Raw genomic sequence first — 65488 nt, forward strand, 5'->3', positions numbered from 1 at the left:
TCCCTTGTTGCTAGAAGTAAATTCATGCAAGTGAAAGTGGCATGCCATATCATAGGTTTTCCCTAAATCCCTCAGGCGGAAAGGCGACGTTGAAAGCACATATATTTACTAGCATTTGTTATGTGTCATTTCATTACTTCTGCAGAGAAAAGTTGACAAAGATTCACTTAAGCATACTTTATAATATAATAATATCACAAGTTTTATAGAATTATCTTTCCCTCACTTTTCCATTTACAAAATAATTGAATATATCTAAACTTTCGTACGTTTTGAGTTCGTCGTGCGTGTACATGAGATACTTGTATGTAGTATGCTATACAACTGGCGGCCAGAAAGACACGTCATATTTTAATAATCTGCTCTGCAGTTGATCATCCGGCGGATTCTTGACGTCCACTCCTTCATAATAGAACTTTAACAAATACCTTTCTTGACTATCGTCGCGCGCCCATTTCTTACTTCGTATGCCGGTGAATCTGCACTGGTAACAACGGGGACTGGCCTAAACCGGAAGTTCCGGGGGGACCGGGCAAGACCTCACCAATGTTTATGTTTACATTTTTAACACGGTCTATACGCCGAAAATGTTCACTGCGCCGTGCGGAACACATTATGGTGCGAGCCCTGATGCAAGCGGCAATACTTCTTGCATTCGGCACCAGAGCGCAGCATTATACAAGGCATGTCTAGGGGAACTCGAGACAGTCTGCGCTACATACGTAGTTGCATAATGTAGAATTTAATTTTGATTATTTCTCTTGATATCGTTATTAAGTGCATTGTGCGTCGGTGTGTACGTTCAATTACTTGACCCACAGTGAGAATTTTATTTTCTGTGTAATATCTAGAGCTCAATTAAAGGCGGGCCTCCCCAATGGCGCAGTGGTAGCGTCGTCGCCTTGTAATCAAAGGGTCCCGGGTTCGATACCCGGTGGAGGCACAAGTGGTTCGGATCCCACTTTAAACTGTAGGTCCAGTCCCGATTAGCCTTACTGTGCATAAAGTGGACTTAAAACAACATATCAATCAATTAAAGGCTTCGACCGGTCATCCTTCAGGAGCGAGTTCGTGTGCAAATGTATCTATTGCAAACAAGACTACTTGCTGATTTGCCCGCATAGGTGGCTAAAGAGCACACACTAAACATGCACTTTCTTTAGCTACTTATTCTGGCAAATCAGTAAGTAGTCTTGTTTACAATAGATACATTTTAAAGATATTTAAATATACCTAAAAGAGAATTGTTATTCTTTTTTCATCGGACAGTTCTTGTAATTGATCAATTCACCCGAATGAATGGATGGGCAAAGGACACATCCTGGGCGTATATATACAAGCGACTCGATTCCAAAAGACTTCTTCTGGAACGATTCGTCTCGTGCAATACATAAGATCAAGGATGGTAAATATGCTTGATTGATTGATTTGGTGTTTTAAGTCCACTTTATGCACAGTAAGACTAATCGGGACTGAACCTACAGTTTTAAGTGGGATCCGAATCACTATGTGCCGTGATTGACTTACAGGGGCGCTGGTTGAGTTACAGGGCGCTGCGAAATGTTCCAACATTTGTAATGAATTGTTAGTCAATGATATGAATGTTTCAAATATGTGCTTATTTAGTACATTTTTACAGATGAAATGTTTCTGAATTTGAAATACGTGTTTAATTTTTAACTTAAAGCATGCAATCTTACAAGTAACTGAGGGTTACATTCTGTGCGCCGCGGAAAAATCTTGAAACACCAAGGGCGCCGTGAAGCAAAGAGGTTTGGGAACCCTTACTTTAAATGGTCGAAATTCAAACTCTCTGAACCATGGCAAAATTATGCTAGGAGTTAAAATTCGAAACACGAGGGAAGAAGGAATATGAGCAATTTCACATTGACTGACACTTCAATCTGAAGAAGACCTTGCTAGAAGGTTGAAACGTTACGTTTAGTTTATGTTTTTAATAAAATAAATTACTGCTTTGGTCAGCATATTTAGTTTTTCAATCATAAGCATCGCAACCGAGTTATTGTGAGCGGGGGAAATTGTGTATAATACATAAATATCTCAATACACAAAATACCTTTTTTTCTGGACTGGACGCGTCCTCCCCTCTGTCCCGCTAACGATGCACGTGCTTTCAATGCTGAATGAATGTCGTTGGTTAACATATGGTCGGTGTAATAGAATGTAGATTGCGGTGTATGATAGTCTTGCGTTGTACATACGTGAGATTGCATGTTATACTAATTAGTTTGCACTAGCCATTACTAATTGTAAATTACGTAATTAAAAGGGTGGTAATTGAATAATAAATTTTGTATTACTTCAAATATAGCGTGATTTTTGGGGGAAATTATTGAAAATAAGTTGTTTTCAATTGAAGATGAAGTTACAAGGGAGAGGAGTAAATCTCCATTGAGTATAAAAATTTTATTGTGAACACCCGTATGTAAACCGCACGCTACGCCACTGGGTGTATGGTCACGTGGTGCGTGCTAACTAATCAGATGACCGTTTTGAGCAGCAGACAGGCATTTGAATATTCTGAACTTGAACACCACTTTCCGTCTAGTTGGTTGAACGTAATTTCCTTGCACCACTCTGACACTGGATACACCTGCACTGCACCGAGTGTCAAAAAGTGCAGCCAACTAGACGGGGCTATTTTGAACTGTAATCGAAGACTAGAAACAAAGGAGGTTTACACGAAAAATTGAGCGCCGGCTTTACTCTGCCTAATCTGTTCTTGCAAATGATCTGGAAAAAATTGTAAAATTTGTCATTGCGAAGATTTTATAAACGATTTCATTTCATTTCGTTTTTGTTATTTAGCGTCGCTTTTCTGCCTCTTTTTCCTAATCGAGACAATGGGGATGATAATGATATGATGAAATCGATGAAGGGGCACTCACATGAAAGAACCATTCCCAGGCTGGTATTAGAACTAGGGAACAACAATTAATAATTACCTAAGAGCAATAAGCAGAACATGTTGAAGGTTAAAGCAAGAGTTATGGGAGACTAGTAAAACTTTCTGAATTACAATTTCCTCTCCGATGTTCACTCACGGAAAGGAAAATTTGCTTTTTTATTTACCAAAAATATGTGCTTCTAAATATACTAGATATTAACTCTTTTTAAATAGCCGGATACAACAGAAAATAATTAACGTAACTTGTCGCAGAAAGTGAATTTTGCACTTGAGATACTATCCAGAAAATTTTGACTATGAAATACGTTAAGTGTAGGAGGATAATTTGTTGCAGTATGTACCAGTCTACGGCTCTGTGTATGAAACAGTAATTGAATCATAGTCACACGAACATAACAGTTTTGGTTAAGACAACTACAGTACGAATATTTGGTGTGCTTCGGCGTCCGCAGTGTTTGGAGAGGGGGGTGAGCTGTTAGTGCTGCATCTCCTACATTTTTTAGAAAATTAAATTTTTCACACGAAAGCAGTAAAGAACTCTGGAAAAGTCGAAATACTAGAATCAAACTCCCCTTAAAACGACACCCAATTACCATTTTCGTCTTTGAACAACTTTTAAAACGAAGATAAAAAATGATATTTACAAAATATTTTATACTGTATCCCATATCCTCCCCGGAACGCAGCAACGTATACCTACCTACCTTTACAATTCCAGCCCCACCGAAATAAAAATCCTGCGTACGCCAGTGGTGTAGTTAGATTTTTCAATCTTATCATTAAGTTTGGGGCTTTTTAAGATTTACTCCCCGTCAGAAACGACTGTTCGTGCATAATCCATTTTCTGACAATTCAAATTATCTAGCCAATCAATGTGCTAGCATGGTGCTAGCTTTCTGCGTGTCGAAAACTTACAACATTTTAAGATAAAACTGTCGACTACTTGACAGGCTATTGCTGATTGCATAAAAATTAAAATTAATTACTATGGGTGCGTTCCGAAAGTCATAGCGAATCGAACGAAAGTAACTGGGCTCGTGAATCTGGTGAAATCAGTTATTTTACAGATTTATGGGACGCTCTAGACGAAAGCGCAGGCCCAGCGTTTTGTTCATAAAAAATGTCCGCATGGCGTCCAGCGGAAGGCATTTCCTTCTGACAGAAATAAACTCTACTGCGGATACTGTTACTCATAATTAATCACATTGGAAGAACAGTTGAGGCACACTCATCTTGTGCATGTTGCTTCATATCGCTCTCTGTTAAAATTATAATACAATTCCCGAACTAGTGCAGTTTGAAGCCATCATGCACCCGCGCTGTCTGCAGGCAGCAGACGATTCTCACTGAACAAACCAGCCTCCTGGCCCGTGCGTTTGGTGAATCTCGTTCTTGCACGAGACGCACGGAATGCGACTTATGGGACAGCATAATGAACCTCACGAAACGCACGAATGCACTTATGGAACGGCCAGTTGTCATAACTCGTTTAACGCGTTAAACTCGTGCAACTTTCGGAACGGGCCCATTGTTTATCAAAATATTTGGCGGGGGGGGATTATGAACGAATTTGTGGGGAACTACGTCCAGGGTCTTGGCGGGGGATGGGTACCACCTGGTGCCACGTTCTAGATATTTAATCATAAAACTGGGTGTGTTCAACAGTGGCGGCGCCAGGTTTCATCATCTAGGGGTGCTGAGAGGGCGCGGAAAGAAATTTAGAGGATGCGATGTTGTAAATAAAGAAAACATGCGAAATATGCATGTATGTTTAGCCACTAAATGAAATAGCAATCATTTTTTTTTGATAATATGATAATGAAAAACCCGATTGCCAAAATCACTTCCACGTACACCCTGGACTACGTTTTGCAGACTAACGAGGCTCTGACGTCTGGATCTGTGGCCAGTATAATTCTGTAGGGCTGTGTGTGTCTTGTCTTGTGTTTTGTCCTTATGTGTGCTGAGTGCCCCTTTACAGCTTCAGCTTTTAAGGGGGGGAGATAGAGTTACGCACTAATTGTGCATTTATTTCAATATCGCCCGAATGGGCACTGCTAATAAAAAAAAAAAAAAACTGGGTGTATCGAACAGTATGAATTTCTCTCCATGTTGCAAGTGGAAGCGTTTTTTTTATGATTATTAAGCTGGACACGATGTTTGAAAAATATGATGAATAAGAATTTTCGGAATCCAATGTATTCCTTATGGTGAATCAACATCAAGTTATGGTTAATCAAATGGAAGTTTTTCCGCTGGTGAAATGCATCTTCAAACTGCTCTCTTGACATCTTTTGCTGTTCCATCGGAAGTTTTATATTCCCAAGAGAACGAATCAAATCATACTGCCATGTGATCAATGCTTTTCTCCTTTCCTGGCAGTGATGGCAAACCTGGTGCGCATAAAAGAACTAAATTTCATCTTAAATGGAGTTAAAACTACTTTCATGGAGCTAGATTTTCGAAGGCTGGATAAAGTGCCTCCCAGGCTAATGTTAGTTGTCAAAGGGGTGGGGACGCTGCTATTATCATTAACTCTAAATTGATGACAATTTATTCTTAGTTTTCAACATCTAGATCCGACGGCATCGCCCATCTCAATAATCCACCGATGGTCGTATGAAATCGAAAATAAAGAACTCCCTGATAACAATATTATGTCAATTTCACGTCAAACACGGCGCTATAAAGAGGTAGCTGGGGAGATAAGAGGGGGTGGGGCGACGCAGCCATTATAACAATATCACGTCACGTGCAAAATGTATAATTATGACAAAATTTGGGCTGTGTGGGCCGGAACCAGTGATGGTATAATAATGGGGCACGGGGGTGCGCGTCCCAGTTTACAGTCGACCGAGTGCACTGGCTCCAAGAGAGCTAAGTTGGCACCAGTGGAGACTATATCGCATGTCCTTAACCAAGTAAGAATATTTTAGTTCTACGATATTACAGTTATATTTTAGTTATAGTAAGGGCTGGGCCCCGTATAATGTGACGGGTACAAAATAGCCAAAGTGCTGACGCAATCAAAATTACTAATTCGTTCTATCATAATGGACATTTCCAATTCGACATGAAAAACGTTTTAAATCCATTCATTTTACAGATAATGACACAAACATGAGATGTGCAAAATATCTCGGGATATTTGTCTTGGTTCTCGAGAAACACGCCTTCAAACACCGCTGAAATTCACCTCCTACGTCACGGATTTGAAAACGTCCTCTCCACGACACGGGGTCCTCTGACGTCATTACTTAGAAATGCGTGCAGGCAGGGCTTCTGCTCGTCCCGTCAACTTAGCATGAGCCGCGGAACCGACAGCAAAGTCACTTGTTACTGTGTAAAACAAGTATCTTGTAACATCCAGTGCAAAGATCTGTGCTCCATTTCTTGGAGATGAATTATACCCTAGCAGTATAGCAGTATTTACTATAATTCAGCCACTCGGTAGAGGGTTTTCCCATTAGGGTGACAAAGCAAGACTTGTAACAGTCAATGGCTGAACACGTGAACAGCCTTGTTCATTGCGAATACATAGGTTGGTTCTGACTGGCAAGAACTTAATGTTATAGGAATGCCTTTTCTGGAATTACAATTATTTTCGTCATAATATTTTCTTCGTAAATTTTAAGATAATACGTTTAGAACACTCTCGTTTACACGCCAATTTCTGCAATATAAGAGGTGATACGGTATAAAAAGGTGCGGGGAGTTTTTTAATTTACTGCAGTAAATGACAGTTTTCTTCAGTTAATATATATATATTGCAAATGTTTGTATTTAGCCTACTTTTACGTCACTTTGTTTAACCGCAACGATGAGAACGCATGGTTAATTTAGTAATTTTATCTTCTTTAACACATATTTCTTCCCACTTTTGGCTAATCGCTACAATGAAGATAAATGACTACAAGCAGTATTCGAAGTCGGGGTGCAGGAGGACACCCTTCCCCCACCACCACCACACACACACTGCCACCACCACCAACAAGCACAATCTAAGTATCACCCAACCTGCCGAACTTTTTCTTCTGTCCAATCTCATTTCGAAAACATTCACTTGTCCCATCTCCTTTTATGAGACGAGACGGAAAATGTCTCGTCTCGTGAGCAACACTAACATTAACAATAGAAGCATCCCCCTACCTGTCCCCAAAGTCTCGAGCAAACATCCTCCCATGCAACAATTTCCAGTTCAATGAAATGTCACTCACAAGGAAACAGTCATGCCCAGGCCGAGAGTCAAACCTGGAACATGCGAATTCCTCAGATAAATCATGAATTTTGTGTATAATAATTACAACGCCAGTTCATTCCTGGTAATTCTGAATCTGCGGTTTGGTTCGCATATATAAGCAGGATAATATTCAGTTTTCGAGGGCTCGTACCGTCGAAACGAGGAGTAAAAAAAAAACATTGTATTTATAATGATAAGCCTTTGCATACGTTGTTAATTCTATATTTTTCGAGACTTGAGACGAGAACGAGAATTGCCCTCCCAAACCGAGACGGATGTTTATAAATCGAGACGAGACTGTCAATGAGACATTTACAAATAAACACGAGACATTTACAACTATCAACGAGAACGAGACCAAGGCTGCCATGTCTCGTCTCGATAGGATCCTTAGTGGTGAAGTTGTGAACAAACCAATTAATGCGTTCGGGGTAACGAGATGAGGCGGTTTTTTTCGCAGTACAAAATTCAAAATATATCGTACCATTCCAGTATGGGATATTGTTATACGCATGGGCGTATATACAGGATGTTTCGTAAGTTCGTTTACAACGCTTGTACGAGTGAAAATAAGGTGGAAAGTTCATGTAACGAAATTCCGGAAACGGCTTTGTTGCCGAGTTATTGACGTTTGAAAACGTGGGAAAATGATTTTCCGAAGTGAATAATGGCAAAACGGGTGGAGAGAAGTCGTCGGTGTTGACGGGAGTGGGGTGGGTGTGCGTTCTGCGTGAGCTGGTATCGACGAAAATAGGCATGTGTTGAATGGCACCAAAAAACAAAGAAAATTTCCAATTTCTTAGTGGACCGCCCAACACCGACGACTTCTCTCCACCCGTTTTGCCATTATTCACTTCGGAAAATCATTTTCCCACGTTTTCAAACGTCAATAACTCGGCAACAAAGCCGTTTCGGAATTTCGGTACATGAACTTTTCACCTTATTTTCACTCGTACAATCACCTCCCAAGCGTTGTAAGTAGGTAAAACGCTACGTTCTGGCGGGGCCCTTTGACCTACTTTTGAAATGACTTACGACATTTTCCTATAAGGCTGTCTCCCCTTACGATGTTTTCCTGTAAGGCAGCGAGGTCAATGGGCCCTCAGTGTAATCTACTACGACCTAACACTCACTTTCTTTTTACGTTTCGCGGCTGTTTCGTTGCAGTGACGAACTAAAAGAGCGGAAAAAAGGCTCTGAAAAATGAGTGTCAAAAACGTACTTTCAAGTACGCACGCTCCAGCATTGTAACTTTCTAAACATGTCGATGTTTCTATATCGTGAGCTTTGTAAACCTAATGTTGCTTTTCTTATGTTTCTATATCGTGACCTTTGTAAACCTAATGTTCGCACCTCTTATTTCGGAACATTAAGGTTTCCGCTCCATTATTGTAACTTTCTAAAACATGTCCATGTTTCTATATCGTGAGCTTTGTAAACCTAAAATGTTGCTGCTTTTCCTCATGTTTTTTCCATATCGTGACCTTTGTAAACCTCTAATGTTCGCACTTTTTATTTTCGGAACATTTTTTTTAGGTTTCCATATCGTGATCTTTGTAAACCTAAATGCCCCCACCTCTCATTTCTGTATTGCGACTTGTAAACCAAAATGTGTGCTTTTTTTTTCAAGCAAACAAATATTTGTTTTTTTGTATTCCCTGACCCCAAGCCTTTTTTTTTTTTGGCCCACCACCACCTGTTGACAGAGAGGCAGGACTTGGAAAATTTTCGATTGATGAAAATTTCGTTCTATGATGACCTATACTAATTTTTGGTATGGGAGGACAGAGGACATCGAGACTCGACCAACACACTAAACCCGACCTCTCTACGACTCAGGGTTGGCAAAATTTGTGTTTTTTTTTAAAAAGAACAAAACAAACTGTTTTTTTTTGTTTAAAACATGTTTTTTTTTTGTTTTAAACATAGTTTTAAACATGAGTTTAAAAAACATGTTTTAAACATGTGTTTTAAACAAAAGAAAGTCAACTTTTCCCACTAAATTATAGTGAAAGTCGTTAAAGAAAAAAATAGGGGTGTGCGGAGTCCCGAAGAGTCGGGACCGGGATCTGGAAAAAAAAATCCCGACTTTTCGGGTTCCCGAGCAGTTAGTTTTTGTACCAGAAGTGCAAAACAAGTACTTAAGATGAAAATTACGTGTAGAATTCGAGATTTTTAGAGCCTCGGGAAATTTCGATCATTTCCCGTCCCGAAAATTTCCTGACTTTGTCGGGAAATGGCGAATATTTCCCGTCCCGAATGTCGGGATTTAAAAAAAATTTCCTGTCGCGATCCCGTCCCGACCAAAAACATTGTCTCGCACACCTATACAAAAAAATACTTATTTTTATGAAACTATATTACTGAAGTACAGTGGCTGCAAGGACAGTTTATATCCCTTTGGAGATAAGGTTTACCATACTGCAGGGAAAAGGTGTGCGGGACAGAATTTTTTGGGTCGGGACGGGAAATTCTTTAAATCCCGACATTCGAGACGGGATATGTTCGAAATTTCCCGAAGCTCTTGTAATCTCGAATTCTACACGTAATTTGCATCTTGTGTTTGTTTTTGCACTTCTGGTCAGTGATGTGCCGTAGACTATAAGTTTACGTCTACATACGTTGTCTACACGTAATCTACGCGTAGATTACATTGGGTTGTAGTTTACATAGACTACGTAGACAATCTAAAGTGCATCAAAACTAATTTTGAAGGGTTTCATGAAAATAAAGTGACATTTTCAACTATATTGGTTCCTAACGAAATGGAAAGAATCCGATTTACAACAAAATTTCTCTTCTCTTCTATCATAAACTATCGAAGAAGATAAATAGTATGCAAAAAACAACAACAGATGGCAGTCGTTAGACAAGAGTGATCTTTTCCCCATAAAACACTAGAATATTTCCTATATTAGGTTTCTTCCTAGGTGAGAAATTGTTCGAATTTGGAAGAAAGAGTATGAAAAGTTCTCTTCACACATCAGCAACTGATACGCAGTACAATTTTCATTTTATTCCACGGCGCTCTTTGCTAAGTTATCACCTTTCGCCATGTTGTTTACATAGGTTACGTAATCTACGTGTATAAAATAGTCTACGTGTAGAATGTAGACTATCGTTGTTTACGCGTAGACGCACATCACTGCTTCTGGTACAAAAACTAACAATTTCCGATACGTTCCAGACATACATTTACATTGAAGAAAATGTCCAGAATTGGCGACTTTTTAAAATGACCATTCTGTATTTCCCTACTGCTTGGGACCCCGAAAAGTGGGGATTGGGACGGGAATTTCTTTTCCCGATCCCGGTGCCGACTCTTCGGGATCTCGCACACCTCTACTGAGGGACAAAAGTAGGGGGTAATAGCCCCCATTTTCCGCCACTGCTGAAGTAGATTAGGATTCATATTCATCTAACTTTCAAGAAACTAAATATTATAGAATTACTATCTTCGTCGTGGAAAAATCAGTGTGAAATATTTCCTGCTGCCTGAACAGTTTATATAGGAGAAAACTACCTGCAGTGTCATAATAGATTCTCCAGATCAATTTATCTATCCAAAGTACAAAATTGTGTTACCAAAAGTAAGCGTCTGCGCTTTATTCAGTTATACAAACGAATGAATCCTATCGCAAGAGAAAAAAAATTCACATCATCATCAAAATCACGCATTGTGTATTCAGATACTTCCACCAGTCTCAAACTTACAGGACGGTACGAAACAAAGAACTGAGAAGTTTCTATTTCTACAGTAAAGTACGGGCCCTTCTTGTCGCAAAACAGTTTTTCTACCTTGTGCATGCATAGCTAGCCTGCCTAACCAACGTAGCCCGTGATGTCAGAACATTAGGTTGGTCAAGCGTTGTGCGATAAGTGAGACCCGTAAAGCACGGATTAATTGACACTGATTCAATGAAAAGACAGGGTTGCCAAACAAAACAAATTATCACAGACTATAAAATATCAAGTACCAAAATGTGTTTTAAACACTTCTAAAAAAACATGTTTAAAACACATTGTTTTAAACGTTTAAAACATTTGTAAAAAAACAAAGCCGTGTGTTTTAAACGTTTAAAACAAAGTGTTTTAAACACTTTTGTTTTAAACATGCCAACCCTGCTACGACTACATGTTCGGAAGTTACGAGTGATCAAAAGTTTTGGAGGGTGTGCACAAACACCCCGTGCCCTTGAACTCAGGACCTCCAAATTTCGTACCCATACTCTTCATTACTAAAATCGACAAGGGCGTCAACGGGGGAGATTTTTCGATTTATTTTCGCTCTATCTCTCACCGTTTTCGAGATATTTGCAATTTTTAACGCTGGACTTGGAAAATTTTCGACAGAGGGGTCGACTATGATAACCTATATTTATTTTGTTATGAGATCAAAAAGAACACTGAGCCGACGCTAACGCAAAAAACCTCATATCTCTACGATGATTCTATCGAAAGTTACGAGCGATCAAATTTTTGGCAATTGGCCCACCCTTGAACTTTTAGGACCACCAAACTTGGTACACGTACTCTACATCACCAAAATCGACAAGGGATGGTGTTTTGGGAGATTTTTCGATTTATTTTTTCGCTATCTCTTACCGTTTTCGAGATATTCGCAATTTTTATCGCTGGACTTGGAAAATTTTCAGAGCCTACGTTATTCTTTTGAATTTCCAGTCAGGGAGGACACGAACATGTCAATGCACAATCTTAGAAGTTACGAACGAACGGCCCATCCTTGGACCTCCAAATTTCGTACCCATCACCAAAATCGACAAGCTGGTCGACTGGGAAGATTTTTCGATTTATTTTTGCTCTATCTCTCATCGTATCTCGTGGTCTAACGTCTCTAATTTAAGAGAATAAAATAAGTCCGAAGAAATTTTTATGAACAAGCGGAAAGAACAGGTAACTCTGGTAATTTTACTGAACCAAAGGGGGTGGACCCGTTGAACCTCCCCTTAAATACGCCCTTCGTTAGATATACACATTATTTCCTTGTAATAATTATACATAAACAAAGTATTAATATGTGCTGTGCAACTGATGTAATCTTCTCAGTGTATTTTCTCTTAATTGCCCAAAAATATTTGATCATAACTTGCGCAACAGAAATGAAACACAAACTGAAATTGCTTTATGGAAAAGAAAGTAAAATAGGCTTTATAAATAAAGTGAAGAATGTGATAATTCTTATTTTGCATTACATAGGTTACGGTAAATTTAGATAAATATAAGTTAAAAAATATATATATTTTTGAAAGTTTGGTCAGCAACCAATTTTACAAGCAATATTTTTCGCATGACCTGAGAACACGTACGCAGGAGAACTCTTTCATTTATATTGCACGTGAGCAGCAGGGATATTTCATGGAAGAATGATCATTACAAAGCATAGCTTTCCTTTCCACTATCGCTCCTTCTCCCATTATTTAAATCTGTACATGGCGGGGCGTGTTTTTCAGCTCAACGCTAGCCTCGCTACTTTGGAAGTTTTTGCCTTAAACTGGACGCAGAGAAACGCGAGAACTTGCAGGGGTAATTTTTCCAGGGTGTAGTTTTTAAAATTGTTGTAAAAAAATTGAGTGGAAATGTCCATTCTCTTTTGTTTACATTGAATTTTGGCGCAGTAGTGGACTTACATTGTTTTATGTAAATCACTGTTTAAATATATGAACACGATTTTTAATGTAGTATTTTGTTTGGAATTGATCCCAGTAATTTGGGATACTTTATGTTTATGAGAATATTCTGGAAAAATCAGCGTCCTTTAAACTCGCAACAAACCTTGCACAAACTATATTTTTTTATCTGGTGCGGGCCCCTTATGCGATTTTTTGACGCTGCTCGTTCTGTAGTGTAGCACACGCATTTTTAGGTCTATTTTAGGAGCGATTTAACTCTTTTTCTACTCATTCGTCTTGGCAACAATGATTCTTCTATTTCTTCTGCTTCGTATGTCCCTTTAAAGATGGCGCGATGTCTTGAAATTCTACGCATCGTGCAGATACAATTGTTCAGAAGTTCTTGCTTGCTTGGTAACTAAAACGCTAACTTATTTTTGGAAGTGCAAAATATAGGATAAGCTTTAGCCTTTCATCATAACGAAAAATGAAATCTCTCTCTTTCATTAAAAATACGTAGTGCATTAATAGCACTGAGAACACTGTTTTATTCCATTGATAAATTGAATGGACATCATTTAGGATTATGTATTTCAAGGAATCGTATTAACATTGGAATGTATGTTAGTATAATGACGTATTATTCTTGTCTCATTTTCACACGAGAGGTTACAGTTGCCAGCAGGTGCAGCAGTATAAGGGCTCGTACTCGTAGTTACTATTTGTTCACCCTCATTTTTTTATTACCTCCCACCACATCTTTTTGTCTTTCATTTATTTGCCAATTTCATATATACCTTGGAAGGCTGGAGATGACGGTAACATTATCGTATGGGTAAAACAGATTCCTTCAAATTTACAGGAGAAAGTACTTACGGAAATCATTTTCTTGAGCGTTTTGGAAGTTCCTGAATGTAGATTTGATCCATTTTAATGTAAATGCGTTTTGTTTTCTGCGAAAATCTCTGTCCGACACGCTGTTTCTGCTCCCGCCATTTGCTTTTTGCATGAGAGTGCAATGTTCCGTGTGTTAAGACGATGCAACCCTGTAGCCAGTGTTTCAGCCTCGCCGTGTTTTCACTAGAACCACCTGTCGAGTTCGGAACAAGCCATTTTTCCCGAATGGGTGTCACTTATCGCACAACATTGTAGCAACATTGTGTTCGGACGTCACAGGAGAGAGCTGTTTTTACAATTTTTCTTTGTATTTATGCTAATGGAACCTAACCTAACAGGCCTAACCTAACCACGTAGGCATTCCTCGTTTGACGTCAATATTCAAGGTTGCAAGATTGTTGTGCGTAAAGGAAGAGAATTAACGAATTACGAAAGAAAGATGGTTCCGACCCGAATGGGTGTCACTTATCGCACAACACTGTAGCCACATTGTGTTCTGACGTCACAGGAAAGATCTTTTTCATGTTAGGCAATACAAGCTAACGCGTCTCTTAGCGAATATAATAATTTATTGTGTTCTGACGTCACAGGAGACACCTTTTTCATGTTAGGCAATACAAAAGTAACGCGTCTCTTAGCGAAAATATTATTTTTTCTTTGTATTTATGCTAATTGAACCTAACCTAACAGGCCTAACCTAACCACGTAGGCATTCCTCGTCTGACGTCAATATTCAAGGTTGCAAGAGTGTTGTGCGTAAAGGAAGAGCATTAACGAATTGCGAAAGAAAGATGGTTCCGAATTGCGAAAGAAAGATGGTTCCGAATTGCTGTGTATGGACAATGAACGTGGTAAGGTTATTTTACAAGTTCTACACGTAAATGCGACGTATTAGCATAATTTCAAATAGGGGCACGAAAGTAGATATTTTCCGGTGAACGAGGTTGCACCACTGCATAAATCGACAAAACACTCTCAGAACGCCCCCTAAACCAGTATGCTATCACGGCCATAATGTGTTACAGATTCGAAACAACAAGTAACAGTAAGTACTCGTAAATAGAGAAAATAAACATTATCTTAGTTAGAAATGCATTATTTCGCCTTAAGAAATGTTCCGCAACACGTTAGCAATGTAAAGAAGTCCGAAATATATGATTCGTAGGTGTTTCACCCATACGATAATAGTACCGAGATGACAGCTTAAACTAAGAATTATAGAACATGGTAACATTACAATTACATCGGGAGAAATAATTATTTATGTAACATATGCAAGGCTTGTCACCCCCCCCCCTCTCTATCTCCCTCCCTCTCCTGGAATGGCTGGGATTCTCCTGAACTCAAATTCACTGTCCAGGATAAACTTCGTTAGGTAAAACTTTAGTATCCGCCAAACGTCTGAAATTCCTTTATTTTCTTATTTTTCACATTGGTACTTACATATTCTGCATTGCTAAGGATTCTGGGATTTTGCTTTTTTTTCCACAACAATTTTTGATATAAAGAGTATTTATTAAACCATTGACATTAGCCCCAAAAACCATTGATGTTAGCCCCAAAAACCATAGACGTTAGCCCCACAAACCATTGACATTAGCCCCAAAAACCATCCACGGGTAGCTCCACAAACTATTGATGTTAGTCCCAAAAACTATCCACGGGTAGCCCCACAAACCATTGACGTTAGCCCCAAAAACTATCCACAGGTAGCCCCAAAAACCATTGATGTTAGCCCCAAAAATTCACAATAGCCCCATGAACCATCACGGGGACGAGGTTAGGTTAGGTTAGGTTCCATTAGCACTCATTTCGTTCAATTTAGCCTATATGGACATCTGTTGGGACGCTATTGTAGTTTAACCAAATTATGTTTATACAAAAATTATGTTTGCTATCTTGTGTTGATTGAAATGATTCAAATTTGTATACACAGTAGCAGTAGCAATACCACAAACAGATAACAGCTAATATTCAGGACATAAGTCTTCCAGAACATTTTAATCCAAAGGGTTTCAAGGCTATGAGAAATCACCTGGAATTTTATTCTTTGAAGTTGACATTCCTACATGTGCATCTAACATAATATTTATTTATTTCTCTTTTTTCCGTTGACCCTTTGTGAGAGGGCATGGAAAGCGTCATATTACATCTTGTTACAAAGTATTACCCTGTATCCCTTACAGGTTTATATAATCTCATACATTTACATAGATAATGCTATAGCTACAGCTATGGACAATAATTATGGATTTGCAGCATTACAATATGTTATGGGTTCAGCATTTTCCCTTCACTCTATGATGGTAACAGTAGTATAAGCCGGAGACACATAAAACTCTGTTGTTTTCAAATAAAAATCATTGCTACTTACCTCATATGCATAGCGGAAGATTTTTCAAGCTGGCCATAACTTTTTTCCATGAAAAACACGTTACTTTTAACATTATAATCATTTATTGGTCGTTGCTAATTCGGCGGGCAAATCTTGACTCACGTTGTCTATCGTCAGCTGATATGCAGTATCGTCAGCTGATGTGCAGTGTTTCCAAACTTATGAACCGATAAATGCCGCACAAACTATTCACAAAAGGTTTTTAAGCGAAAATTGAGGCTAGACTCTACTTTGCGTCCTTATCTGCATGGTGATTGCTTCTTTGCGTTCGTGGTGCGGCAGCCGTCATCTCTTCGGGTAAGTACATTTTTCTTTTTACACTTTCTGTTCACGATAGCCCCACTATCCATTCACGGGGTCGAGGTATGCCTACGAGGTTAGGTTAGGCCTGTTAGGTTAGGTTCCATTAGCACTCATTTCACCCCTAAATATGTGCTTCATCATCTAAAAAATACCTCAGTATGTTCAATTGCGCATATCCGGACAACATCGGTTTTTCTCGATTTACTCCTTCAGGAAATTTTTGCTCGCTTTGGGATTTACGTTGTTGAATTCCTTATAAAATAAACTTTCCAACAATATATGACACGTATTCCTTAGGAATAGGACGTAAACTAGAATATTACCTTTTATTGAAAAAAAAAAAAAACGCTCACACGTCATCTTGTCAAACTTCCGCGTGGTTGCTACACTGTGAGGGGGTTACATAACCAAACGCACGGAACATTTGATTCACGTAGTCGACGGTAATGGCGACACGAGCTATCGCACAACGGAGATGCATGATTGACGAAAAATACCTTATTTACAGGCAAAATACGTAGCACGATTATAAAAAAATATATCTCCGGTTTCAGAAAGCCCTCAAGAACACAATTCCGTAAGTACTTTCTCGTCTTTTCTCCTGTAAATTTTAAGAAATCCGTCTCCGACTTATACTACTGTTACCCTCTATGATATATAACAAGTTTTTATGATTTGATAGACATTCAAATAGATGTAATGTATGTATGTAAGTCCATAACCGGATACATAGTTTCAAGATGCAGAAATATGATGTATTTGCTACCAAAATGTAGCCAGCATAAGAAATCTGTTGTTTGCCAGATGAAGAAGAATTAAAAAATTACTAGGCCATCAGCATCAAAACTAACACTCCTATAAAACCGATCTTGTCTAAAGAAAACCGCCATCAAGAAACACACATGCATACCTTGAAGATGTACACTTCAAAACTTATCTGACTACTATAATACATTTCTAAGTACGGAAGTCATTAATGTGACAATACAGCTCTTGTGCACCAGCAGATATTAGATTTCCATCTTTATAACGTCAAGTCAGAAACTATACATATTACAACATATTAATAGATTGATAAATTTACTTTATTTTACTTCACGTTTTGTGCCTCTTGGCTAATTTGCGAAGATGGGGATGAGTGATGAAATTATGAAATTGATGAATGGACATTCACAAACAACCAAGCCCGAGCGGGATTCGAACCCGGGACCCTTGGCGTCGCAGCGTGATGTGCTAACCACTCGGTCACAGGGTCTGGCCATATTAATAGAGAACAATATGGTAAACTTTAGTGTGAGGAATAATATTGGAGAATATTTGCAGTTCTGCATGTAAGAATTGGAAGCACCACCTGGAGGAAATTGCTGTCAGTTCTGAACACAGAGATGCATTTTCACAACACCTTGCAAAGCACTGTGCATGTCACAAAAATTAATATATCTCACAATCTGCAGAAGAAATTGGATTGCAACATGGGGAAAGTGGTTGTTTGCAGTTTAAAGACACCTGCTTCCAGTGATGCTATAGAGCAGTTGTTTTTCTCACCCAGGAAGGATCGTGCACAAATTCAATGGTGTACTTTTTGTGTGTGTGTGTGTGAAGTATGATATTGTGATACCCAACACCTCTTAAGGCTCTTGGGCTCCAGCTACGGAAAATGCGCAGGTTCAAGTCTCCTGGGGGTATCGTAACCACTTTTCCTGAGATTTCATTCTCTGTATTGGACTGGTGGCCACCCACCATTGTGAGGAAATTGGAGAGCTATAAATGAGTTGTTTAATCCAGTCATAGAAAACATACGACAACGACTGGGGGTTCATTGTGCTGACCACACACATTGCCCTGTAACCGGTTGGATGATCTCTCATCTCTGGTGGAAGAGAGGCCAGCAGTCGGTAGGTAGGCAGTCTGTTATACCATGGGTTATTATCATTATTATTATGATATGGATGGTGATGTGTTAAATATGAAATGTAGTAATTAAGTGAAATAATTTAATTTCACAATTGTTTGACATAATTAATTTGATGTAGAATTTGACAGGTGTTTTCATCTGCTCAGCTTCTTTGATTTTTTTGTGATGCTGTAGATTATTTCACATCCAATTGTACCTGACACATTTCATGCATATGAACTTCCTGTACAGTTCAGATATTCTATATGAGCAGTTCGGGAGTAAAACTTGATAACCCACAAAAGTATGTAACCGAGAAATATGCAAGTGAAACTTCATACATTGCATTGTGGCTTATGTATTACTCAAATGTTCCTGTGTGTTTTTGTCAATTACAGCGACTGAACAGACTTTGTTCACTATTGTAAGAGCAACAGGAGAGACTGCAGCAACTCCACCTAATGTTTTCTCAACTTTGAATGGAGTTATCAAGTTTTACTACCAAGCCGGTCATATGTGAAAAGTTGTGTAAATAGTTTAAAACTAACTTAAATTCAGGGCTGTAGTCGAAGGTATGTGGCAGTATACACTGTATACCATCTAGTTATAACTTGACAAGTTTAAAAACAAGATGCTGAAAATAGCTGTTGCGCAGCTCACACCACATTTCCCCACTCCATTCTTTGCAGTGACGTTGGTTCGCAGTGTTGCAACCTGGAGGGAGCGGAATGGTCTGAGGATTTTCAAGAAAATTTGTATTAGCTTTTTCCTGGGCTGTTTTCTACCTGTCGGAGTACAGAAATTCAGCTCACCTTTTGCCAACGACTCTTTTCGTTCTTTCAAAACTTGGCCTCCCGATGGCACAGTGGTAGCGTCATCGCCTTGTAAGCAAGGGGTTCCCAGGTTTGATTCCCGGTGGAGGTACATAGTGGTCCGGATCCCACTTTAAACTGTAGGTCCAGTCCCGATTAGCCTAACTGTGCATAAAGTGGACTTAACAACAAATCAATCCAATCCAATTCTTTTAAAACTTAGAAACCATCCATTTAGGTACTCCCGTGGTGACAATTGTGGACTCGACAACATTATACTTAAGTTTAAGTAACTCCTCCTGATTTCGCAAATATGTTGTAACATTGTAAACAATTTCTCTGGCCTGTCCTCTAAGGGGCTTTCCAGAGCAGATTGTGGATTTCGTTGGACCCGGCATGATTTCATTTTTGCATTTCAAAAATATGCAGCCAAGAGTAAAGAGCAAGAACATTTCAATGCTTTAAAAAATAACACAGGTAAGCATGTTGTCAGATTGCCTTCTCGTAGTGATTGTTGTACGATAAACAAAATAACCCCCAACCCACTTGACTTTTTTTTTAAAAAAACAGGCCACTGCTCGATGTTGCACTCAGAAAATGAAGTCATTCGCCCTGTAGTTTCTCGCCGTTATAAACTTTAATGCACGTGCGTAATACTACAGTTTGCGATCCACACACCGCTCACATTTTCAAAGACCAGATTAAATCAAATGAACCACTGATAAACTGATGTAATACGTATGAGGCGGCACCGTCAATGTACACAGTAAAAATAGTTTATCATATTTGTTTTAGCTTAATTTTGCTGAGTTGGCACCACTGGTACTCTCAAGGCCAGACCAGTACGTAGAAGAGTGGTGGGGAGGATGACATAATAGGAAGTGCTCCACAGCAATCTGCGCATATTGGGACTTAACTTGTCAGGTTATAACCTTACTAGTTAATACGTATATACACCTTCTGCTAGTGACTATACAGGGTGGGAAATAACCTTTGCTAGGGGTCCACAGTAAAAAGTAACGACAATTAAGAAATTATGGTAATACCAAGTGTTTACTACGACAGTTGTGGTTACAAAAACAAAATTAGAAGTTAGTATGTCTGCCGTTTGCTTCTTTCACAGCAGAAGATTCGCAAACAGTCCGTATTCCATTCCATGTCACGGAGGACTTGTTCCAGATGTGCAAGGAGTGTTGGCCGGGAATAGCGGTCCAGTCCGTGTTCCACTATCATCAAGGACTCAACTGCGCCCTTCAGAATAGCCCCAAAGTGCTCCGCTGCATTCCGGTCCGGTGATGCACCCGGCCATTCAGAACTGCCGAAGAAGTCAATGCCACTTCGCCGAAGAAGGTCTTGGTTTTAGCATTTACCTTGAAGCAAGGTGCTTTGTCGTGAACCAACTTTTAATTTTGTTTTTGTGACCACAATTGTCGTAGTAAACATTTGGTATTACCATAATTTCTTAATTGTTGTTACTTTTTCCTGCAGACCCCTAGCAAAAGGTTATTTCCCACCCTGTATATTCTACTTTCGTTTTGTTTATATTTATTTATGTAATTTGGCCATTTTTCCAGTGAGCTTATTATGATCAAATACTTCAGGTTTCACATGATCGGGAACATGATATTGAGAAGGAGATATGGTATGGATACACGTGCATATCAACATTTTATCACCTCCATTTGACTAGTATAATAATTTTACAGAAATATGTACAGTTAATTTTTGCTAGATTTCTTAGGTTCTTTGTGCAGTTATTTTCATTTTTAGTGTAATTAACAGTAATATTAAAGTTATTAACAGTATACCTATAATTCAGTAAATCAATATCAACAAGAATATAAAATATGATAACATGCTGTACTGTATGGTTAAATGCCATCATTAAGGTATATGTTTCATTTTTTTATTTCAAAAACACCTTAGTCTATGGTAACCAGGGTTGGCATTTTGCCCGGATTTTTACGGAAAAACCCAACCCGGGTAGGTTTTCTGGTTGTTTTTTTTTTCAGATAAAACCCGGGCAAAACTGGACTTTATTGGTTTTTTTCAGGTTATGTTTATAAATATATATTTCTTAAAAATGAAATACATTTTTCTCTCATAGTAATATATTGAAACATTCAATTTGTATTGTTTTAGTTCAATGAATTAAAAACTATTTAATATTTTCTGTTACCATACGAGGGTCACTATTTATATTTTGAGCCTTGGCAACACTGATTGAAGTTAGGTGCGATTTGACGTTTGCACGGAATCGTCTAGCATTATTGACCATAACGTACTTCAAATGTTTTGTCAATAGCTTCATTTGTGTTGTTTATGTTGCCTTGGAGATTGTGCGACAACAATAAAATGGAATTAACTCGTAAACATTTTCGTGCGATAATTTTTTACGATTTTCGACGTGGATTATCAAGGTAAGAGTGCATCGATCAACTTCCTTCCACATTTGGCGATGAAGGCCCATCCTTTGCCACTGTGAAACGCTGGTATAACGAATTTAATCGTGGCCGCCATTTGCTCACCGACGAGATTCGCGAAGGACGTCCAAAATCAGGTGTTGTTCAAGAAAACATTGATGCTGTGCAAAACCTAATACTGCAAGATCGTCATGTGACATACTGTGAGATTGAGGCAACCATAGGCATTAGTTCCACCAGCATATATCAAATATTACATGATCATTTAGCTGTGAGAAAGGTATGTTCTCGTTGGATCCCACACAATTTGACAAAAACTCAAAAAGACGCTCGCGTCAATTGGTGCAAACAAATGCTCAATAAATACAATCGTGGTGCTTCAAAAGACGTATATAAGATTGTAACAGGTGACGAATCATGGATATATGCATATGAGCCAGAACGTAAACAGCAGTCGACTGTATGGGTGTTTCAAGATGAACACAATCCAACAAAAGTTGTTCGCGCTCGAAGCACATCAAAACAAATGGTCGCCTGTTTTTTCGGGAAAACTGGTCATGTGGCAACTGTGCCTTTAGAGGAACGTAGAACGGTCAACTCTGAATGGTACACAACAATGTGTTTGCCAGAGGTCTTCGGTCAAATACGGAAAACAAACAAACGCCGTCGGATCATTCTTCATCAAGACAATGCCAGCTGTCACACATCTCGTCTAACAACCGACTTTATGAACAGTCAGAAAATCGAATTGATGGGTCATCCGCCGTACAGTCCTGATTTGGCACCCAATGACTTCTTCTTGTTCCCGAATGTCAAGAATAAATTGCGTGGACAACGATTTTCGTCGGCGAAAGACGCCGTTGATGCGTTCAAAAACCATATTATGGAGGTGTCTCAAGAAGATTGGAAAAACTGCTTTGACAAATGGTTCGAACGAATGCAATAGTGTATTGACCATAAAGGAGAATACTTCGAAAAACAATAAAGCAGTTTTCAATACCAAATTCCTGTTTTTTCATTGTTAGGCTCAAAATATAAATAGTGACCCTCGTAGTTAAGAATTGACAGTCAAGGTCTCACACCTTGAAATGATTAAACTCAAAACATATAAAACCCATCCTGCAACAGGCCATTGAGGCCCCAGGCCTACCTACTGACAGCCGGCTGCACTCCCACCTGATCCTACTCTGAGGTGGAAGATTATGCAACCAGTTACGGGGTGACATGTGGTCAGCACGACAAACCACCAGTCATCGTTGTAGGTCTTCATGACCGGGTTATGCTACTCATTCGTAGCTCCCCAAATTAATCGTGATGATGAGTGCTCACCAGTCTCATACACAGGCCGGAATCTCAGGAGAAAAGCTGGTACATTTCCCCAAGGAGACTCAAACCTGCACCCATCCCATAGCCGGAGCCAGAGCATGACCGCATAGTCACGGTGAGGGACAAATTATTAAATTATCTACAATTCTATGTTCTGAAAAATTTGGCCAACAGTTTGATTCTACTCTTCCTGAATGGCGTAACAGTTAGGGTTACCAGATCGCTGTAAGGGAAATGTAGGACATGCTGTCCCAAAATGTAGGACACAAAACATTCTCAATAAATAATACGGGCCTCCCTGATGGCACAGTGGTAGCGTCGTCGCCTTGTAATCAAGGGGTCCCAGGTTCAATACCCTGTGGAGGCACTGAGTGGTTCGGATCCCACTTTAAACTGTAGGCCCAGTCCCGATTAGCCTTACTGTGCATAAAGTGGACTTAAAACACCAAATCAATCAATAAATAATACATATTTCTATAGAACATGTTAGAAAGTAGTTGTAAACTGACACTTTTCAGTTTAAAAAAAATGAATTCTTAATGAATGTTTAAATGCAAAATTTCAAAACTTGCAATCATACTAATCAATGCACCTCTTACTACATGATTTAAGTGGTACTTCTCAGAGAATACATTTTTTATCAAAATTTCAGGTTTAGTCAAACTATATTTATTTTAGATTGGACAGTCAGACTCTGAAATTATAGGGACCAGTACCAAACATTTTACAGACTTTATGAAAAAAATTCTCTCGTGAGTCTTGTGTTGATTGTATTGAAAGAAACTCTCAATATTCGAATTATGACCTGTAATGGCAAATAAATAATCAGCAATTACCGTAATTTTAAATGGTTCCAGAAGTTTCATCTTGGGTAGTTTTTAGTTCAATAACAGGGTGTCTACCAAAATAACACATCCAGAATTCTTGACTTTTCTAGACCTTTTTTTTTCCGTTTTTCTTAACTTTTATTTATTTGACCTCTACTTAGGTAAAGTTGGGAATTAGTAATTAAGAAAATAAATATTTATTTGATGAAAACCGCTACCAAAGGGCCAGTTAAGATAAAATCTGAAGCTGAATTTAAGAAGAGAATTAGATCTGCTTTCACGTATTAATGCATCCTGAACTGTGTTTGGAAGACAAGCGAGGCTTTGGCATCTGGACTCATAGCCAGTATAATCTTATGTGGGGCTTGTGTCGGTTGTGCCTATGTGTTTGTGATTATCCCTTCATCCATCTTATCGTAAAACCATTCATCCTCATCTTCACGATTAGCCAAAGGGACAGAAAAAGTGAAGTAAAATAAACTAAATCAACCAATCAGTCATTATGATAGCAAGAATTCTTGACCACAATAATAATTTGTTGCCTTTTTATTGACTTTCTTGACCTACTTGTTGATTTCTTTACTTTTTCTTGACTTCCATGACTTTCTTGACTGGCAGACACCCTGAATAACTTTGTTCTCTATACCCCTGCTTTATAATCAAATTATATTGAATAAGAATGGGCAACACCTTGTTTCATCAGTATAAACCCTAATGCAAGATATTCTGCTCAGGCATTGAACAGTGACGTTATCAGAAAGTGATCCCAAAACTTTGTTCATTAATTGCTTCCGTTTTCCCGTTTGTTTAATAGCAGGACAATTTTTTTTTTGGGGCAATGACTGAATCAAAATAAATGTCACTATTGAGTTTGGAAGCAGTCCATAGACTTGTAACTTGCATTATTTTTTTCTGTTACGTATTTTCCTAATTAATATTATGTGACGCTCAAAATGTAGGACATTTATGATATTTTACAAATTCCTCCCGGATGCTAGACATAAGGCTTAAATGTAGGACATGTCCGGGAAAAACCGGACGTCTGGTAACCCTAGTAACAGTTAATAAATCTGATCAGTTCCCAGGGTTGCGCAATGCAATAATATATTAATACTCGATAGCTGTGGTGGTTCAGTAAGCCTCTGTGGCAGAGTGGTTAGCACAGCACACTGCAAAGCCAGGGGTCCCTGGTTAGAATCCTGGTTCGGACGTGGATATTTGTTTGTCCCAATGAAAATATGGAGAAAATTGATGTGTGTGAAATTTTAGAAAATAGAGAGAAAATGAAGGATAGTACTGCTTAGGGGTATTACTTTTATTACAAATGTAAAAAGAAGTAGACAGGCTGTGTGACTGCTCATGCAGAAGACCCGGATTCGAATCTTGGGGTGGGTGATCTAAGGTCAGAATTTTTCTGGTCTTGTCCCTGCATAAATCAGCTCTGGAACTTACCCAGCCTCAAATCAATGGGGTCGGGGGGGGGGGGGGTAAAGGCAGGTGGAGTTTGGTTGTGATCACATTACCTCCAAAATGCCAGAGATCAAGAATATATCGGGCCCTACCCCCATATTCGCTGAATGTGCTTTTATGGCACGATGTTGCTAATATACGGGTGCAGAGAATGATAGAAGGACGTAAGGCACAAAAATGATTTAGCGTAATAGTTAAGATGAATTATCGTCAAAGTATACCATTTTGGACTGTGTTTTAAGTATGTGTAATATTGGACTGTGCTTAAGTAAGTGTAGTGCTATGTATTTGCTTGTACGTGTGTAAGGGCAAAAATATGTATGTGTATGTGTGAGTGTGAGTGTGTGTGCCCATATCTATAGGTTAGATTACCTTTCTTATATGTAATTTTTCTTTATATTTTTTATTTCTCTGTAATTTTTATATATTTTTTTCTTCCTTTTTTTTCAATATTTTAATTATTTCATTTTCAATTTTTTTTGTAAACATGGTCAAGTGGAAGAAAAGGCTCCACAGCCTTAACTTCGCCATGTAAAAAAAGACGAAATAAATAAATAAATAAATAAGTTTTATACTGCCTAAAAAAACTATTTTGCTTGTAGAACCTATTTTAGGTTTATGCACCTAAATTAAGCCTTTTTTATGTTTTTTTGAAAGGTTTTACAGGATATTTATGTCACACACAGGCATTTGCTTTGTTTGGTCATGAAAAAATTCAATGATGAACGTGTTTGAAACAACCTCTCTGTCGATTTATTTTCCTCCAAGTGGATGATGATTTTTCAAAGCTCTAACCAATGCAAAATATCTGGTGCCACTGTTACCTGTACAAAATCAAAGTGGTCTGATCTGTGTGGTCTTACTCACTTTCGCTTCACATTGGTGCTTTGTGGCATTCACGCCTTGCAAACTAACATTTCAGCATTGAAGTTTGCACCAATGACTATGTTTTGTAGGGATGCCGGTATTTCAGAATATAGGTGTCCCATTTTTATTGCCGGTGACTGTATATAGTGGTTTGGATCCCACTTTAAACTGTAGGTCCAGTCCCAATTAGCCTTTCTGTGTATAAAGTGACTTAAAAACCTTATTTCGAGGGAAGATACAATACCGTAATAAATACCATTAGAATAAAAGTCCAATAGCTTATAAATAATTGTTTACAGGGACTACTAAAACTAGATTTCTAGGATATATAAAATCTTATTTACGTTGTTGTTTCAATGCATATTTATTATTTTTCTTTATCGTACCCTGCAAAACATTATTGCATTCTCTGGGAGCAGTGTTGGCGATTGGGTTCCAAAACTGGGAGAGGGCAAGGACACTTTAATTTCCCTTGGAAGATAAGATTTTGTATAGTATTGGGGTAAAAGTGGGGGCCATCTGCCCCTCCCCCTAATTACCGCCACTGTCTGAGAGATATGTTTTTATGCAAATCATCACATTCAGGAAGAAATTTATTTTCTTAGGATTTTTTAAAATACCTCTCAAAATTTCAACTTGCAAGAATATCAATGAATGCATGCCAATGCTTGACAGACAAGACAAGTAAGTCACACCCCTCGCACTGTTTTTTTTTCTCCTGTTTCCCCTAATATACAATTTACAATTGATGACCACTTGCTATCAGATATTATTAAGGCTTGAAACAATTTCTTGAGCATATTTTGGAGTCTTGATTTCTAGTAAATCATCACCATTCTATCAAGTGTCTACGCTAGCAAGAAAAATGTATGTACTCTGCCATGTAAAGTTCAAACAGTCCACTTTGTTGATTTATATTCCATAGAAGCTTATACATCAACTGCCATGGTATGCAACTGCCATAGTCGGTCAAACCTATTGTCCTTTTTTACAAATTTCAAGAGTGCTCTTTACTATTGGTAGAAGACACTTCGATTAGATTCTCAAATGCTCATCTGCAAAAGGAACAAATAAAGATAGTGTTAACATCGTATATGAGACTATAAACTTACAAAACATGTTTAAAAATTATTGATATTACATTGTTACAACCTTAGACAAGTTGAGTTAATAATGGAACGTACAGATGTTCTGTAAATGGATTTGAAAATAATGGATCTAATCGGCACTGTAATGCTTAAGAGTATCATCCTGTGATTAAAGGGCTGTTTGGTTCACGATATGAGCTTACTTCAGTGATCTAACTTGATAATGAATGTTAAATATGATGAGCCTAAAACAGAAATTTTGCAAAATAATTGTTAAATATTTTCATAGTAAAGTGATGATTAATTGCAACACTATATGGAGTGAGGTTCCTCCAGGTTCGAATCCTGGTTTCATGTATGTATTTATATCATCATTATCTTTGTTCCAATCATCCATTTTATGAAATCATTATTCATCAGTGGCGGAGCGTGACCTTTCCAACAGTGTAAGCCTAGCATGATGAAGGTTATTTCCCTTTGTGCTTATTTTTGGGCTGACATGGTTAGTGATTTATCCACACACATCGACCCCCCCCCCCAATTTTTTCAGAACACTTCCCTGGAATTTTTCACCAAATCAAAAATTCTGGATATCTGATAATTAAGTTAGTGTTATTCCTATCACAATGAGTAACGTATCGATAAAAAATATGCAAAGTTAGATAAAATGAATAATAATAATAATAATAAACAAACGAAAACAGAAGGAAACAGAGAAGTGCTGAATACTTTTTACAACCGCATAACCAAGTATCAGCTCCGTATCATGATTCGCAAAATCGGCGCACTTTATTTTTCGTTTCTGTTACTATGTCTGCTAGAGAAGGAAGGGGTGGGCCTACCTATGTCCACAAGTTTCTTCTTGGCAGCAAAATCCTTGCTGGACAACGGCGTCTTCAACAAGTTCTCCACCCCACCGCACAATCACACTCATTTTATTCCATAATGCACTTCAATACTGTATCACACCACAGCACAGGGACGACATTCCGCTTTTCAATAGATGGAATTCGCAAAAGCAATACCTCGAGACTTTAACAAACACACAGCAAGAAGGGGAAAAAAAAAGAAACCAGATCCAAAATCGGTCACTGCTCAAAGCAGTGATCTTTCGGACTGTGAAGGGAATATCCCTTTCGGATATAAATAAATTCCCTCTCTTGCCTTAAAATCCCCTATATTTAGTAAAAAAAATACAATATAAAATATAAAAGAAATGCTCACAAATTGTAGGGATATATCCAGAAATTTCTATCAAAGGACATGTAAGTGCTTTCTTAGGATACTGTAAAAGCAAATCTAGCACCTAAAATATCATAAACAGGCTTTTCGTACGTTGTTCGAAGAGTGTTTGAGTCACGGTCTATGTAATTAATAATATTTGGTTCACATTTGACATGACATTTGTAAAATTGCTTCAATCTTCAGTTTTCATTAACATTTATTTATTTATTTACTTATTTATTTCACTTTTTAGCTCAATTATTACCAGCTGAGTTCATACATAAACGGAAAACAGAGATCTTAATATGTCTAATGTTTATGCTCTCCTACAAGCGAAAAACAGAAACAACAAGAATTTAGCACATCAATGTGTATCTAATTTTCCCGTATCCCACTCATTTCTAGGTCTCTCCTTTCCTCCCTTCATGTTAGTTTTTTGCTTCAGAATTCCCTGTTCCTGGAAAAAAAAAACCTCCTTGAAGCACCACCGGCTCAAATTTCCTTTGCAGTCAACCATTCATACCCGACAGCGCTGGAGCCCCTCCTCTTGCACGACCTGTCTCTCGCTGGCGTGTATTCAGTGAAGCCAACCCAAGCATAATGGTGCTAAATCTCGCACAAGTTTAAAAAGTCGTTTGTAAGTTGGAGATATAAATAAAACAACAGGGCCACTTTTCGTTCTGGTTGAATTTTCTCAAACTTTTCACATAACGTAGAACCCATGCCGTTGGTTGAACCATTCGAATTTATATTTGTTTTTGTTATAAATTAATATTTATAATATGAAAATCCCAGAACAATTTAGTAGTATGTAGTATAATTTCGGAGTTTAAACGACACCATGGATGTCCAGAAGGGGCAAGGCAAGAAGACACTTCCTAAAATAAGAATGTCAACCATTTTCACACATACAATTTCATTTCAGTCATATCAAATTGTTAATTATTGTAAGGGCGTTGCAAAAAAATGTTAACTTCAAATTGAATTAGTATATTTTGAGAAGGGAAATATACCTAGTTTACCCCAATCCCTGAAAAAGAAATACTTTGCTTAATCCTCCCTGGTGGAAAGAAATACTGCGGACGTCCATGAACAACACTTTTTCTAAACATGAGGTTTGCAACGCTGCTGTAAGCCTCTGCCCGTAGGTTTACACACCTAGGGTTTAGACGCGCTCTTCTCTCTATATTCCTCGCTGTTCTCCTTCCAGATACGGTGGGTGACGGTAGGCACTGCTCCTTCGCGGTCAGAAATTTGTAAGGCAACATTCAGACGGCTTACAACTTTCCCAAAGCAAAAGGCGGGAGTTCTCATGTGCCATCTGGTGCTGAAGTGTTGCAATCTAACAAACAGGATCTCGAAGACTGGTATCGGGCCGAGATGAACTTTGAAGTTTTTACGAATTTTGCCATATAATTACATACATTTTACTAGAACTAATAAAGTGTAAGCCCGGCTTACACGGCTTACATGGACGCTCCGCGCCTGTTATTCATCCTCATTGTCCCAAGGAGCAGAAGTTGGAGGTAAAATAACAGGAATACATTATGAAATGGAAATTCATTTCCTACTATATTTTTATTTGAATTATTATAGTAGACCAGCCAAGAAGCAAAAAAGCTTAAAAAAAACTTTTACCTGCATGGAATGTTAATAATTCGCGATTAAAATTAACCGATATGCCATCTGGTGGGATTTTCAGGAAGTACTCTAAGTAGGATACGTTGTGTTGAAGTTGTTTAAAGCATGGGGATATGCGAGAGAGTAAGGTCTACTGTTCAGGTTTTTTTAAAATCGTTTTATGGGTCAGAACAGATTAAAAGTTTTCATGTGTTTCCACCCCGTGGAATCAACAAAATGAAATTTGTTAATAAATCAGGGAAAACGTAATTGCCAGAAGATTGGTATGGGGGATATAACACTTTAATTCGGCAAGGAAATTACAAAGAATGCACGAGTCTGCTTACTTTATTTTTCGAGAGATAAATATATATTACCATGAAAGTAAAGTTTTAAATTGTACTTTATGAATAAAGTTGTTTTTTTTCGAAAAATCATGAAGCGTCTTACCCAATGCGTACATTTGATTTTGATTTGATTTGATTTAGTTTATTTTACTTCGCGTTTTGTGCCTCTTGACTAATTTGCGAAGATGGCGATGAGTGATGAAATGATGAAATTGATGAATGGACATTCACAAACAACCAAGCCCGACCGGGATTCGAACCCGGGACCCTTGGCGTCACAGCGCGATGTGCTAACCACGTGGCCACAGGGTCGGGCCCAATGCATCCATGTATTACTGGTATTACCCTAACTATTCTATGGTATTACGTATGTGTGAAATATGGAACAGGTGCAAGTCGATTAAGAGAGAAGATGAAAATAGTTTGAGAATGAATTAATGTCAAATGTAACCAGAAAAAAAAGTGGACATGCTAATGTTACTGTTTCATTCAGGTGAATATTATTATTAAACCAGCCTTTCTCTTTTGAGAAAGAACTGCAATGATATGTTCGCAATTTTCTCCTGTCCCAGCTTTTCAAGTACAGGTGATACAGCACTGCTTTGGACAACCAGTGCGTATACATAGTTTCGTCTGCATTTTCCGTGTTATTTTTGCCTATCATAATTAAAGGCTTCATTCTCAGTACAGCTTCACGTTTGTTAGAGTACCGGGAATTCACATCGCATTCGCAATATTTGAAAATAATGCGTAATTTAAACGTTTTCTAGCATATCAGTCATGACAACACGCTGCTATTTTGTACTACTGCTAATGTAAACAAAGATTTATCCTACTTAGAGCGGCCATATTGGAAGTGACACTAGCGCTCAGGTGGTAATTTTAATCGCAAATAGGCATCCATGCTAAATCAATCAGTCATGGGTCTGACAGAAAAACTAGGGTGGATGCCACCAAAAATTTCAACCTTATAGGTCGTTTTAAGGTCATATTCTGACCATAAAAGGTCAAATTTCAAACTCATCCAAATATGTTCATGTAATATATCAAATGAAAGGTATAGACGAGACAAACTGTTTGGTGATATTTTTAGGTCAGAATATCGTTCAGAAGTAGTATTGTGTGGTAAAGTTAATCAGGCTAAATTTGTATACACGGGAGTCCTACATAGTGGACCATCCAAGAAGCAAAAAAAAAAAAACATTTAAATGTATGGAATGATAATATCCGACATCCATGCAAAATCAATCAGTCATAGGTCTGAGAGAAAAACTAGTCAGGCTTCATACTCACTGGTATTCAAAGTAAACTCAGGCCCATAGCTAGAGGGGGGCAACTGCCCCCCTGAGAGCCTGCTCTGCCCCCCCCCCCCCCGTGAAAAATACAGAACACATTCCTACCTGGAATTTTCACTAATCTTTACAATCATATCATGTGTTACTCTAGCAACATTACAAAGACACTTATTGATTTTGTGATTTATTAGGGTGTATGCGATTCCGAATTTAAGATGGCGCCAACGAGTGAAGACGTACTTTTATCAGCTCCTCTCAAATTGAAGACAAAATATGATGATAAATGTGCAAAGTGTAAAAGATCTGTAAAAAATGGAATTATTTGCGACATGTGTGACGAATGGTTACACTTTAAGTGCGGCAACTTGAATGCCGATGAAGAAATCGACCAAAACAGTGAATGGTTCTGTCCGCAATGTGAAAACGGAGAAAAAAGTGTTGAAAATGAGGAACTCGCGAATCTTTTACAGGTAGTGAATCTACTGCAAAGTGATATAAAGGAGTTAAAAAATGAAAATGAAGCCCTGAAAAACAGACTAGAAACTATTGAAAAGGCAAAGGAAATAACAAATTCTACATCCTCATGGACTCAAGTGGTTAGGAAATCAACAAAGAAAAAACATCACATCGATAGCATAAATTTCGAGAGTAAAAACAGATTTTCTACACTAGAAGATTTCTAGACTGAAGAAATACACCCAGAAACTAATTCAAGAACGTACAGAAGAAATCTGAAGTCAAAAAACACAACCACAAACATCTCGAAAATTAAAAAATCGAGTGTTAGTCGACCAGAAGTGATCATCTATGCTGATAGTCATGGCAGAGGAATGGCAGAAAAAGTGAAGAGTCAGCTAGGCGATGTTTCAGTGTTAGGTTTTGTCAAGCCAGGTGCAAAAATTGGGCAGATTGTAAGTAGCCTAAAACCTCAAAACAAAGAAATCAGCAGCTGTGTAGTGCTAATGGCAGGTTCAAACAATGTAGCATGCAATGAGGGTCACAATGTGATATATACATTGGAAAAGAAACTACCTGAAATAAGAAACTCTAAAGTGATCATAGTTAATATACCAACGAGATACGATCTCATACCGGAATCTTGTGTTAATGTGGCCATAAAAGAGACAAACAAGAATATCAGACACCTGTGCAAAAACTTTAGTAATGTCGATATTGTTGATGTAAGCAGGCTAGAGAGAAACAATTTCACAAATCACGGCATGCATCTGAACCGATCTGGAAAAGAAAAGGTGTCAAAAACAATAGGTACGGTGATAACTGAATACATTATAAACCAAAGAAGAAAGTGCAATCCTATTGAACTGAAATGGCACCCCATAAATAATCAGGGAAGTGAAGTGGTAAATGGAAAGAAATATAGTGATGTGGTAAATAGCGGAAAAGTCTGTCTTGTGATGAATGGTGAAAAATGCAGTCAAATGGTAAGTGATAAAAATGGTAGTGAAGAAAATGAAGATTACAGTGAAGTGAGAAAAGGTGAAAAAGACAAGGAAGTGGAAAATGATAAAAGAGTTAATGTAAAACAAAATGAACCATCTGCACGAACATCCGATAGAATAAGGAGTGTTCCGGGCAAATTTAAAGATGATTTTTTATTGTAAAATATAAAAATGCAACAAATATTGTAAATGTTAAACCTAAGGAACAAGGTCTTACACCCATTAGTTTCTCTCAAATGAAAAAGAGAGTTATACAATGCAATATTGTGCATCTAAACATTCAAGGTATTACAGGCAAAGTGTTAGATTTAGAAATGCTCCTAACTGATGAATGTTTAGATGCACATGTACTGTGTGTTACTGAGCACTGGCTGTCCAAAGATGAAATTACTTACCTTCAAATTCCAAATTTCCACCTAGCTAGTTTCTCATCAAGGTCTCTAATAAAACGAGGGGGAACAGGCATATTTACAAAAAATGATATAATTGCCAAACAAATTGTCCCCAAAACTGTGAGACCTATAGAAAAACATTTTGAAGTTAGTGTTGTACGTCTTGCACAATATAATTTAATAATAGTATGTTGCTACAGAACGCCTGATGCAGACTATACAATATTCATAAAAAATCTGTCAGTATTGTTAGATGAATTAAAAAGTTATACATGTGAAATTTTGGTATGCGGGGACCTAAACATTGATTTTCTAAAAAATACAGGACGGAAACTGCACTTTGAAGCCACAATAAACACTTTTGGCCTAAAGCAAATTGTAACTACACCCACGCGCATAACGAAAGAGACACTCTCCCTCATAGACCACATGTTAATAAGTGTACACTCAAAAGAGTTTCAATGTGAAAACATATCAGTCCACTTCTCCGACCATGAAGCACAATTTTTATGTCTCTCATGTAAAAGAGAAGCTACTGAATATCATAGAAAGCCACTAAAAATGCAGAAACGTAAATATGATGAAGGTTCTATACTCATGTTTATTGGAAAACTAAACAGCGAAAATTGGGAAGATATTTATAGCTTACCTTCCACAAACGAAAAATTTAATCTCTTTCTGAACAAAATTATCTTGTTACACAATGAATGTTTTCCACCTAAACAAGTAAACATATCCACCGAGTGTAAACCATGGGTCACAAACGGAATCAGAATCTCAAGTAGAAAACTAAAAATGCTCCATTCTGAAAGTAAGGTGAATCCCAATCCATCTTTTCTGAAATATTACAAGAGGTATAAGCAAATATATAAAAATGTACTCCACCAATCAAAAATTAATCATAATGACCGTAAAATCAATAATTCAAACAATAAATGTAAAACAATGTGGGAAATTATAAGAAATGCATCAACAAAACACCAATCTTTAGGTAATAATATGGTGATATGCATTAATGGAAAAGAAGTCCAACATCCCCCTAATATTGCGAATGCTTTCAATGAGTATTTTGTAAATGCAGTTCCAAATAGAAGGAATGGGTTTATGGCTGCTCGAGAAGAATGTTCTACACACATAACAGTGAATGACAAATCCTTGTTCATTTCCCCCATTACTGAACAGGAATTAAAGATAATCTTCAGGCGTATAAAAAACAAACAATCTTCCGGCATTGATGAAATACCAGACTTCCTAATTAAGAAATGTTATAGTTCCCTATGTCAACCATTACTACATATAATAAACAATTCCATTGAACAAGGTATTTTCCCAGACAGGCTAAAGATAGCTGTTGTTAAACCATTACTGAAGAAAAATGACCCAAAGGATTTATCAAATTACAGGCCCATTTCGCAACTCTCAGTCTTCTCAAAAATTATTGAACATGCAATAATGATGAGAGTAGAAAATTTCTGTAGTAAACACTCAATCTTAAGCTTGTCGCAGCATGGTTTTAGGTCCGAACGAAGCACGAAAATAGCGTTAGCAGACTTAGTAGAATGTGTCACACAATCTCTGAATAATTGTAATCACACGGTAGGAGTCTTTTGTGACCTATCGAAAGCTTTCGATTCTGTAAATCACGAGATATTGCTGTGGAAACTTCAAAAACTTGGTATTCGTGGACTACCACAAAAGTGGTTTCAATCTTATCTTACCAATAGAAAGCAAATTGTAGAAATCGCTCACACCACAGCAAAAGGATACGTAACACATCAACACTCCACCATGAAAAGTGTAACATGTGGGGTGCCTCAGGGAAGTATTCTTGGCCCTCTTTTGTTTCTTATGTACATAAATGATTTACCAAATGTTATACCTGAGGCAAATGCAATATTATATGCTGATGATACAAATATTATAGTAACAGACACTTCCAAAGATGCTCTACAATCTAAGGCTAATAACGTATTAAACAAATTAGATGACTGGTTTTTAAATAATAATCTACTCCTCAACAGCAAAAAAACAAATTACATTACATTTTCTACAATCCAAACCAGAAACCAAATAAGCCTCAATCTAATATCTGGGAATACACAACTAGAGCCTAAAAAAAAATCAAAATTTCTGGGTATCATTCTGGATGAACACCTTAGCTATACAGAACACATAAACACGCTACAATCAAAATTAAGTAGTGTGTGCTATGCCCTTCGAGAACTGGTAGACATCTCAAGCACCCAAACTGTAAAGTGTCTTTATATGGCAAACTTTGATGCTTTACTAAGATACGGTATTATGGTTTGGGGTAACAAGGGCCACTCCAATGTCCTTTTTATGCTTCAAAAAAGAGCTATAAGAATCATAGCTGGAGTAAAGAAAACTTATTCATGTAGAACTCTTTTCCGTAAACTTAATGTGTTAACTCTCCCCTGCATATATATTTATGAATGCTTAATTTATGTTAAGCAAAATATTTCCAACTTTGCCACAAATGAGGAAATACATGGCCTAAACACAAGAAATAAAGACAAACTTCACATAAAACACTGCCGCCTTAACTTATGTAAGAAAGGTCCCTTAAATTCTTCCATAGATCTCTACAATAAACTACCACAAGATGTGAGGAAAGAACCAAAATTGATGAGATTCAAGCACAAGATAAAATCAATGCTTCTGAAGCATGTTTTTTATTCTATAGCTGAATACATGGAAGCAACTTTTACATAAGACAAATGTACATAATGTAGTATAATAACATATTATTCTTGTAAAATTAAATGTCAAATGAAAGTGGGTAATTAGTATATCTTCTCATGTTATATTTTTTTTGTGATTTTGATATAATAGCAGAGTAAGACCCAATTTTTTACAATTTTTGGCTATATATTTTGTATTTGTAAAATCTATTAATGTACCTGTATTGTAATGTAAGTATTGACATGTCCTATATTACCATGTACTGTAATTTGTACACACCGGTAGTCCTTGGACGCAAATAAACTAAACTAAACTATAATGTCCTATCAGGATTGGGGGGGGATTCCCTTCCAGATTAGACTTCGGGAAATGATTTCACAACTTTCAGTATCTAGAACAGTTGCGACATTTTGAGTAGTATTGTACTAAAGGTGCCTAATGTGTTTGGATGTTTTTCTTGGATGTGTTGCTATGAAATTTGAATTGCTTAAATTTTTGTTTCCCAAGTCTATCTTTTGGTAATAGTGTGGTAGAGAGAGGGAGTGGATATTTTATTTTTGTAACTTTGCGTTGCTTTTCTGCCACTTCTAGCTAATCGCAACAATGAAGGATGACGTGAAATTGATGAAGAGACACTCATAAACAGTACCACAACTACAGGGGGCAGGGGGCATTGTCCCCTCCCCCCTTACCTTGGACAGAAGTCTATTCTAGGGGAAGCAAACATTGAAGTCAAAAAACAAGAGTAGGAGAATCTAAGAATAGCAGGACAATTGGGTACTCATGATGGAATTAGTTTTTATGTGTTCCTTGCATTTTTCTACCAGACGGCCAAAGGCACTTGCAAGGGGCACAGAGGGGCAATTGCCCCCCTTGATTTCAAATTTTATACAAATAAAAGAACATTTCGTAAAATTTTCTTGCTCGCTTCGCTCGCAATTTCTGCTGTTCTTCTAGTCGAAGTTCAGAGCTATAGCTATGGGGCGGCAGGAGTCGGCCCTGGGAGCCAAATGATCTATATGAAAAAAAAAATGTTAAAGAGAATGCCATGGTGCTCCATGAAATTATTGCACCTATTAAAACAATTTCTTTCTATGAAACTTAATATGAAATATTAATTTGAATTTGAATTTAAAATTTTGGGTGCGTCAGCACTAAGGCTATTTTGCACCCGTCACATTATACGGGGTCCAGTCCCTTATCGTTACACATAACAACTCTAACGTTGCATAACTAAAATCATAAAATATTCTGACTTTCGTTAAAAGATGAGGCTGTAAAGGAGCACTCAGCACAAATAAGGACAAAACACAGGACAACACAAACTAAATTATACTGCCCATGAGGCCAGTCGCCAGAGCCTCGTTAGTCTGCAGTCCAGGGTGTACTAAGTGGAAGTGAGGTTGACTATTGGGTGCACTACATGGAAGGAGCACCCCTTACACCCCATGAAATATTAATGATGACAATGTAATCCAAGAAGTCATTGATCAATCAAGGGATTCCTATTTGTTTGTCAGGTGTCAAAAAATGTATTTCAACTATAATATAATACAATCCACACAATATTTTGCCAAATGGTTAACATAACCAGTCGGCAAACGTTGTCTGTAGTGATGCAAGAGTCTCCCCTTTGACAGTAATAGAGTCCGTGATGGACTAGGGACCCATGTTTTAATGTTTTAGCAAGTACATAAAAAATGTATTAGCTACAAACTTTTACACAATTCATCAAAGTGTAGGTAATATGTAACCATTATTATTTAATTAATTCTATTTTTCTTGCATAACACAACACAATGGTGGTGTTGGATTCTCGTTAGAGGGAATCTCGCTAGAGGGAATCATTATGAAGCATCCTTTATAAAGGGCTCCCTTAATCAGTTCTGCAGAGAGGCCCAAAGTTATCTATTAACATTATCGACCTGCAAATATCAACTAGATACATTCCCTATTAGCCTACCTAGGGCTTTATGTTAAACTTCATATTCTTTGGCAATCTGGAAAGGTCATTATCGAAATATTGCTATTTGATGTTGCTTGAAGTTCTTTTGTTCATTGTAGTTTCAAGATATCATCCCATTTCTGTTACTTATCTCTTTTGGGCGAGGGGGCAAGTGCCTTTGTGTACCCTGTTATATCTGCCAATGCGACACAATAAATTAAAAATTTGCCCCCTCTAGGATTGACTTCGCCCCCCCCCCCCTACAAAGAATTCCTGGCTACGGGCCTGAGTAAACTATGTAGTACAAATGGATACTGAAATTCAATATGATATTGAACCATAAGCAGGACAAATTATGATTTCTATGAAGCTCTTGTGTCAACCACAATTAATTTATTGCCCTTGTACTTGCAAGTATGGGAACTAGTATCGTCATTAATCTATACCGGTACTCATTTGTAAATTCTCAGTAAACATACAGACTTGTGTTCGATAGACGGTAAGACTTTAGTCTCATAACTGTTAGGGTGTACTTTTACACTATAAATATATACAGCATCAAGTTATTGGAAGAAATGCACTCTCATTATGAGCCATCCTAAATTATGAAAGGACAAGAAAACAGAAGAGCTTCATAGTTTACAGAACCGGTTTTCTGACGTGTTTCTGTAAAGGAAGATAACAGAACTGTGTACCAAACTTGCAAACATTCAGTGATCTCACATTACATCTATTCGAATCAAACCTAACTTAGCCTAACCTACTTAATACATATGAATATTTGCGAGCTGCTTCAAAAATAAAAATGGAAAAACTCTTGCAGAAAACAGGTCAGAACGTACTCTTTCAACCATATAAGGGCAAACTAAAAACATTTAAACAAACTACTGATTTGTAATAAACATCCCGATGTTGTACATGTGAATAGCATGAGTTTTCTAGGTTTGGAAATTAACTTATTGATTTAATGATATCAGATATAATCTATATCAAGCTACGTATATTTTATGCTATAGTAATGATCTCAAAACGGTAGTTATTAGGATTATGCCTAACATAAAATATAATATCCTATTCTGATTTTACATTTACAAAGAATTATCAACTTTGTTTGGAAGTAAAAAAGGCATGCAGTGTTTAAGAAATTGATAGGTTCAAGCGATATTCTCACCGAAATTACATCAGAAGATATTTCTTCAACATGTAAATAAATTATACAATTTGCATATATTTCAAACATTTTGCTTTTGATGGATAATATTAAGCAACAAACAATTAAATATTAAGACTTACCTTCGAGCTTGTTCAGCTTTTTAACATCCTCCATGGAATATTTGTTCCCTTGTTCTCGTAATGTACGGGATTCTATACCCTCTGGTAGCTTGGTTTGATTTTCATTCTTTCAAGAACTTGCATTGATCATATCGTTAGACAACACGGAATGAAGTCTTGGCAACAGTGTATGCTAAAATCTGCACCACGGAGCATATTGTGACGAAATGCCAGTTCAAAAATGTTGATAACCACTACTTTCTGAAGGAACGAAATGTTTTCATTTTTTCACATAGTATTTCAGATACCTGTGGGAAGAGCATGTGATCTTTGTTTCACCACGAAATCTTCCATACTAGTCATAAAAGAAAAATAATGCACCGGTATTAACAAAACTACCACTTCAACGCCATCTGTATGCAGCAGTTTGAACATGACAGAGACCTTATATTTTCTGTTATATTTACTTAAATCCCTTCAATCGTAACATAATTATAAGGTTCACATGTTCTAGTGAATAAAACAATCTTTTATATCGGAAAATTTCTTCCTTACCGAATCTATATTATCCAAAGAAATTTGGGTCTATGCTTTACCTTGGCTTTAGAACCCCCTTAACGTCTCTAAGAGGAAAGATGAATGTTCTGGCGCAGTTGTTCATTTTTCGAATTTCAGTTGGTCTGTTGTCAAACGTATTTAATGCAACAGATGATCGCGGATGATTGAAACAAATTTCAATACTCACATACTGCAATATTCACAAATCCACTTTGGCACCATGTAGTTCTTTCCATAGTATAGTAAACAATGCCAACACTAAAGTTTTTGGAGCAAACAAATAGAAATTTTCCCGCTCGAAAAACAGTAACTTTTCATCTCGCAACCCGCTTGAACAAAGTGTTATCATGGCCAGTGAGTTTTACCAACTAACTCTATTTGGGGGATCTGTCCATGGAAATGTTGGCTGTCTTAATAGACCGAACGCCCTGAAAAGTTTATCTTCACATACGTAGAATATGTCATCTGTATGTCAGTAATCATATTTTTGTGTTTCTCCTGTGTTTTGAAACTTTATAGTTTATTTATGAATATAAATTTTAAATTAGCTTGGTGGATATGCTACATCGCTGACAGTATACAGTATACTAGGACACTCAATTGTGCAGTTCGCAACACTGAGGACATCAACAGACTGAAGGCAATGGTACTCTGGCTTTCTTTCCGCCCTTGTCAATTGGGAAAAATAATTTGCCTCCACACAACGTGCCCTCCCATTGGATCCTTCAAGGTCGCCTGTTGATTTTTCGGGCCCTTGGTGGCAAGGCAGGCTACAGGCTGGCCAGGCTGATGTTACACAGATGTTTTGTCAACATGCCGTGAGGGGGTGTTGATGGCTCCATATCAGAAAAGGATGAGGCTTGCAGGTTGATTCTGTTGAGGCAACACGGAAGAAATAATGAAAAACCAAAGGAAGTAATTTGTAACAGTTCTGCTGTGTGCCACAACTGCTGGCCTTGCTGTACCGAAGTGCACGCACATGAAAAAATTCAAGAATATTGTTTCCTGTGTTAGCATAATAGTAGTAGTCGCAGTTCTGGATCATGGATAGAGTACGCATCTGTCAGTGAATTTATTCCATTTATTTTATTTCTTCATCATTCATCCTCATCATCGCGATTTACCTTGAGACACAGGAGAACATGTAGTAATAACAAAATATTAGGGAGTTCACAAAATAGTTAGTGCACTAACTGTGTTCATAGGTTGTTTTTTTTTTTTTTAGGAAAAATAATAAATATAATAATTCTTCCTGATTTTAGTATCCTTCAACCTCAGCTTCTTGCAACCTGAACTGTAGTGTTGGCATCTTTGCCATGTGATGTTTGTATTAATTCTTTTCTCTTGTGTTCAAATGCTAGGCCATTTCCTAGTATCTCGGGCCATACATCTTGTATTTATAAGCAGAATGCTACATACCATATTTGTTATCATAGTAAAGTACAGTATTTTTCACTTCTTAGGATCTTGTTCCATCTGCTGATTAATCTCGATCTTAAGGATAGGGAAGTACAGCTAACACCCAGTGACAAAATACATATGCAACTCTTTAGACAGGTACTGCCTCTCAAAGGAAAGGATTTGGAGAGAATATTAAAAGAAAATGAATCGCAAGTGAGTACTCCTAGTTGTTTCCTGGAATGTTTTGCTCATTACTTTATAAAATGTGATATATGAGGGAGATTTCAAACCAAAGCGACATGTTCAATTTCACCAATTAAACGCAAGCTTGCATGGCTTGTCATGGCAGCTACAGTGTGAAACGTGCAGTTGATAACCAATCAACATATGTCACTTCAGCGTGAAATCTCCCTTAGACGTGGAGCAACAATATGTCTACCAAAATATCAAGCTTTCTAAAATTGGTTAAAGCTGAGTAATTCATTCTCTTCGTTCACATTAATAAACCACAATTTGGGAGATTTTGACGCAATTCAGTGCTCTGCTAATATGGTTATGGACTGTCACGCACTGATTTACCAAGGATGTTAAGTGTTTGATCTAGTGCATGTGAAACTTATTGTCTAAACCCAAAATTGAGTTTGTTGCGGAGAATTTTACAATATCTCTTTGATTCTGCATATTCTATTTGTCCCACTATTAATACAGGGTGACAATTAATGAACTATATGAAATAAAATGGAAATTTGTGACAAACCACCTAGTACACAAACTGTATTGCACATGTAAACGGCACTACTGACATTCGGATTTAGGTTATGACATGTTCGATATGTCTGCCATCTCTGGCGATGATGAAGGGGGCAGACGAACAGCAAAATTCTGCATGACCCGCTGAAGTGTCGACACATCGATGACCTCCTGAATGGCAGTTTTCAGCTCGGCAATGGTTTTGGGGTTATTTCTGTACACCTTGTCCTTAACATAGCCCCCTTCCAGTGGCCTCTGGGTACCCCAGAGCCAGAATGCGGTCCCCAAAATACTCCTCCAGGACATTTTCACTTGCAAGTGGCCGACATCAACACGTTGCGTGCGCATACGAATTCCAATCATGTCCTGTGGCCAGCCACGCAGTTTGGACGTCATCACGTGAACCGTTCAGAAATTATGACTGTTTTATTTCATATAGTTCATTAATTGTCACCCTGTAGTTGGATAATGTTAATTTAAAGACAGTTTACATCAGAACATAATACAAGCCCAGCTACCCATAATGTAGTTAGATCAGTGAAACATACAGGTTGCAATGCCAAAGTGACAATCACTGTAAAGAACAAGCATATGAAAAGGTGAGCACATTGCAAATTCTGGCCACGTGAGCATGTACTAGTATTAAGGAAACATATATATATATATAACTTTTGTCATTAGCTATTCTGAGCTTGCATGGTAGTCAGCAGTTTGTTGTAGTAGTGTTCACTTGCAGTGTGGAAAAGTAGAAATTTCAAATCCATGAATTAACTATAATACAATATTTTAAATTGTGTACACTTTTAAATTCCACTTGGAAACACATTTATCCTGGATCAAGCACCATATTTCACTTTGTGGCAACATTTCCATACCTCCTCATGGTTCTTTCATTGGGTTATATGAACCAACAAGAGTGTGTTGCAACTTTGCTGGTAAAGGAAATTTATTGATTCCTGAAGTGTGAATTGTAGAACTTTAATATTGAAACAGTTCATGCATGACACATATATGTTCCTTTTGAGTTAACGTTTTATTGTGGGTGTAGGAAAACTAAGGTGAAAATAAAAAGATACATAGATGTGTGTTCCAAATACATTAATGGTAAATGTGTATGTGAAGGGAATAAAAAAAATTGGAATGTTACGTTAATTTCAATCTATCATTTGTCACTTTACGTATACTCTATTTGAAGGCATTTTATTCATTTCTTTGCAGAAGTAAAGATTCTCTATTAGCAAGCCATCCCACTGTAATAACAATGAGGCTCACACACAACCATCCAGTATATGCAGCTGATGCTCTTCGTCATCGCAGACCAAATGATGCCGTTAAGGAGCAGATCAGAGACCTCTTCACAAAAGGCCATTCCCCATCATCTGCCTTGGAAGTATTAAAGCATGACCTACAGGAAAAATATGGTGATAAATATTATCAGGTTGGTAATAATTTACTTTCTTTAAATAACATAAATGCAAATTGGTGGCGAAGCCATTATCTTCCTTTGAAAGTGTGTGTTTTATCTTTTATCTTGAAAAATCAAGGAATCGTACAAATCATTGACAATATTTTACTTGCCTTCCGTGGGAATGAAAAAGAAAACTCAGTGAAAGAAGTGATTAATATGATAACTTGCTTGGAGTTTTGTGGATAGTACCTACATAAATAGTTAAAAATAAATGTATTTAGCATGACCGAAGTGCACTTACTTTGTCTTGTCTTGACACTATACGTAAATACTTGTTTTTTGTTAATTTCTTCGTAAATAATTGGTAAATAACTTTTATATTTAGTTTAGTTGATTTCACAAATCTTATGTAGCAATATAAAGTTTACTTTTTGAAATAAAGCAATAACTTAGCTTCTTTGGTGACCAAGTACATTGGATGGTCCATTCGCAAATTCACTATCACTGTTCCTGGTTCGGATTTGTCACTGTGCTTGAGGGTAAATCTGTTGACTTATGATATGCAAATTCATGTGTAATATCCAACCATTAGTAATAATAATATCTTACTTAACAAATGAAATTGAAGACTCTGTATTATGATTACAACTAATGTAAAAAGTTACATGACAAAGTAATGCACCAAGCTGGCATCTTGCATGTAAAGATGTTTTCAGAAGTACAGTAGGTTGACTGGTGCTTGTCATAAATAATCAATTGCAGTAAATTAAAATTAATATTCACTGAGAATAGTATCACAAAATAATATATTGTTTAAATGGCAATTTGGTTGTCATGCTACTGCATACTAGAATGAGTAAAGTTCCAGTGTATGTAAATGGTTTTATGTATTGTATTGATTGTATTGTATCTTGTATCAATCACACACACCTTTAGTCAGAATCAAATTCACAGAAAAATACACCAATTGCGCTCAGTTTGCCATTTTGTTGTTAGGTGAAATGGTCACACATCACTTTCTTCTTTATGCTCCTCAATCTAAAGTAAAGAAGTTCAAATATCTCCATAGCTCCAGTGGCTACTCATACATCATAGCTCATACATCTTGTCTGTAGCATTATTATTTATACATCAACATGGAATGGCAAGGACAACCAATTCAATGATTGCTTATAGGTTGAAATTGGAAGGCATTTATGAAAATCATTGTTTCTGTAGTTCTTTCACTGGATATCATGTATTTACTAGTCAAACCTTCAATGTCATTTTGTGTGAGTTCCTAATGAATCATATTTGAATGAAGTCAATATTTCCATCAGAATAATTAGCAGAAAATTGAATGGTAATTTTAGTCTTTGTGGCTACAAGTTCCAGTGTTTAAGTTAATTTTAAGGGGATTTTCTTCAGCCAGATTCCTCAATTCGTCCTTAAAATGCTAGCTGTAGTATTGTCTCGAAGATCTAAATAACAATACATTTCACATTTCTAGGACACACAAGTTGCGAAGAAGTTTCAAAAATTAATATTGCATCTGATCTGTAAACATGAAATAATTTAATCCTTTTAGCTATGGTACAGTATGGAATGTAACACATTTTTGTACCTGAATGTTAGGAATGCAAAGAAAGGCAAATTAGTTATGTTGTTGCACCAATGCCAAAACCATGAATGCTCCTGTTCAATAATCAACCAGTCCAATTCTATATTACTCTTTCAAATGCACGCACTATATGTGCTTCCAAATCTAAATTTATAAGAAATTTAGAATAATATAATGTTTTCAATTTTTCTGTCTTAATTTCTTTTAGATCGCTGCTGATGATTCCTTATGCCCAGATTTGCAGTGGTGTTTTAGAGAGTACGAGGGTCACTATTTATATTTTGAGCCTAACAATGAAAAAACAGGAATTTGGCATTGAAAACTGCTTTATTGTTTTTCGAAGTATTCTCCTTTATGATCAATACACTTTTGCATTCGTTCGAACCATTTGTCAAAGCAGTTTTTCCAATCTTCTTGAGACACCTCCATAATATGGTTTTTGAACGCATCAACAGCATCTTCCGCCGACGAAAATCGTTGTCCACGCAATTTATTCTTGACATTCGGGAACAAGAAGAAGTCATTGGGTGCCAGCTGGCATTGTCTTCATGAAGAATGATCCGACGGCGTTTGTTTGTTTTCCGTATTTGACCGAAGACCTCTGGCAAACAAATTGTTGTGTACCATTCAGAGTTGACCGTTCTACGTTCCTCTAAAGGCACAGTTGCCACATGACCAGTTTTCCCGAAAAAACAGGCGACCTTTTGTTTCGATGTGCTTCGAGCGCGAACAACTTTTGTTGGATTGGGTTCATCTTGAAACACCAATACAGTCGACTGCTGTTTACGTTCCAGCTCATATACATATATCCATGATTCGTCACCTGTTACAATCTTATATACGTCTTTTGAAGCACCACGTTTGTATTTATTGAGCATTTGTTTGCACCAATTGACGCGAGCGTCTTTTTGAGTTTTTGTCAAATTGTGTGGGATCCAACGAGAACATACCTTTCTCACAGCTAAATGATCATGTAATATTTGATATATGCTGGTGGAACTAATGCCTATGGTTGCCTCAATCTCACAGTATGTCACATGACGATCTTGCAGTATTAGGTTTTGCACAGCATTAATGTTTTCTCGAACATCAACTGATTTTGGACGACCTTCGCGAATCTCGTCGGTGAGCGAATGGCGGCCACGATTAAATTCGTTATACCAGCGTTTCACAGTGGCAAAGGATGGGCCTTCATCGCCAAATGTGGAAGTAAGTTGATCGATGCACTCTTGTCTTGATAATCCACGTCGAAAAAATCGTAAAAAATCATTGCACGAAAATGTTCACGACTTAATTCCATTTTATTGTTGTCGCGCAATCTCCAAGGCAACATAAACAACACAAATGAAGCTATTGACAAAACATTTGAAGTACGTTATGGTCAATAATGCCAGACGATTCGGTGCAAACGTCAAATCGCGCCTAACTTCAATCAGTGTTGCCAAGGCTCAAAATATAAATAGTGGCCCTCGTATTATAAAATATTCTCAAAAGAATATGGAGCTTCTGAGGGACCAGAAATGCTCTAATGTTTGAAATAATTTGTAACGGAATACAACAACAAAGTGGGTGATGTATGTGCCACATTGGATGAATCAGATGACCATCTGATTGTTGCTATTTGTTCCCCATTGTTGCTACTTGTTCCGCATTAATGAAGAGAGTCCACCAGCTTCTGAAAGCATCTGGGGAAGTTGTGTTCATTGACTCCTCTGGTAAAATGGATAAGAACAACAATCGAGTATTCGTTTTGATGACTCCAAGCATTTCTGGAGGCTTGCAATTAGGTATTGTAATAACAAATTCTGAATCTGAGTTTGCCATTACCAAAGGTTTAGAGCTTCTGTCTTTTTTGGTAAAGGGAGACAGGGCCAGATATTTTTGTCACTGATGATAGCCGTAATTTAAGAAATTCCATTAAAGTTAGATATCCACATAGTGCAATGCTGTTATGCAAGTTCCATGTGCTTCAGGCATTCTGGTGCAATATATGGAACAGTTCACAAAGTATTAAAAGAGGATCGTCCAGAGCTATTTACCATGATTAAAGTGACGGTCAATTCTCCAAACGATGAAGACTTAAACGGGGCATACCTTCAACTTCTGGGGAGTACTTTGTCAAAAGTATCCCAATGTTGTAAAGTACCTCGAAAGCATGATCTACCGAAACTGATAGATGCGTATGAATGGAGTCTTGCTGGACGAATGAATCTTTTGATACGAGGTCACAATACAAACAATTATAGTGAGGCTGCATTCAGAGTTTTGGAAGATAATATTTTACACAGGTTAAAAACATACAGCATTGTACATCTCTTTGATTTCTTGAGTGTAAAATTGACATCTTATTATGAACAAAAAGTAGTTCATACTTTGAACAATAGGAGCAAGGCTGACAAGAGAATGAAACAGTATGAGGCACAAATGAAATTCCTCCATGCAGAAAAAATTGCTGATGATCAATACAATGTAACAGAGAAAAGGGCACAGAATATGTTGTAGATGCGTATGTTGATAAATGTTCCTGCCCTGTAGGTTTTCAAGGTGCTCCTTGCAAACACCAGTATTACATGAAAGTTCAGTTTGCATTGCCTTCTGTCAACTTTCAGGTAGAAGGAGACATGGAAACAAAAACAGTTTTCCACAAAATATTGACGGCTCTCATTCAGAGGACCCAAACTGGTATAAGTCTCTCAGGTCATCCTCAGAAGGTCCAAACAATCCAGAAACATCATGTCTCGACAACACCATATACAAAATACTGAAGATGAAGAAATGTTACAGCCTTCAAGTTCTTACCAAGCAGAACATGAACTTGAAGTTTCAGATGCCAAAAGATTGCTCTCTTTGGCATTCAAGAAGATAGTTTAGAGGCAAATGAGGAATTAGCAAAATCAGTATCCAAATTTGCTTCAAATGTGCTTAAAATGTCAGACTCAAACCTTTCTTCTTTCTTGGTTTCTAGTGGGTTTCTTCTGGGAGAAGAAAAATAAATGTACAGCCTACAGCTGTAGCACTTAGGACAACATATCTCGGTGGGAGAAATATTCAGCACACAGGTCACCCTTCCAAAGCACAAAGACTGCCAGAACATGCATATGCTTTGAAGAGAAGAAATCTCTCTACGTGGGCAGACCAACACCCAAACGGAAGGCTCCACCATATGCTTTGAATGCATGTGTAGAAAGGAACGTAGCTCTTGGAAAAACTCACCACAAGAAATCAGCATGAAAGCTTGCTTTACCTAGAAAAGGGTAATCTATACACTGCTTCAAAATTGTCGTAAAGAAGATCAAACAGCATACTATACTTTACTTGTCTTTGTATTTTTCTTCAGCCTTTCAGTCTTACACATGCTTTTCTACATGAACTTAACAAGTGTAGTTTTAAAACATTGGTAAAATTAGTAAAGGATAAGAGGGAGTTAAAAGGTATGAAGAATTAAATCCTCATTCCTGTTGTTCATTCACATGGCTCCTGTACCAGATGTTGGACGGAAAACACTAGTATCCTATAGTATTGATTGTAAGTACTGTGATCTGTTGTACAACTAATTGTATCTTCAGTGCTTCCAAATAAGCATTGTAATTGAAAAGTATATGCCTGTTATTTTTAAATTAAATTAAATTTCAATGTATGATAATCTTGCTTCCCATGTTTCTTTATGTACACAGATATACGATTCTTCATGCTAACCCGTGATGATTATTGCATTGCTTGTAATCAATTGAATTTTCAACTTTTTGTGTGTGTGTGTGTGTGTGCGTGTGTGTGCGTGTGTGTGTGTGTGTGTGCATGTGTAAATACATATTTACTGTTTGTGTATATATATTCAGCATATAACCTAAAACAATGATTAGTTATCTAACATGTACATTTAAAAACAATAGAATTATAAGGTATAAAGCTGTGATGTTTGAATCTGTAACTCCGATACATTTGCTTTTTTCTTGTGCAAATTGATTAATCATACATTTACTTGCACAATATGGTGTGCACTGAAATTTCTAGTTCAAACCAATAAATTAACACGAACACAATTTATCCACAGTATAGCTTCTAATAATTTCACTTACCATATTTTACACCAGAGCCCTTCAATTAATGAATTTCCAGCCACACACTTCTGCATTGTACCGATTCAAATGGAAGTTATTGGCAGTGTTGCAACCCAGAAGTGTTCATGATTGTACATTTAACACACATTGAACAACCAATATTCAACAAATAATAATTATAAATTCAGGCTAAGGCAATTTGTAAAACCTAAAACTTTTGTTTGCAAGGCTTGGCGTCAGTAAACTACTTCACAATATGTTCAATGTTTATCTGTTCCATTTGCCTATGCTCAGTATTCAAAATGGTTGTTTGTTAATTTTTGCTGAGAAGTACTATACTGCATATATTTTTTTATTAGGTTTCAGAAATCTACATTCGGGTATAAATTGAGAATGATCAAACAAATACTTATAACAGAAGGATTCGAATTTGTGTATTTCACATTTTATTTTTAAATGATTTTTTTTTTTTCGGGGCCCGCAAAACCACAATTCTATTCTGCACTGCATGTATGCACTTAGTAAAATCTGTTATACTTGACAGGCAATGAGATATTATCGTTTTTTTCATATTTTATCTTAATTGCAATGCATAACACAAATAGAAACTAGAGTTCTTTGCAAGTTTAAAAATGAAATGCTAGGTGGGGGTACCGATGCATGCATAATATAAATTGTTATTGCACTGCAAATTTGTAAAGTAATTGAAGTTTTTATGTAATCTTATACTAGCGTCATATGTAGTACAATCAGGAAGAAAGGTAATATTATTATAATACATATCTGTGAAACGGGCAAGTTTCTTCATTCCAAGTTTTAATTTTAATTCTTAAATTTGTAGTGCACTGGCATTGATTTTTTATTAGACAAACATAGGTAGTAATTGATTTTTCAATTTGATAGCAAGGAGAGGAAATTATTTGGTATATCAGTAACATGGTATGGAGAAAAGTATGTTGACAGGAAAACATATTAACAGAATGGAGAAATATGGGATATCTTGTCTTCTGAGTAGCATGACACAAGTCACTATAACTAGTGTTTGTACTAAAATTTTTACTACTGGTAGGCAATGTATTTCCTGGTATGTGGTATTTTAATTATTTTTAAGTTATGTTACAATCTACTCAGTTCTTTTGTTATAGAACGACCACAAAAGAACTTTTGACCAGAAAAAAACTTAATTTTTACAGTGCAATTAGTTATCGCAAAGCAATATTTAAAACTGTAATTCAAGTAAACTAAGTTATCCACAATTGTCCATATTACCATATTCATTTATTTTTATTCAGATTTTCCGCCCAACCCGTGTGCCAGTTAACAACATTTGTATCTTTTTGGAGAACTTATGAAACGAGGAAGTTTTTCCCGTAATTTTTACGCTAAGTTTGTTACCATTTTTTTGAGTAATCCTCTTCGATTTAAACGATAATTTCCAAATTTCTTCATGACGTGTGCTTCAATTACAGTTTCTTTCTGTGGGTATGGGAATTTTAGGCATGATTTTTTTTTCCCAGTAGTCACTCATTCGTCAGCTGTGAGCAACATGTCGATTAAGTGCCCAGGGTGTAGTAGTTTTTTGGTCACAAGTCGGAATATGTCACGAAAATCTACAAACTGCAATAACTCGAAACCCATTGATTTCCGACCCTCGGTGCATAGGGTCAAATTTGTTGCAAATGTGCTCTAGTATTACCCCTTTCCAGGAATAGGTCGAATTACCAATCACCCTGTATATGCTGTACAATTCAAGGAACTGAGGCATAGGAATTTTCTCAAATTGAACCAAATACTTGAACTGGCAATTTCTGGGTGTGAGGGAATGAAGATGCAAGTGGTGGTCATAAGGAAGTTTTCTTAGATTGGGAATGCATTCTCCATATTTGCCCCATCTAGTTCGCTGCACTTTTTGACACTCTTTGCACCGAAGCATCTAATTGGTTACACAGTGCAACACCAAGTCGTCTAGTTCAATGATTTGTAGTCAAGTAGTGTATTTGGTGTTTGCACTACGTTTTGGGTCTGTGTGTGTGGTATATGATCACGTGGTGAGTACTAACTAATCAAATGAACGTTTAAAGCAGCAGACAGGCATTTGTTGAATTTTCTGAATTTGAGCACCGCTTTCCGTCTACTTGGTTGAACGTCATTTCCTTGCACCACCCTGACACTGGAATACACCTGCACTATATCGAGTGTCTAAAAGTGTAGCGCAACACTGAACTCAATTGACTACATGACAGTTGTTGAATTCCATAAAATTGAAAATAAACAGTGATGATTGATGAAACCCTATTCTTTGTAACATTATGAGGTTAGTAATTGTACTACACAGTGGCATCTCGTGGCCTCAAATTTGGCTGGGGCTTATTTTTTAAAGAATTTAAAATAGAATGACAATTCACATGAATTACAAAAAATAGGTATTTTTCTTCTTCTAGACTACAAAACTAGACTTATTTTTTTAAAAAAGTATTTGAAAGGTAATAACAATTCATATGAATTACAAAAAAACAGGTATTTATCTTCCTCTAAACTACAAAATTGGACTTATTTTTTTAAAGAATTTAAAATATAATGACTGACTATTCACATGAATTACAAAAGAAACTGGCATTGCTGTGAAACGTACCTTTCTATGAACGTTGGTTCTCATTTAAACAAGAACTGTGCTCTCCTGTTCTTCTGCTCAGCAAATTTTGTAATTACTTTTTCATTGAAGCCCTCTGTTTGCAATGTATTCTTTCTCTATTGTAAGCACTGCCAAGGCATTGAGTCTGTCTTGTCCCATTGCATTTCTTAAGCAGGTTTTAATATGCTTCAATGTGCTGAAACATCGTTCAGATTCAGCTGTTGCCACTGGAGGTGTTAAAACTATGTTTATCATTTTTACTGTTTCTGAAAAGGTATCCTCTAAACCATTTTCAATGAAAAACTAATGCAATGTACTGATAGAGTTTATGTTTTTAAACTCTTCACTACAATAAAGAACATGAAGTTCACTCTTTAGTGTTCCCTCTTCTATGAAGGGATATTTGGCACAATTCTTACACGAATCATTGAGAAAATCAGACTTCCTCCAGTCATTGAATTTTGCGCCCCAAATCTCTCTTCGGCTTGATGAATAATTATATCGCAGCTCTCAAGAGCGCATGCTGTTTTGTTAACACTGCTTTTTCTTTTCTTCGAGATTTTACACAGAACAGAACTATAATCTGAAGAGTTAGCCAGTTCATTCCTAATATCACTGATGTCAGCAACAAATTTGCGAAGATGTTCCTTTACGTATACCATTGTTGTGATTTTCTTCTGCAAAATATTGTAAAATATTTCGACGAAGGGCATTATCCTGTTAAAGACACCCAAGAAAGAAATGAATTCCTTGTCTTAAAGGAAATGTATTAGTCCAGTTGCTTCCCTAATTGACACAGAATCCCATGAGCCTTCTTGCTGAATAATTTCCAAACACTCTTATCAGGGCTTCCTTGCACTGGAAAACTGACAACACTACCCTACTCTGGAAATTCCATCTTGTTTGGCATGTTCGCAGTAACCGTCGATGACATACCTGCTGCAGTAAATCTGTTCTCTTACTAGATGAAGAGAAGAACGAAGAAAATGCAGATAAATTGGCAAAGAAAATTCTGATAGCTGTGATGGTAGAGCATACTTGTTGCATTATGAGATTGAGTTGGTGTGCATAACAATGCACAAAATAAGCACATGGATAAACATCTCTTACAAGTTTCTGGACTCCAAGCCGTACCCCTCGGAATGTAGATCCACCATCATATGTTTGAGAAACTAATTTATCTTTTAGTTTGTACTGCTCTAATGCATCTAATATACATTGGGATATCCCTGATGCAGATCTGTCAGTCAGTTCCACGAAACCATGAAAATGCTCTACTACTTGCGAGCACTGAACAAAACGAATCACAATAACCAATTGTGTCTTATTGGAAATGTTGCTGGTTTCATCAGCTTGTACATCCTCCTGGAGGGCCTCACTGTAAACCTGGTACATACAGTCTAACAACTCATTTTGTATCACGGCTGATGTGTATTTATTTACTTTGGATTCCTCTAAATGTTCATGCAAACTGTTATCTAGCTTAGCAATCTCATTTACTAAATCTAGGAAGATGCCTGTGTTTAAAGATTGTTCTCTTTAGTTATTTCCTCGTAGAGCAAGTTCATGTCGACCACAGAATTTTAAGCAATCGATAATTCTATTTAATATATGCCTATTTTTCCGGACTAATTCATTGTGCCTTGTAATTGACAGTCTATATCCTTCATCGATTTGTGTTCGAACATCAACCTTTCCAAACAAACTCAATTTTAACGAGTTTCCAATGTGCGAGGAACTAGTTTCATGTGAGTTAATTCTTTCAGAAAGATGTTTGAGATTGCTTATGCCATGAACTGTCCATGAAGCATCACTACCAATCAAAAGGCAATTAAAACAAAAGAGAGTTTTCTTGATCTCGCTAGCTGTCAACCACGGTTTTCTGTTTTACCAGTCTGGATTGAAAGAGCGTGATTGTGATTTGTGTTTTTGTATTAATGTAACACTCTGATGGTCAGGACCTAATTGTTTAACAACAAGGTTTTCTTGGTCACTCAATGTCTGAAATGGTGTTGTTCATAGTGAATAAAAGCCACCACAACGCTACACTACAACATGCGGGATTGAACGAACGAATGCGACGCGATGGAACTAGCCCCAAAACCATTGCACTCCCCTCTTCGCTCTCTCTACTAGCACGTGACCTTCACTGTAGCGTAGACCACGCCTTCCTCTGCAACGAGCCCCGAGACCGATAACTGACATCAATGCACTAGGAGCACTGTCGTACCCATTGCAGCAGATAATGAACTTACGTGGGTAAAAATCGCCTTTTAACAGATTATGTGATAGTTATGTATTATGGTGATTGAAAATTACGTCAATATGTCCGTTTTTCTTTAGGGGCTACGCCCTGGAAGCCCCAAGGGACGAGACACCACTGGTACTACATGTTACAAACAATCCTCTATGGTAGGTAGTTAGCTTAGCAAAAGAGATGAAAGTTGTCTCGATTTCCAGGTGGTAGAGTAGCAAAGTAGAAATAGAAATTCATAACAAATGACTAAAAATAAACCATATACATAACACATTCAGTGGGCAAACAGTCTTTATGTGACTTTAATTGTGCCTATGTTTGATTTGAATTATTTGTTTACTACAGGGGCTAACTGTAATATGGTTTATTTTAACATTTTTATCAGTGTTGCAAATCATTTTTTTAATAAAATTGTACAAATGGTAAATATTATACATCCTTGCAACAGAATTACTGCATCTATCCTACATCCTATATTTTCTAAGAATGTATGGTGGTAGATATTAAAAATGCAAGCAAGAATAACATACTTGTATCTGTATGTTATCATCAGTGAGATTAATGTTTCTCTATGTACCTTTACATAATACCATAATACAGTTTTAAACAGAAAAGGGAATAATGAATCACAATTTTTAATACCCCCAATCCAGTACCTACCTGTATACTGTGTTTTATAAAATTCGGAACCAAGATTAACCAAGGAAAAACCCTACTTTCCAAATAGCAATTATTGTAGCAAAATCTATCCTAGTTCTACACATAGTATACAAAATTTTCGTGGTTATTTTCATTATTAACGAATAGTAAATCTAATTGATACATTGCTTCATAAATCAAGCTGCACCACAACAGAAAATTCAGATGTCCCTTTTCTGAACCTATTTATGCATCCTTGTCATAAGTTTACTGTTACACTTCCGAGATGGAAAATTCTGGATAAGCACCTCTGTTAGAAAGGGGTTTATCCACAATTTTTCATTTGGGGAGTGTAAGTTGAAATTTAGGTATTTTTCGAGCAAAAATAACCATAAATTTGTCCTTTTTTAAATATTTAAATCACTGGTGTTAGGAGATGGCATTGTATTCATGGATGTCAGCAGGATTTTTTCCACCAGAGAGAGACAAGCAAAGCAATTTTTGCCACGTGAGGGAACAAACAAAGCATATTTTCCACCTTAGTAGCATTACACCAGTCTGTGATTACACCCTTAAAAGACACCCCCTTGAGCTTAGAAGTTATAATGTTCCTCCAAAGCTCCTTCGAATAATTAACAGAGATTAGTGTGACATAAAATTGTGTGTGTAATTTTAGTAGACCAGGGTATGAATATATTATATTACCTTCAACCTGTATATCCAATATCTACACAATATTTTCTTCATTTTTTCAATGCGTTTTGTAAAGAAATGGAACCACTGTAATATATATATATATATATATATATATATATATATATATATATATATATATGCGCGCGCGTGTGTGTGTGTGTTTAATTCGAGTGTGCAAGTTTCCCCCCCCCCTTCCAAGAAACAGACTGCTACATTTATGCCAGATGTAAAAAAAGCAGCAAATTTGCGATGAAAAATATGAAATGGATTATTTTACAATGGGATTTGATAATTCTATGTGATTCCATTCAAGTGTGTAATACTTCTTACTTTATCATTCATAATTAATAATTATTCAAATGATAAATTTCTCTACACTTTCTTTACTACTTGCTAAAGTCGCCTACATCATCGTGTACAGCGCAAAGAAGATATTCTCACAATCACAACACCGTAACTTTCCAACAGCCGATCAGAGAGCAAGAAATGAAACCTCATTCACAAGTTGACTGGAAAAAAAAAATTGCGCCCCGTCGTCTACACATCGCGCGTTGGCTGCATTTGGTGTTAGGACGTGTCTGTGTTTGCTTTGAGATAATGGATTGGAAACAGGGACGTCGTTAGGGGGGGCACTGTCCCCCGCAAACGTCCACGTGGCCCTGGCAAATGTTTCTGTATTTTACTGGAAAATTACTTGGATGGCAAATATTGCAAAATTGTTCTTCAGTAAATTTTGCTTACAATTTGAAACACTGCTCTTAAATTTCCAGCTTCATGAACGCCAAAGCAAGACTTGTCTTTCTAATCCGCATTTTTTACTTCTTTCCTGTCGAAAACAAACAGATGCAACGCAGGCGCTGCAGCTAATGATTTTATTACCTGTCCCGTTAAGGGAACTCTGAGGTCTTTTGAAAATGCCTGCCTGCCAGGTCAAAATTCGGACCGATTGACTGGTAAGCGGTATGAGGTACTCGGAAGGTCGTTCCATCTTGACGTCAGAGAAACCCTCCCGCGGTTGTAAACACGCGATGCCAACCCTAGCATAATGGTGCTAAACCTTGCATAATCTGCAACCGTAGGTAGAAGTTGAACTCAAAGGAAAGTGCTCTGAAGAAGTAAAAATAAACATAACTGCACATCTCTATTTCAGGAGTGGACATGTTTCCAACAAAAGAGAGTAAACCGGCCCAAGGATCCCACCCCCCACCAACGTCTTTCATCTCTAACTCATGTTCCTGCTCTAAAATCGAAGAAGAGGGTGGGGGCAACCTACACTCAAGAGTTTGTCCTTTCTCAGTACCGACACAAGGGGTCAGCCATTTGTGGTGCCTGTATTTTCGCGAGGAATGTTTATGACAGGAAATAGTGGAAAGCTGGATTCACAAATAAAGTTCATGTGCTGCCCTCCGTTGTCTGCAAATTTTGACTATCTTTGTCTTCAGGTTGTGTTCGGTTCGGTCAGTCGGCACCTTACCATTTCGGAAGCCGTTTCCAGTGGCGAGAAAATAGTTGTTCGTGTATGTGTCTTTCAATGGCAAAGGCAAACTCCCATTAGCCTCCCCTGTGGCAGAGTGGTTAGCACATAGTGCCACGATGCCAGAGGCCCAGGGTTCGAATCTCGGTCTGAGCATGGTTGTTTGTGAGTGTCCATTCGTCAATCTCATCGTATCATCACTCATTCTGATCTTCTCAATTACCTAGCAGAAAGTGGCAGAAAAGCAAAGTACAATAAATCAATCAAGAAAGCAAACATCAAATTGCTGGCCTCCCTGATGGCTCAGTGATGTCGACCTCCGTGGCGGAGTGGTTAGCACAGCCCGCTGTGACGCCAGGGATTCCGGGTTCGAGTCCCGGGTAAGACTTGGGTATTTGTGTTTGTCCAAATGAGAAAAACTGAGAAATGTAAAAAGTTGAGGAAAAAGTGAAAAAAATTGGGATACTACCGCATAGGGGTATTCCATTAAAAGAAAAAAAAGTGGTAGCGTCGCCGCTTGTAATCAAGGGTTCCCGGGTTCGAAAACCGGCGGAAGCACATAGTGGTTCGGATCCTAATTTAAACCGTAGGTCCAGTCCCGATTAACCTTACTGTGTAAAGTGGACTTAAAACGCCAACTCAATCAAGGAAACTCCCATTAAAATTAGCCACGGTTGATGTTTTTAGTACAATTTAAGCTCCTAGAGTGTATTATCCACTTTTACAATTCAAACCCCCCAGAAAAACACCCTGCGTACGCTGGTGAGTGGCGCGCGCGTGTATATGAGAGTTGATTTTAATTTAACAACGTCTGTCTCTTATTCTCCCCCTCTCATATAAATATATATCTATGTATGTGTGTGTGTATATGTATACATACATACATAATATCCTATACATAATGTTGTTTGTTGTTAAATTTCTTAATGGTTTCATAGAGATATTTCTGCCATTTGGGCCCCCCAAACTGATCAACCTAGCTACGTCCCTGATTGGAAATGATACGTAACTACTGACATCCGCTACGAGAATCGGCGGCAAGCGGACCGGCATCAGCGCTTGTTTTTCCCGGTGAACGGGTCCGCGACAGTCGCTAGAGTCGGCTATTAAAATTACAGTTTTCATATTGTGTACTAACCTTGACTACAAAAGGTGTTAAAAATGATGTCCCTCTGCTGCAACACATTACTGGCATCTCCGAAGGAAATTGGCATTTACACGTGCAAGTTCGTCTACTGCAATTCTCCCGATTAAGAATTTTAGCGGCTCTAAATGCTGTGGTTTTTGAAACACCCGTTTCTTGTGAGAGGCGGCGGATAGATTTCCGAGGAGACTGTTCTAACCTTTGTCATATCTCATCGAGTTTTTCCTCAGTAAGTACACGTGGGTTTTTCTTTCACTTTTATTCAGAACTGACCCTGTTACTCTAAACTTTTTACGAGGTTTAATATAGTGGTCCTATGTGGAACGGGAACACCAGGAAATTTCGTTGCAAGACGTCGTCGCACTTCTCCACAATTCCTCTTTCCGAAGTAACACTCGACAAGATAAATCCTTTGTTGTAATGTAAACTTTTGTGGTGCCATATTAAGCCACAATCTTCAACATACGGACACGACACAACACAACTTCCGAGGGAGGATTATACTGGCGTCAGTCTGCAACGTCAACAGAAAGGGAAAGAGAGTGAAAGAAACAGACTGTAGCGTGCGACTGTTCACCGGGACCCCGTTCAGCGCGAAAGACAAGCGCTGATGCCGGGCCGCTTGCCGCCGAGTCTCGTAGCGAATGTCAGGGCATGCTCTGTAGAACAGGAAATGGTCGGTACCACTAAGCAAGCACTAAGTCGGTGCTTTACTACAGGTTTCTCTGCCGAGTTAACATTGCAAATAAGATTTTTTGTTGCCTTGTACCGAAACAAGTTTCCATCTTGTTACTTACAAGAGCAGAGCAGCCCGAATTTTATAGTTGGTCTGGTCAGTGTTGTGGATATCACAGTGGAAAATAAAGATTTCACCATTGTGCACAAATATGAGTACCAGATGCTCCAATATGATATATTTTTTCAATGTACCCACGTACCCACGAATAAAAAAAAAAAAACACGACTTGTTTGTGTGCGATTTACATGGCGAGTCCACATGAATGATAAGCTACAAGAACAATGAAATTGGTGTCTGAAAGCTATGTAGCTAAAAGTACAAGTTACTAAAAATACTATTCTATTTGATTACATTGTAGTGCATTACCATGGGCGTAGCCAGAAAGTTTTGTACAGAGGAGGGGGTTCAGGCTCTGATAAAAGTTAAAACATTAAAAATAATAATAATGGTTATGATTGTTATTGGACAACAATAACTATTATAAACTAATAAAATAAAAGTTTTTATTTCTATAATAATTTTATTACATTCTTCCTTGGGCAGGCTGTTCTATTCGCTCCACCAGATGAGCGAATATGAAGCGCAACTTTTTTCTTCTTTTTTTCTTTTACATTTCAAATACTGTTAGTGTACTGAAATGCAAAGTACTATATTTTGTTATTTACACTCACACGCCTCGTTCAAGAAAGAATTAAGTTAGGAGTAAATTTTGGTCATATAGTGCGACCTCTCACATAAGAAATCTAATTTTTGGAATTTTGAAAACTTGAACCACCTATTCCTTGGATTAAATAATAAAAATATGTTTCCTGCATTTTACACTCAACCTTTTCGATCTCGCGCATTTCTTTACTTTGATTTTTTTGTTGCAATCATGGGCGTGGAAAAGAGGGGAGTCGGACCCCACCCCTTTGTAAGTTGGTATCGTTCATTTCAAGTAAAAGAAAAAAGAAACTTGTTATTTTTATTGTTAATAGGAGAAATAAAGATCATTTAGTTAGTATTTGAACACAATATAGCGACAGTAGAAAGTGTGTTAGATCAAAAAAATTAAAGGAAAATATAGGAACCAAGTCGTATCTCTATGTTCTACCATTTAATCCAAGAAATAAATGCTACCACAGTTGTCAATATTCCAAAAAATATAGTTTTATGGGAGAGGTCACAACATAAACCTTATGAGTAAAATTGTCCCCTACCTTTTACAGCCTGTTCGCGAATGATGTATGCAAATGTTAATAACAAATACAATAACTGTGATTTTCAGTACACTGAGTGAAATGTGAACAAAAATGTACGAAATAACTTTGTACTAGATATTCACTCATCTGTTTATATTTATTAGTATATAATATTTATCATTGTAAAATAACAAATTTTATTATTATCAATTTTTATTATTGTTATTATTTCTACTATTCAAGTTTTATCATTTCGCGAGTTCCAGCAAAAAATTCTGGCAACGCCCATGCTTGGAACAATATCTAACTGAATTTTTTTCTGTTATTATTATTTACAATAAAAATAATATACTTTGTTTATATACCTAGTTGTGCAATATATGGAGCTACCGTGAATGCATCTGCACATGTTAGATTGCCGGAATTGGCTTTCGTACATCTCTCGCATGTCATAATCGAAACTTTAATTTTGAAAATTACAGAGAATTCTCTTTAATATTCAGCTTTACAAACACGAGGAGCAACGAACGCCTTTGTGCATGGATTTCCAGAGCGCTAAGCAGACGACCGAGTTCTACTGCCGAACGAGAACGTCATAACTGGAATATCCAATCAGAGGCCGTTCGGTTTTCGTGATGTATAGCATCAATTCGGCACAACTTCTAAGGCCAATTTTTCGCAAACTAATTAAAATTAACACAAACTATTTTGCACAACGTTAATATAAAATGAATGACATGCAGTGATACAGTTAAAATCATATTTGAGGTTAGAGTGGAAATGTCCATTATGTCGTTTCTCCTTTTCTTCCCTCTATTCGAATGCAATCTCGCTTGCACGCACAAGAAATTAATGAATAACTTATTTGGAAGCGCGAGGCCCTGTACAGTGGCACGCGTCGCACACCACATAACGGCGGCCCTGTGGCTATACTCCATGAGGCCTTAGAATGATCGCTTCGCGGGCTTGCAGCAGACTACAATGTGGGGGTGTGTCTGCGAGAACCAATCAGGTCCGCGAATGAGCGAGCCCCGTTGCACAGCTATAATAGCTATAAAAAAAACCTTAGTGCAACCTATCTTGACAGTGACGTCAGCTGGGACCGCACTGCAACTTGATGTATCACTCCGCGCCAAGCATGACAAATTTTCTCCGTCATATTTGCGTCTCCGAGTCCGCAGAGAAAGCACATAACAGTTGGGCTGAAAAGTTCGTAGGCTGACTCATAGATGGCGTTACTAGAATTAAATCCATGTGATTTTTACTTAGTACTAACCTTCAAAAGATACGTGTATAAATTTCACAGCTGCCGGATAATTAGTTCGTGAGATATAGCATTGTGGGTGAAGCAGCTTTTGTTATTGTGAAAAAATGGATAAAAAAGAATTTCGTGTGTTAATAAAGCATTGCTTTTTGGCGAAAAAAAATACTGTTGAAGCCAAGGCTTGGCTTGATAAACATTATTCGGACTCTGCACCAGGAAAATCAACCGTTGAGAAGTGGTTTGCTAAATTTAAACGAGGCGAAATGAGCATCGAAGACGATGCACGCAGTGGACGCCCCAAAGAGGCTGTTACCGACGAAAACATCAAAAAAGTCCACAAAATAATAAAATCAAAAAGGGCTAGACCATCAACAGCGATTATTACATAGCGTTGTTGGAGCGTTTAAAGGATGAAATCACGAAAAAACGGCCCCATTTGAAGAAGAAAAAAGTGCTGTTTCATCAAGACAATGCACCGTGTCACAAATCAATGAAAACGATGGCAAAATTATATGAATTAGACTACGAATTGCTTCCCCATCCACCATATTCTCCAGATCTGGCCCCCAGTGACTTTTTTCTGTTTGCAGACCTTAAAAGAATGCTCGCTGGAAAGAAATTTAGCACTGATGAAGAGGTAATCGCCGAAACTGAGGCCTATTTTGAGGCTAAAGAGAAATCGTGCTATAAAAATGGCATCGAAAAATTGTATGACCGCTATAATCGTTGTATCGCCCTCGAAGGCAACTATATTGAATAATAAAATCGAATTTTGTCAAAAAAATATTTTTTACTATGTTAGCCTACGAACTTTTCAGCCCAACTGTTAGAAGGAGCGGAACGTTCTTGCGTGCAGCTGATCTTCATGCGGAGAAATGTCAATGCTTGGCGTTAACGAAATACGACATGAAACGATAAACAAATTACAAAGTTAAAAATATATTTGGACTGAGAAACTAACGGACTTCTAATGTTTTGAGAACATGTAGTAAACGAAGTACTGACATAAAGTAAACATTGTTTTTACGAGTCTCTCACGAAAGCCACTCTTGATGTAATTTTTTTCTCCAAGCATTGTGTGTCTCATTTCGAACAGAATGATATGGATTATCCATTATCCGTGACAATTACGCTATTTGGTTGCAGTTTGGATAGAATGTCGACGAACCACGTCTCATAACGCTGTCTCAAAGCGTTTTCTCGAACTAAACAAACAAACACTTTCCACAAAACCATCTTCGCTTCCTACATACACAACAACGAACCTTCCATTTTTCGCCTGGGGCTGAACTCTGAGCCTAGATGGAAAGCATACCAATTTGACAGGCACGTATCTAGAAATACATTTCGGGGGGGGGAGGTCCGACCAAGTGTCTCAATAATAATAATATAATTAGAATAATTATATTGAATTAAAATATTAATTGACTATGTAAATTAATTAATTATTGCATTGTTGTTATTACATGAATAGGAAAAATAGTAAATGAATAGATATATAACATCTATTCATTATGTCATTATGTTTTTTACGTGTAGTTAAGATCGCCAAAATTTGTGTAAAAGTAACAGCCCTGGCAAGGAAATTAATTTCAAATAGATATAGAATTTGATATTTATTAAATAACAAAAAAAAGTACTTAGATCATATTGTAATAGGCAAAAACAATTGTACTGTGATCGCTTTTAATTGCCTATTAGAATTGACTAAAAGTAAATTTGGTGATTAATATTTCTTGCATATTATCATACGTAGGAGTGTGTATAAATCTTTGGAAGCCGTATGAGCCATATTCCTTGCCTTTGAATAAGTTTAGCGGGGTATAACCAGCGGCGGCTCGTGACTTTTCAAAGATGCGTGCTACAACTGATGCTGTTTTTCATGTACATAATGCTCCCTACCCCCCCCCCCCCCCGCCACCTCTGTGGCCACGAACGTTAAGTGGTCGACTTTCGATCTCGCTATCGAAGTTCCGGGTTGGAGTCTCGGCCCGGGTATGGGTATTGTTTGTGAATGCCCCTTCATTAATTTCATTATTACAAAGTATTACAAAGAATACCCATACCCGGGCCGAGACTTCAACTCGGAACTTCGATGGCGAGTTCGAGTGCCTTTAAATACAGTGCTGTTGTCAAGATGTTCTTTAACAGCGTTGTCTAAACTACAGACAAAATCAAGGAGCCCTAAAAAATATCCCAGGTTTTGCGGAGGAATCTGTTTCATCGTGGCCGGCCACGCAGGGACAACTCAAAAGCTCCACAGAACTTGACGCAAGTCTATAATTTTTCACAAGACGTGACGATTTTTTTCAACTTGTTCATTATGCGATTCTAGATAAACGTGCCTTAACTGCGTTGCTATGTTGACAGTTCCGAGAGAGACAAAATTTAACTCATTATTCATGTGCTTATTGCTTTCACTATGCTTTCTCATATATTCACATAAATGTCCTAGATCTTTTACCCCTCCTTTAGACCACGAATCATTACTTCCAAAAAGTATGCAAGGAAAACAGAATAATGCATTTCGAATTTGACACCCACAAAGCCATGGTTCACTATATTACAGTTTTCTATCAAATCGCCTTTTATGCGTAGCGTTCTTACCTCCCTTTGCATTTTGCGATAGATCCAAATCTGGCAACGGCCGTCCTAGCGCTTTTATTTCCAACTTTTCTTCAAGTGTTCTTGAAGAGAAAATCGCTGCAACAAAGAATCCACCGAATTCATGGTACACTAACACACACACACACACACACTCACTTTCACTTCTAACAACAACAAAAAGCTAATCCTTCACAACAATGACGACCACTTCACGCGCCATGCGATTTTAACACAATGAACCGCCCGGAAAATTTTCGGATCTGGAAGCCGGGGAAAAATGACGGTACTCTGTAAGTTTGTTTCTTGACTATTGAAGTGCTATATAAACACAAGGAAATATCTAGCATTTTAAAACAGGCAATTTAGATAAAATATAAAATTAGAATTTCCTAAACATAAATTACGTAGCAGAATCCACTTTCGGAAGCAAAAAAGGCACGGACTATAGTTTTAGAGTTGCAATCTTTACAACTTACCACCGAAATAGATTAAAGGCTAAGGGGTAGTGTCAATTCGTTTTCCAACTTTTTTGCAGGTGCTGCTAATGTATACGGCATGCTACAAACATTACATAACTCTACACTGATAACGTACAAAACGTTAGTAGTAAAAGAATACGATAAAGTCAATCGCTATTTAATATTCGCAATTAAGTTGCAAGTACTTAGAACTAATTTGCACGGGTTTTAATTAATTCGCATGTACTTAGAATTCATTTGCAAGTACTTAGAGTACTTTACATTTATGTATTTGCTTAATTATAACTTTTATGAATATATAATTATTTATTTTATGAAAAATATGTATATAGAAGGTAATTAGAGGTACTAAACGCTATGCATATGGTTTTATATTCATTACTGCAAAGTATGTAATGTATGAAACTATAATATTAATGTTTATAATATTGAAAATAAGAGTTTATGGTTTATGAACCGCTATGAACGGTGGTAATGGGTGTAGGTACAGGTCCAATTACGAAAGAAGACGGTCCCGGTACTCGAACCCGCGATATGTAATGTTATTAATTAGTACTATGAAATAATTTCTTTATGTTATGAAACACGGTGGTGCGAGATGCTAGACAGAATACTGTCTCCGAATCTCGACTCCGCTCTGATGCCAGACAGAGAGAATGAATTAATATTCCGCGCAGGTAGAGGAGAAAGGAATTTGGCGAGTGTGCGTTCAAGGTCAAATGACGTCAGAACGTCAGAACAAAGAAGGAACCCAATTGACCAATCAGAGATCGCGTCGGTAGGTTTTCAGAACCGGTTTTTTCAAGGTTAACTAGTACGCAAGAACAGGGGAAAGCTATGCAATACTGTAGGGCAGGGGAGGGATTGAACCAGACAACAAAGGATGTCTGGAAATGCGCAGCAAGGGTCAAATCTCTGAAGCTATGCGTCGCTTGTAGAACCGGTTTCCGCCGCCAATTAATATTCCGCTCAGGTTTGCCTCCAAGGCACAGGACGCTTTACCGCGTGTTTCAGGGTAGAGCGCTTGCATGTTAGAACAGGTTTCTGTCAAAGTAGCCCAAGATTACCGAGAACAAAAGAAAAAAGGATTTTGGGATACCCAATTAGATTGGAGCGAGAATTTTACTCTGAACAAGGAGAACGAAGCGTAAGGGTTTTATATCTGTACTAGGAAGAAGGGAGAGCTATCAGGGACTGGGCATACAGTTTTCACTATGTGCTTTTATCACGGGGTATCGAATC

At 37.4% G+C, this 65488-nt stretch overlaps 1 protein-coding gene across 1 annotated transcript; it reads left to right on the plus strand.

The window, feature by feature from the left end:
- Positions 1 to 13142: 13142 nt before the first annotated feature.
- On the plus strand, positions 13143 to 48537 carry LOC145994234 (uncharacterized). The gene is made up of 4 exons (XM_083130332.1): positions 13143 to 13213; positions 41381 to 41531; positions 43287 to 43506; positions 48042 to 48537. The coding sequence occupies exons 2-4, from the start codon at positions 41521 to 41523 to the stop codon at positions 48246 to 48248; spliced, it is 438 nt and encodes a 145-aa protein (XP_082986458.1). The 5' UTR covers positions 13143 to 13213; positions 41381 to 41520; the 3' UTR covers positions 48249 to 48537.
- Positions 48538 to 65488: the final 16951 nt, after the last annotated feature.

The sequence above is a fragment of the Lepisma saccharinum genome, chromosome 10 (assembly GCF_977018435.1).
Source record: "Lepisma saccharinum chromosome 10, izLepSacc3.1, whole genome shotgun sequence".
NCBI classification, from domain to species: domain Eukaryota; kingdom Metazoa; phylum Arthropoda; class Insecta; order Zygentoma; family Lepismatidae; genus Lepisma; species Lepisma saccharinum.

Coding starts and splice junctions, on each gene's coding strand:
- LOC145994234 (XM_083130332.1), top strand. Junction 43,507..48,041: donor ATGGTGATAAATATTATCAG/GTTGGTAATAAT, acceptor CTTGGTTTCTAG/TGGGTTTCTTCTGGGAGAAG.